Raw genomic sequence first — 72,089 nt, forward strand, 5'->3', positions numbered from 1 at the left:
AATCATGGATCCGAAACGACTTTTCTACCCCTGTGTCATCCTGGGGAGAGTAAAAGCTTGATGATTGGTTAAAATCACCCTACCAACCGTTTTAAGCTTTCAAATTACTAATCATGTTTATCTGTATCTTGACTGGAAAATAATTTGGGCTTTGTAGCAGTGTGCAGCACTGATCCTATTAGGCCATCTATAATAAGCTTCACCAGATTTAAAATTAAAAATAATTTTTAGCTGCATCTAGCCCGGAAAATAATTTTGGGGCTCCGAGATGCGCAAGACACATAAGTGCCTTCTTGCTGCACTACCTGCAGCATGACCCTCATATTGTCAGAATTCGAAGTAATCATGACTACTGGGTTGCCACGCTCTTAGATCCCCCAAACTTTTCGATCAACCTTTTCATTTTAATAAAGACCAAAAAAATGGTCATTTTTGAAATTATAAGCATTAGCAGGTTGTTAGAAACTGAAATCAAACAGTTTTCAACTCAAAACTTTATTCTAGGTGATGTTACATTTTCACATAGGACCCCTTGTTCGAAAGGAGCTTCTGAACTCTCTCGTCCATTGAATTTGTCAGGTTTTGGATGGTTTCTGCTTCAATTGTTTTGCATGAGGACAGAATACCCTCCCAGAGCTGTTGCTTAGATGTGAACTGCCTCCCGCCATCATAGACACTCCTTTTAATGATGCTCCAAAGGTTCTGAATGGGGTAGAGGTCAGGGGAGCATGGGGGTCACACCATAAGTTTGTCCCCTTTTATGCCCATATCAGCCAGAGATGCAGATGTTTTATGTGCAGCATGAGATGGTGCATTATCATGCAGAAAAATGATCTTGCTGTGAAATACACGGTTCTTCTTCTTGAACCATGGCAGGAAGTGCTGTTTGAGAAAATCCACATACATTATGGAGTTCATCTTTAGCGCCTTCAGGGATCCTAAAGGGGCCGACAATCTCTCTCCCCATGATTCCAGCCCAAAACATTACTCCACCTCCTCCTTGTTGGCGCTGTAGCCGTGTTTGCGTGGGGTGTCCATCAACCAGCCATCCTCCACTCCATTCATCTGGACCATCGAGCGCTGCACGGCACTCATCCGTGAACAAAACAGTTTTGAAATCAGTCTTCATGTAATGTTTGGCCCACTGGAGCCGTTTCTGCTTGTGTGAAGTGGATAGAGGAGGTCGACAGGATGGCGTATGCACAGCTGCAAACCTCTGAAGGACCCTGCATCTTGTTGTTCGGGGGACGTTGGAGGCACAAGCAGCTTCAAAAACTTGTCTGCTGCTATGACAAGGCTTTTTTGCCGCTGCTCTTTCAACCTGACGTAATTGCCTGTAGGAAAGAGTCCTCAATTTGCCCTTATCAGCACGCACACGTGTGTACTGTGAATCAGCTAAACACTTCTTGATTGCCAAGACACTTCATCCTGATCATCGCACAATGTTGATTGTAGTCATGCCTTGACCTAAACACTCCACAATTTGTTGCTTCTCAGCAGCCGACACATCCTTTTTCTTTCCCATTTTGGCAGAAAATGTAGGCTGCTTAATAATGTGAGAGAGCCTTCTTAAGTAGTCTTGCCTTTCATTGGACACACCTGCCAAACTAATTAGCACAGGTGTCTGCAATTGCTTACAGTGATATAAAGAGCCCTGACACACATCACCATCAATGAGTTTAACTGACAAACAAACAAATTCTTCCCTTATCACTCCTAAACACTTTTTGCATAATAATTTGGAACGCGGTGTACATGTGCTTTTCCACAAAACACCAGTGGTTCACGTAGTGAATCTTACAGTTCTAACTTGCCAACCGTGGTCTGTATGGAATTGTTCAATAAAGGGCCCAAAATTAAGATAACATAGATGGGAGAGGTCTCTATGAATAGGAATTCCTAAGTATTTGATACCCTGTGAGGGCCAGGCAAAGGGAATGTTGGACTGGATGGAATCCTATATGGATTTAGGGAGGGAGACATCGAGGGCCTCAGACTTCGCTGCATTGATTTTAAAATTTTACCATGTAACAAAGTGATCTATTTCAGCCATAACAGCAGGGATGGATATATGTGATTGAGTGATATATACTAGGACATCATCAGCAAATAGAGAGCACTTGTACTCGGTGCCTCCCACCTCAATCCACCTAATATTGGGGTTATGGCGAATTGATGAGAGCAGGTGCTCCGTCACTAGGATGTATAAGAGAGGGGACAGAGGACATCCCTGCCTTGTCCCATTGGTGATTGTGAAAGGTGATGAAAATGTTCTGACGCACCCCCTGGGCCTTGGGACACCCGGAGCAGGACCCTTTTTGGTGGATGCTGGTGGTTGTAGTCTTCGTGGCGGCGATCCGGTTCCGTGGCTCAGGGCGGTCAAACCAGTGGCGGAACTATTTATGTGGTTTTGATGTTTAAATGTCCGACTACGCCACCCGTGGATTGCGGTCAGAGTGAACCGCCGCTACAGGGCAGACCGCTAAGGCTGGTGTTGTGGGTGCAGCAGAGCGTAGCATAACTCCCCACGGGAGGAGTATAGCCTCAGGGCAGTGTATGCGGAGGATGGGGGTGATGGTGCAGGGCAGCAGCAGTAACGACACGGAGTCAGTGATGCAGTTCACGGCCTTTACTCACAGTTCTTATTATCCAGACCACGTCTGCAGGTAACGGCTGCCCACGTCGTACTGTGCTCACCGGGTGAGGGGCTCAGACAACTCCCAGATAACTTTGGAGCGCTTCACAGGACCCCCTTTGTGTGTCCTTTGTCTGGCCTTTCTTACCAACACTTCTGTCCGGCTGCCTCGGGCCTCCTCTTGGTAAACTTGGCGCCAGTTTCCCTGACCCTATGTGGTGCCTTCCTAGTGGGTGGAGCAAGGGGCTGCGCCACATAAAATGTCAGAGCCTCCGGTTTCTAGCTGAGGGTCGTTTCCTGCCTCCACTAGTTCGGGGACCGGTCTCCCCCTTTGGCCTGACCCCTCCACGCAGGTGGATTCGGGCGTGCGGTGGCGACTCGCCCGTCCGCACCCCTGGGATCCCTTCATTCCTCGTTCCTGGAGCCTTCTCCGCTCCTCTTCCTTCCTTCTCCCTCTTGCAGGCCTGGGCCTCTGTTACTAGGCCCGCCTCCGGAGCAGAGCTCATGCAGAGCCCCTGCTCCCTGCCACTTCTGCTCAGACTTCTCTGCACTGAACTAAGATGGTGCCCACCTTTTATACTCCCTTCTCAATGCACCCAGGAACTGCTTCCTCCCTGCTCCTGCACTGCAGGGTTCCCCTTCCTCAGTGTTCCCTCCCCCCACTCCAGCCAGGGACAGGGACTGTCGTGCCCATCTCAGGGGCATATTGGTCGCCCTGCCCCACGGCAATGTGGTGTAATGCATGCAGGTGTCGGGTCCTGATCCACACTCCATCCTTATCTGAGAGTGAGATATCACACCTCTGGGTGAGGTGCAATACGTCTGTAGCAACCGAGCCCTCGGTGCTACAGTTCCATTTATCTTCAGCCTAGGTGACGTATTGTGATACAGGGCCGTGATTTTGGCTAAAAAAGGGTCCCCTAGACCCCTACCCCAAGCTTTTTAAGAGAATCATATATGGCGTGCCAGGAGACTCTATGGAATGCTTTCTCAGCATCCAACGAGAGTATCTACTTACAAATTTTTAACTGCATCTAGTCCAGGAAATACTTTGTGCCTAGTAGCAGTGTCTGCTAGTCAGCGGATTATCCCGGCTGTTAAGCAAGCTACACCACCTGTAGTTTGGACACTTAATTTTTTCAAAGGAAATGCTTCGGGACCACGGGATACTTAGTGAAGAGCATCAGGAGGCACCCCAAGGCATAGGGGCTGGGACTGGCACTAGGATGCCTTGCGGTGGACAGCCGAGCTCGATCCTTATAAAAGCTTTTTAACTGCAGCAGCTTTAGTGGACGCTACTGGAGCTGGAATTACGCGGCTGCTGGCATGAGACTTGCCCTCCAATAGATCCTTGTAAATGGATTTAAAGTGTATTCATTCAAATTAGAGGGACAATTTAAATTAAAAAGCTTAGAGCTGCCTCCACCACAGGGGGGCTCTCTCGACCCACCAGCGGACAGGCACCAGTATTGGGAGAGGGGGGCTGGCCGTCAGGGTTCACCGCGGCTCTGGCACAAACCCGGCGACACGGAGGTGGCACGGGCAGGAGCGGACTGGCCGTCTCGGCTTCTCACTTTTTGGATTTTAGAAGGGCATGACATGCCTATATCTGTGTCTCCCCCTCCTTTTACTCCTCCACCTCTTTTCTTTTCGCATGACTATATGTACTTGTCACTTTTCCATGTGTTAGTTGTGTCTTCTGAGCAGTTTGTCAGCTTTTGGACACCTTTGAAGGTGTTTTCTATGTGTTTCTATGTGTTTTTGTTTGCCTGCCATTGGTTTTAACGGTGTTCGAAGGTGTTCGACGAACAGTTCGACAAACAGTTCGGCGAACACACGGGTGTTCGACGAACCGAACCGAACTCGAACACTACGGGGGTGGCTCAACACTAGACATAAATCCATGCGACACATTCATTCCAGCTCAGAGTGTGTCAAAGATTGTCATAAGTTTGTACTTCCACATTTTCCTGTCTCTCTGAGATCTGAAGTTACCTTGCAATACAAGTAATTTCATGTCTATTTTTATTGGTGGGAAGAGCAGATTTTGTCCTTAACTTGCCTGAACAAAGATGGCCGATTTGGCAGTGCGCATGGGTGCTGTGGGGCTGGCAATGAGCATGTGTGCGGGGCTTCCATCAGATTGGTCACGTGTCTCTGACGTAACAGGAAGTCATTCTTCCTGACCCGTGGCCACTCGGAAATGCCCCCTCACTGCTCCTCTACCGGCCTGACACAGCTCACATGCGCCGGTGATGCCAATTAAGCATCAGAGGCGCTCCTATAAAACTCCCCATTTGCACACTCCTCTCCACATGACCCGGGAAGCAGCATCTAGCGAAACACGTGTCAGGGCTGCACTTTGACATGGAGGGACGCATGACTTCTGGATACAGTATGGGTGAGCAATAATTTACATTTGGGGACCTGTTAGCACTTTAGAGAGGGATATAGGGACGGATTCTTTTACCCTTGTCATAATACTGGGACCCAATTTTGCTACTTTGCACAAGGACCCTTAACTGTACCAGATGCACTTTATTTCCCCTCTGTTGCCTTCGTGTTATTCTTTTCCCCTACCTTGGCTCTCTGCTCAGTCCTTTGTTTATCCTGTTATTGTCTCCAAGATTTGTATAAGCTGTCCACAATGTAACCGATTAATAAACATAATTGCATTTTGAGCACTAGCATGGACATTCTTGATGTTCTTATTTGGGCCATTATATACTCATTATTTTTGGTATAATTTCATGTCTATGATGCTGTCATCAGGGATAAAAAAATGATTGGCCACAGGTATATCTATTCTTTTTTCTTTTATTGTGTGGCGATGAGAATTCATCCTTGTTCTAAGTTTTTGCCCTGTCTCCCCTACATAAAGACCCCCAGCTGGACATTTGATACATATAATTAAGTACATTACATGTGATGCAGCTGAAAGTACCCAAGATCTTGGGGTCCTGATGTGAGTTAGGATCTTTATCTTGTCAGTGTCATTATAAATGGACAGGTTTTACATTTTTTCTGGTTGCAGGGAAAGGTTCATGTAGCTATTGGAGAGGACAGGGAGCTTCTGACAATGATGCTTTTTAGATTTGGGGACTGCCTAAAACAGAGAAGTGGGAGATCTGGAAATATAGATTGTAACCGGGCATCTTTTTGTAATAAAGGTTGTAATTTCCATGCAGCTCTCTTTAGCGCTGCCAAATTTGGATTGTAGGTGACTACTAGAGGCACCAGGTTGCCCTTGTTCAAAAAGGTCTTTTTGAGGCCACCAAGGTGTTTGTCTCTGTCCATAGGGTTGGAACATATCCGATTGTATCTGATGGCTTGGCTTTAGCCCATACAGTTTTTTTATGTGTTTTGGATGGAAACTGAACTGACCCATTTAAGGTATGTTGGACGGTTAATTGGATGTCTCTATTTCATTGTTCTGTAGCTTAATGAAGGTGTCCAAAAAGTTAATTTCAGTACAGGAGTAGTTGAGTGTTAAGTTGATGGTTGTAAAAAAATACTTCTTTCCGTATATTTTTTCTATCGAGGACTTCTTATCAGATGTGATCGATTAATGACTATCACGATATTCTTAGGAAAAAAAGTATCGATTTATTCTCGGATTGTCCATTAAAAAGAATGATTACATAAAATAATTAAATAGTTACAGAGTGATTGTCCATTTGTCCATAATTAGCTTAATAATTGAGATTCACCCATCTTTCCCTGGGATCCTGGATGGTAGATTGCATATGTCTGTGTCCAGCACGTCTCAGGATGACACCATGTGTCCGGGTAAAGAACGTGTTTCCTTGGGCCTACATCAGCAGCTGGTTTACACACATATCCTTGTCCTGTGGAATGGCAAGAGACCCCCCCTGTCTCTAACATGGGCTTTTATAGGCCTGTCATATAGCACCTGTTCTTTTAATTATGGTGCTGAATTAAAATACACAAATAGCGCATGTCATCTAGAAACCCCAGCACGACGGCTGATGCAATCTTATGTATGGTACAGAATTCAGAATTAAGAATAAAATGAATATCCATAATTAATATTTAACAATGGTGAGATAAAATTGATTAAAGTGTTCATGGAACGTCTTAAGCTGTTGCTCAGATTCCGTCCAGATGATTAAAATATCAAAGTAATGGTAGTAGGCAAGAGCCCTGATGGGACATGTGGACAAGAAGTCACTTTCAAGCTTGGCCATTAAAAGATTTGCGTACTGTGGAGCCATGTTACTTCCTATTGCTGTACCAGTCTCTTGTAGATATATATTGTTATGTTATCAAATTCTAATAATTGTGGGCGAAGATGAATTTTGTAATTTTCACCACAAAGGTGAAATAATCCTCCTGGTCTGTTTGCTTTCTCTCCCAGTACCTTTTCCTTCTACCACTGTTAGGTTTCTGGGAAGTTATACTTGCTCCTTTTATTTTTGGTTCTCATTAGCTTGCCTTCTTTGCCCTATATGAATGTGTTTTAGTTTCTCACTCAGGGTTTTTCATATCTTATGTCACACTTTTCTTTCCCCTTGTTGACAGTGTGTTGCAGACTCCCCTCTGGTTCCTCAGGAAATACGAGAAACTCCTCAACTGTCTATTTGGTAGTTAGGTCCGAGGTGGTGTTTTAAGTTGTGCAGCTAAGGCCTTTCTAGTGTATACAGAGACCAGTTGGGTGTAGTTGAGTCATTCTCCCCTGTGTGGGTTCTCTCGTGGCTATCAACATGCGCTTTCTGGTTAAAACATTTCCCACATTTTGAACATGAAAGAGGCTTCTCCCCTGTGTGACTTCTCTGATGTTTATTAAGAGTTGATTTCCGTGTAAAATATTTCCCACATTCTGAACATGAAAATGGCTTCTCCCCTGTGTGAGTTCTTTGATGTTTGATAAGATTTGATTTCTGGTTAAAACATTTCCCACAATCTGAACATGAAAAAGGCTTCTCCCCTGTGTGGGTTCTCTGGTGCTTAACAAAATAACATTTCTGGTTAAAACATTTTCCACATTCTGAACATGAAAATGGCTTCTCCCCTGTGTGGGTTCTCTGATGTCTGATTAGATTTGATGTCGCTATAAAACATTTCCCACATTCTGAACATGAAAATGGCCTCTCCCCTGTGTGGGTTCTTTGGTGTTTAACAACATCTGATTCATGTTTAAAACATTTTCCACATTCTGAACATAAAAAAGGCTTCTCCCCTGTGTGAGTTTTGTGATGTCTGATAAGATCTGATTTATTTACAAAACATTTCCCACATTCTGAACATGGAAATGGCTTCTCCCCTGTGTGAGTTCGCAGATGCTTGATAAGATTTGATTTCTTTGCAAAACATTTCCCACATTCTGAACATGAAAATGGCTTCTCCCCTGTGTGAGTTCTCTGATGTGCGAAAAGATTTGCTTTCCATTTAAAACATTTCCCACATTCTGAACATGAAAAAGGCTTCTCTTCTTTGTGGGTTCTCTGGTGACTGAGAAGAGATATTTTCTGCACAAAACATTTTCCACATTCTGAACATGAAAATGGCTTCTCCCCTGTGTGGGTTCTCTGGTGGGTATCAAGATTTCTTTTCCATTTAAAACATTTCCCACATTTGGAACATAAAAAAGGCTCCTCTTCTGTGTGGGTTCTCTTGTGTCTGAGAAGATATATTTTCTTTACAAAACATTTCCCACATTTTAAACATGAAAATGGCATCTCCAATGTATGAGTTCTCTGGTGACTAACAAGATCCGATTTCTGGTTAAAACATCTCCCACAATTGGAACAGGAAATTCGATTGTCTCCTGTGTACATTTTTTGATGTTTAAGAAAATACTTTTTGAGGGGAAAACTATTTCCATAGTCTGACTGTGAAAATGGCTTGTTTCGTTTAGGAGCAGTTCGTCTGTTAATGCCTCTTTTGTGACTGTGATTTTCCTTAGTAGTCGGTAATGAATCAGAAGTCAGGACCTGTTTTAAAGAATCCGATGACAAATCTTTGTTGTGAAGGGATGATGGTAAATCTGGAGTAACGGCATTCACTTCAATTGTATCCTGTGGGATCTCAAGATCATCTGATTTAGAAACTGAAGAGGTCAGCTGTCCCTCTGATCTCCTGGTACAGTCATCTGCCAAGAATAAAACCAATTATTATTTTTGAAGAAAATATCCTTGAATTTTATATTTCTGAACATTTAAACTGTCTGTAGAAATGGCAAGTTACGTAATAACATTGAATTATTCACTAAGACACTGACAGTTCACAGTCTAATAGAAAACCTCATAGCATGAACCAGTAGAGCGTGGTCCATCATCTGCCAGTGTAAAAACAGAAGTTTCTACATTATTATGGTCTCAAATGCTCCTGAAAAGCAACATGGCTTCCATAACCCAATTCAGCAATATCACTCCAATCTCCCCCTTGCTTCTAAGCCTTGCAGTGCGCCCAAACCACATTTAGCATCCATATATTTGGCATTACTCTAGTAAGAAGAACCCACTTAATTTATAGTGTGTGTGTGTGTGTGTGTGTGTGTGTGTGTGTGTGTGTGTGTGTGTGTGTGTGTGTGTGTGTGTGTGTGTGTGTGTGTGTGTGTGTGTGTGTGTGTATCTCCTGGAGTACAATATGAACACTATGTGTTGGGCAATAAAATAATATATTTGCAATTTTCAGTCTCCAACATCCAGGCGTGCAAATTTCCAGAAAGTGGTTGTGGAGTCAAAATAGTCACTACTCCTATAGATTCATTTCCTGAGGGTTATAATTTCCAAAACGGAGTCACTTTCTGGGGATTTCTACTGCTCTGATTTTCTGTCATTTTGTCATATTAAGGTTTCTGCAAATGGTGGGTCTCATCACCTCTGGGATCTGCTCCTGCGGCATCTGCTTCTGTCACCATACGTGGCCTCATTCATTCTGCAGAGAATCTAACTTCATGGTATATGTAGTCAAATGCCCATGTGGTCTACAATACGTATGGAAAACTATTCAACACATCAGGGACCGCATTGTCAAACACAAATCCACTATCCGTTGTGGCAAAACCTGGTTACTACTACCCTATCATTTCGCCAGGTATACAGTATAACAACTCAGGTTCCAGATGATCGAACAAGTATCCAGACCCAGACAAGGTGATAACCTTATTAAAATCCTTAAACAGCGGGAGTGGTTCTAGATCCACGCCCTTCATACACGGTCCCTCAAGGCTCTCAACCATGAAATAGATTGGCTAACCTGATCTTTTTTTCAGACACGCTAGATCAGCTCTATAACCCACTCCTACTCCCCCTCTCCAAGGGAGTTCCTCAAACCCCTTCCCCTCTCCCCTGCCCTCCCACTCCGATCTCCTCCACCCCTTCCCCTCCCACTCCGATCTCCTCCACCCCTTCCCCTCCCACTCCGATCTCCTCCACCCCTTCCCCTCCCACTCCGATCTCCTCCACCCCTTCCCCTCCCACTCCGATCTCCTCCACCCCTTCCCCTCCCCTTCTTACACACAGCTCCTATGTGTCATTCTTGCAAATCTAAGTACATACAAGGGACATACCCTCACACTGTATAGTTTCATACAAGACTCCATACATTTCCTACATCCCTCTCCATTATTGCTTTAATCCAGGGCACCATTTAACCCAACCAAAAGAAGCAGTTTTTTTCCCCCACCAAGATCAACCTCAGTTTTGCCGCTCATCCACACACCGTGATGACAATATAACAAAACTATCGCACATAACCTACAGCACAAGCGCGGACTTTGCCCATCGCAATGGTTACGCTACATGTGACACGACCATACAGTGAGCAGGCACTACCCAACAGACCCAGTCCCTGTGCCATGTCACCCGCCCATGACAACTTCCGGTGGGCGGGTATGACGCACGCACTTCCGCATTGCGGAAACTTACCTAAACCCTCCAGCTGCAACCAGAGACAGATGCACGAGACGAAGGAGTGGGAGCACCAGAACGCCAGTTCACAGCTCCATTAAAGGTAGCCACCCAGCACACGTTGTGCAGACAGACAAGCCACCTGGCAAGATCATACAACATGCTTCTATACTGATCTGTTTGGGCACCTGTACTCCCTATATGTCTCTGCCCTGTTACTTAATAAGCTTCATTACTTATCTGAGTGGGGCCCTATATTGCTGATATGTCTCTGCCCTATACCTAACATGCCTTTATACTCATCTGATACCTAACTTATTTACCACCTAAGCTCTATTGTTCTACTCCTTGGCCTTCCTCTGGCTCCTTTATGTAATCATTAACCCCTTTTTGACATTATAAGTAATAATTATTACATTTGGCGGATCGCACCCGCACAGAGGCTGTGCGGGTACGACAGCCACCAGGTGTGAGCTGATTCTGACAGCTGACACCCATCACTCAGTGCCAGGAGCGGTGCCCGCTCTGCTTCCGTCATTTTAACCCCATAAATGATGCAATTGCAGCATTTAGCGAGCTAGCAGAGGGACAAAAGCGTTTCTGCTCTTGGGTCAGAGACCCCTTATACCTGCGATCAGACTGCAGAAAGTGAAAGTGGGACTAAAATATATATGATGCAAGATGCTGTGGTAGCCATGCTGGTTCAGTATGCCTTCAATTTTGAATAAATCCCCAACAGTGTCACCAGCAAAGCACCCCCACACCATCACACCTCCTCCTCCATGCTTCACGGTGGGAACCAGGCATGTAGAGTCCATCCGTTCACCTTTTCTGCATCTCACAAAGACACGGTGGCTGGAACCAAAGATCTCAAATTTGGACTCATCAGACCAAAGCACAGATTTCCACTGGTCTATACTGTATGTAAGCTCATCAAGAGAATGCCAAGAGTGTGCAAAGCAGTCATCAAAGCAAAAGGTGGCTACTTTGAAGAACCTAGAATATAAGACATATTTTCAGTTGTTTCACACTTTTTTGTTAAGTATATAATTCCACATGTGTTAATTCATAGTTTTGATGCCTTCAGTGTGAATGTACAATTTTCATAGTCATGAAAATACAGAAGAATCTTTAAATGAGGTGTGTCCAAACTTTTGGTCTGTACTAATATATATATACCCATCAATAAATATTCTGAAAAAAAAAACTATAAAAGTACACATATTTGGCATCACCGCATCCAGAATGACCTGACCTATAAAAATGTCCCACTAGTTAACCCCTTTAGTGAACACGGTTAAAAAAAAAAAAAAAAAAAAAAAAAAAAAAAGGGCAAAAAACAGTGCTTTATCATCATCACACCGCCGAACAAAAAGTGAAATAAAATGCGATCAAAAAGACGAATGTAAATAAACATGGGACCACTGAAGACGTCATCTTGTCCTGCAAAAAACAAGCTGCCAGACAGTTTCCTCAGCCGAAAAATAAATTTATGCGATGCAAAAAAATTATTCTTCTATAAAATTGTTGGTTTCTGTTTATTCTGCCTCCCAAAAATCGGAATAGAAAGTGATCAAAAAATGTCACATGCCCGAAAATGGTAACAATAAAAACGTCAACTTGTCCCGCAAAAAACAAGCCTTACATGACTGTCGGCCGAAATATGGAAAAATTATAGCTCTCAAAATATGGCAATGCAAAAACTAGTCTTTTTTTTTTTTTTTGCAAAGTCTTATAGTGTATGATAGCTTTCAATCATAAAAATCAGATATAAATCTGGTATCGCTGTAATCGCAGTGACCCAAAGAATAAAGTTGTCTAATCACTTATACCGCACGAGGAACGGCGTAAAAAATAAATAAAACCAATTCTTCACCTGCTGCTGATTTGTTCCTTCTGCCTCCCAAAAATCGCAGTAAGGCTCGGCTCACATTTATCCTGCGCTCTGTGTTGAGCGCTTACACCGGGGTTTCTGTGTAAATCTCTGAAATAAATTATTCAGACGGAACCCCTGACGGAAGATTCCCAGTAATGAGGCAGATGGAGGCACGGTGGACGCCGTCTGGCCTGTGATCCCAGTGTCTGTCTTTTTATTAGGCGTGCATAAAAGTGCCCTTAGCCACAGTTTTGTAAACCTCTGAAAGGACACCACTAAACAAAGGCAAGACGAACTCCAGAGTAACTTTGCTGCCTCATTATAGTGAATGGATTCCTTGGGATACGGTTAGGATTATGTTGGGATTAGGGTTAAGGTTACGATTAGGATTAGGGTTGTGTTGAGGTTAGGATTAGACCTACGATTAGGGTTGGGGTTAGGGTTGTGTTAGGGTTAGCAGTAAAGAAAAAAAATGACAATATGGCGACTAGTGTTGAGCGCAAGTGCTCGCTACTTGACTTCATCAGGTGCTCGGGTATGCGCCTAGTATCGCGGGTGCTCAAGTGACATGCTCGAGTCTCCGCCCCATATGTTTCGCGTTTGTTATACAGCTAAAAAAAAAAACACGTGGGAATTGCCTACCATACACGTGAAATTCCGCAGCGGAAACGCTTTTAAAACACTTGGTAATACGTGCCCCATGGTCCCCAATGAAAATCTGCATGTTCTGTGCACGTGCTGCGGAATTTTCCGCAGCGGATTTTCTGTGCAGAAAAATCCGCAGCATGTCCATTATTTGTGCGTTTCCGCATGCGGATTTGACTACTCAATGCATTTGAAAAATGCAAGTCAAATCCGCTTGTTAAAAACGCTGCAAAAAAGCTTAAAGAACGCAAGGACAAGGACATGCAGAAATGCTGCGGAAATGTTCTGCTTCAATTCTGCATCGTGGGCACATAGCCATATAGGGTATCGGCGTACTCAGTTCAAATTGCGCAACAACTTTTGGAGTCTCTTCTTACCCTTGTGAAAATAAAAAAATTGGGGCTAAAATATCATTTTTTGTGGAAAAAGTTAGTTTTTTTTTATTTTCACGGGTCTACATTATAAACTTCTGTGAAATACCTGGGGGTTCAAGGTGCTCACCACACATCTAGAGGAGTTCCTTGAGGGGTCTAGTTTCCAAAATGTGGTCACATGTGGGGGGTTTCCGCTTTTAAGGCACATCAGGGCCTTCCCAAATGTGACATGGCGTCCTCTAATTATTCAAGCAAATTTTACATTTAAAAAGTCAAATGGCGCTCCTTCCCTTCCGAACCCTGCCGTCTGCCCAAACAGTAGTTCTTCCCAACATATGGGGTATCGGCGTACTCAGGAGAAATTGAACAACAAATGTTTTGGTACAATTTCTCCTGTTATGCTTATGAAAATGCAGAATTTGAGTCCCAAAAACATTTTCGTGGAAAAAATGTGAAAACTTTATTTTTACGGCTCAATGTTATAAAATTCTGTGAAGCACCTGGTGTTATGATCTGCTACAGGGACTAAGGAAAGACAGGAGATCTGTCCCTACAATAGAACTAAACTAGATCCCTACGATGTAACGGGGAACCTGATCCTGCGATCAGACCCGCTAAAGTCCTCGGCTAGTCTGTACGAAGACCTATAGATGAGAGGGAGGGATCCCTACAAGAACTAGGGACTGGGATAAGTTGGACACCTCCTAGCAGAAATAGTAGCAGTCAAAGACAAACACACAACAAAAAGCAAAGAGGTCAGAAGACCTAGCAAAACTAACAGAGAACGGCAACAGAGCACCAAGCTAGCTCAAGAGTAGTAAATACAATGAAGTCCAGCAAAGCCAGGAGGGCGGAGCCGGATTAAATAGGCAAAAATGGTCATGTGACCAGCAAACTAAAAAAAACCTAACAGGAGAGTTCTAACAGTACCCCCTCTTCTATGAGGATCCTCCGGATCCCCTAGGCCCAGGCTTATCAGGAAACCTCCTGTGAAACGCTCTGACAAGTCTGGAAGCAGAAACATCATCCGCCCTCACCCATGAGTTATCCTCAGGTCCGAAACCCTTCCAAGCGATGAGATACGGCAAACTCCCTCTATACCGTCTAGAATTTAGGATGCGGGAAATTTCATATTCCCCGTCCTCCACCACCGGAGGAACAGTGGCAGAGGCGTCACCATCCGACACATCAGCTTTTTTCAACAGAGAAACATGAAACACCGGGTTAATCTTCCAGGACGTAGGAACCTCCAACCTAACAGCAGATTGGTTAACTATCTGAAGCACCTTAAAGGGCCCTACGAACTTGGGACCCAATTTTTTAGAAGGAATCCTCAATCGCAGATTCTTAGAGGACAACCAAACCATGTCACCAACAGCCAACAAAACCTCTTGCCGTTTCCTATCAAAGTACCTTTTAGATTTTTTGTTAGCCTCCTGAAGATTACCACGCACATCCGTCCAAACTCTCTCCAAATCACCGGAAAAACTCTCCTCCTCAGGCACAGCCGATACCAATTTGGAGAATGACCCAAAAGACGGATGTCTCCCAGAACAACAAAAAAAGGCGAACACCCAGCAGAAGAGGATGTATGGTTGTTAAGAGCAAATTCAGCAAGTGGCAGAAACTCAGACCACCCCTCTTGATTGTCTGCCACAAAACAACGCATGAACTGCTCAACATCCTGGTTCTTCCTTTCTGTCTGGCCATTAGACTCAGGATGATATCCGGATGAAAACGACAAATGAACTCCCAACCTGTCACAAAAGGCACACCAAAAACGAGCCACGAACTGAGGTCCCCTATCAGAAACAATGTCAGTAGGAACACCATGTAGTCTGACAATTTCCTTGACAAAGGCCTTAGCGAGTGTCTTAGCGCAAGGCAGTTTGATGAAGGGAACCAAGTGACACATCTTGCTAAAATGGTCCACGACCACCCAGATGACCGTGAAACCTTCAGACAGGGGAAGGTCAGTAATAAAGTCCATAGCCAGATGTGTACAAGGTGCACTAGGAACCTCCAGAGGGCAAAGCAACCTCGCAGCAGGAGCATGCGAAGACTTGGATCTAGCACACACAGTACATTGGCGCACCCACTTAATGACTTCCTTCTGCCATCCAGGCCACCAAAAACTGCGACCTACAAGTCTCTTGGTCTCAGAAATTCCTGGATGACCTGCCAACCGAGACTCATGACACTCAACAAACAAATCTCTCCTAAAGGTCCTAGGCACAAACAACCTCCCATGGGGAGTGTTAGATGGGGCATTCTCCTGAGCTTTAAGAATCTCATCCTCCAAAACGGAGTCCAAAGCAGCAATCACAACACCTTCTTGTAAAATGCTCTCCTCTTCCTCCTCAACACCGACCATGGGAGAAAAGCTGCGAGACAAAGCATCCGCTTTAACATTCTTGGTACCCGGGATGTAAGTAACGGAAAAATTAAACCGCGAGAAAAAAAGTGCCCACCTAGCCTGACGGGCATTCAAGCGCTTGGCAGCATCAAGATAGATCAGATTTTTATGATCAGTGAAAACCTGAATGGGAAATACAGCACCTTCCAAGAGGTGACGCCAGTGTTCAAATGTGAGTTTAATCGCCAGCAATTCCCGATTACCAATATCGTAATTAAGTTCAGTCTCAGAAAATTTTTTTGAAAAAAAGGCACAGGGATGTACTCCATCCTTGTTTTCCTGAGACAACACCGCACCGACCCCCACCGAAGAAGCATCAACCTCAACCAAAAACGGCTTAGTCACATCAGGCTGCATAAGGATGGGAGCAGAGGTGAACCTCTCCTTTAGAAACACAAAAGCTTCAATCGCCTCAGAAGTCCACTGAACCGCATTAGCACCTTTCCTGGTGAGATCGGTCAGCGGTTTGACAATAATAGAAAAATTTTTTATGAATTTTCTGTAATAATTGGCGAAACCCAAAAACCTCTGTATCGATTTCAAACCAATAGGCCTAGGCCATTCCTGCACAGCTTGAACTTTAACCGGGTCCATCTCAAAACCTTCACTGGAGATAATGTAGCCCAAAAAACTAATTCTCTGTACAGCGAACTCACATTTCTCCAGCTTAGCAAAAAGCGAATTGTCCATTAATAACTGTAATACCTCACGTACGCTCCGCCAATGAGACTCCAGATCAGGCGAATAAATCAGAATGTCATCCAAATACACAACCACATTTTTGCCGATTAAAGGTCTAAGGATGTCATTAATAAGATTCTGAAAAAATGCTGGTGCATTGGTAAGACCAAAAGGCGTAACCAGGTTCTCAAAATGACCCACAGGAGTGTTAAAAGCAGTCTTCCATTCATCACCCTCCTTCATGCGCAACAAATTGTATGCCCCCCGGAGATCAATTTTAGAGAACCACTTGGCCCCCGCTAACTGGTTAAATAAATCAGGAATCAATGGCAGTGGGTAAGGATTGCGTACAGTAATTTTATTAATCTCACGAAAGTCCAGACAAGGACGTAAACCGCCATCTTTTTTTTTTAAAAAAAAAAATCCAACAGCCACAGGAGACTTGGAAGGCCTAATGTGACCGGCGGCCAAGCTTTTCTGTATGTATTCCTCCAAAGCCTTTCTCTCAGGAATAGTAAGATTAAATAAACGACTTTTAGGAAGAGTCGCTCCAGGGACAAATTCAATGGTACAATCATAGTCTCTATGGGGAGGCAAAATTTGCGATTCCTTCTCAGAAAAAACTTTCCAAAAATCCTGAATAGGTACAGGTAATTCCCCTTTATCCACAGCAGCAATGCGCCCGTTACAACACTTGTCATAACACTTAGGGCTCCACGACTTAATTTCATTGGTAGACCAATCCAGTACAGGATTGTGCAATTTTAACCAGGGTAACCCCAATATTACTGGAGAAGACAAATTATCCAATACCACCAAATCCAAATTCTCTTGATGAATACCATTAATAGTGAGGGGAAATTCACAGACCTTATGAGTAACACTCTTCAAGGGAGAGCCATCAACAGAAACCACAGCAATAGGGGATGACAAAAGTTTAGGTTCTAATCTAAGTTTTTCCAAGAATCCCCCATCAATCACATTCAGAGTAGAACCACAATCCACAAATACCCGAAATTCAATTAATTCATCCTGAGCAGCAGTAGTGGCAGATAGGAATACACCCTTAGAATTTAAACAGGCTATACGTGCATGACTGACCATTTTTTTTTCTTTCTTCATACGAAGCACACAGTTCTTAATCAAATGACCAGAATTTCCGCAATAGAAGCACAAACCTTCAGAAAGCCTGCGGTCTTTTTCCTGAGAGCGGGGTGCCATCGCCCCAATCTCCATCGGCTCTCCATTGTCAGCACAGACCCTCTCAGGACTTGGAGCTGACATAGCAGAGGATTTGCTCTCATTAACCCTTGCACGCAGTCTCCTGTCCACCCGTATAGCTAATTGCATTGCCTCCTGCAAGTTTCCAGGTGTGGGATAAGCAATCAGTAAATCCTTAACCCTTTCACATAGCCCTGCAAGAAACAAGCTTTTCAAAGCTGAATCGTTCCACCCCACCTGGGCAGACCACCGACGGAAGTGAGAACAATATTTTTCCACATTACCTGATCCCTGCCTCAGATGTCTCAATTCAGACTCAGCAGATGAGACACGATCAGGATCATCGTACAACAAACCCAAAGCAGAAAAAAAAACTATCCACTGATCTAAAGCACGGATCACTAGGTTGGAGGGATAAGGCCCATCCCTGAGGATCTTTGCGCAAAAGTGACATTATGAACCCCATGCACTGTGATTCATCACCAGAGGATCCGGGTCTCAAACGAAAATACAATAAACAAGCATTTTTAAAAGAAAAAAAATCTTGTTGTTCACCAAAAAATAGATCAGGCAGACGTACCTTAGGTTCCACAAAATGTGCTCCAGAACAGCTACTCACGTGTTGTTGGAGCCTTACCACCTCCAGAGAGAGTCCCTGCAAGCGTTGAGCCAAATCTTGAACCGAGACCATGATGGAAAACTGGAGGTCTTTCCTTAGAGAAAATTTTTTTCTTTTTTCTTTTTGGGCTGGACTTACTGTTATGATCTGCTACAGGGACTAAGGAAAGACAGGAGATCTGTCCCTACAATAGAACTAAACTAGATCCCTACGATGTAACGGGGAACCTGATCCTGCGATCAGACCCGCTAAAGTCCTCGGCTAGTCTGTACGAAGACCTATAGATGAGAGGGAGGGATCCCTACAAGAACTAGGGACTGGGATAAGTTGGACACCTCCTAGCAGAAATAGTAGCAGTCAAAGACAAACACACAACAAAAAGCAAAGAGGTCAGAAGACCTAGCAAAACTAACAGAGAACGGCAACAGAGCACCAAGCTAGCTCAAGAGTAGTAAATACAATGAAGTCCAGCAAAGCCAGGAGGGCGGAGCCGGATTAAATAGGCAAAAATGGTCATGTGACCAGCAAACTAAAAAAAAACTAACAGGAGAGTTCTAACACCTGGGGGTTCAGGGTGCTCACCACACATCTAGATAAGTTCCCTGAGGGGTCTAGTTTCCAAAATGGGGTCACTTGTGGGGGGTTTCCACTGCTTAGGCACATCAGGGGCTCCCCTAAAGCAACATGACGTCCGCTAATTATTGAAGCAAATTTTACATTCAAAAAGTCAAATGGCGCTCCTTCCCTTCCGAACCCTGCCGTGCGTCCAAACAGTGGTTTTCCCCCACATATGGGGTATCTGTATGCTCGGGGGAAATTGCACAACAAAGTTTTTGTTCCATTTTTTCCTGTTACCCTTGCGAAAATAAAAACATTAGGGTCTAAATTTAAATTTTTGTGAAAAAAAGTTAAATGTTCATGGTTTTCTTCCACATTCCAAAAATTCCTGTGACTCACCTGAAGGGTTATTAACCCCTTCATGACCTTGGGATTTACCGTTTTTTTTGTATTTTCGTTTTTCACTCCCCTTGTTCCCAGAGCCATAGCGTTTTTATTTTTTGGTCAATATGGCCTTGTGAGGGCTTATTTTTTGCAGGACGAGTTGTACTTTTAAACGCAGTTGCTAGTTTTACCATATTGTGTACTGGAAAACGGGAAAAAAATTCCAAGTTCCAATTCCACAGTTGTTTTTTTTTTTTCTTTCCACGTTCACTGGATGCTAAAACTGACCTGTCATTATTATTTTCCAGGACATTACGAGTTCGTAGACACCAAACATGTATAGGTTCTTTTCTATTTAAGTGGTGGAAAAAAAATCCAAAGTTTGCGTTAAAAAAAAAAAAAAAAAAAAATGGCGCCATTTTCTGAGACTTGTAGAGTCTTCAATTTTTGGGATCTGGGGCCGGGTGAGGACTTATTTTTTGCGCGCCAGGCTGACGTTTTTATTGATACCATTTTGGGGTAGATCCGTTGTTCTGATCACCCGTTATTGCATTTTATTGCAATGTTGTGGCGATCAAAAAAAACGTAATTCTGCCATTTGGAATTTTTTTCTCGTTACGCCGTTTACCTATCAGATTAATTCTTTTTTATATTGATAGATCGGGCGATTCTGAACACGGCGGTACCAAATATGTTTATGTGGGGTTTATTTTATTTTATTTTGAATGGGGCAAAAGGGGGGTGATTTAAACTTTATTTTTTAACATTTTTTTTAATATTTTTAAAAACATTTTTTAAACTTTTTGCATGCTTCTATAGTCTCCAGAGGAGACTAGAAGCAGCAACTGCCTGATCGCCTCTGCTACATAAAGGTGATGAACAGATCCCCTCTATGTAGCAGTAATGAGGATCGACCGCTAGGTGGCGCTCATAGCGATCTTTACATGACAACCACTGGGCTCTGCAGCAGACCCAGGGTTGTCATGCCCACCCATCGGTGACCCGCGATCACGTGACGGGGTCACCGATGGGCGGGGTAAGTGACGCGCTTCCGGCGCAGCGCTGTTAAGTTCTGCTGTCAGAGATTGACAGCAGCATTTAACATGTAAACAGACGCGGGTGGATCATGATTTTCAACATTTTCTTCACATTTCCGATTTTTTTCACCAAGTAACGCATGTCATATCAAATACATTTTACCACTATTATGAAGTACAAGATGTCACAAAAAAACAGTCTCAGAATCAGCGGGATCCTTCAAAGCTTTTCCGAGTTATAACCTCAAAGTGACAGTGGTCAGAATTGTGAAAATTGGCCCGGTCATTAACGTGCAAACCACCCTCGGGGGTAAAGGGATTAAGGGAACTTCACAGACTCTCCCAGCTATAGGTGATGCATCAAGTTTATAGAACACATAAATTGCTATTTGATCGTGGGCTTAGACCACATTCACTGTGCTAGATGTAAGACAAACTCAGCAGACTTATTACATATGCTTTGCTCTTGTTTTAACTTGGAATCCTTTTGGAAGGGCGTACAAGACACTATAAACAGAATGTACTTAGCACAAATAGACGTCACTCCTTTGGTATGCATATTGGGTTTATTAAAGATTTAGTTATTGATGAACATGGTAAATCTGCTGTTTCTCAAATGTTATATATGGCCAAGAAATTAATAGCTCAACACTGGATAAAAGACCAGACCCCCACAATCCCAGAGTCCATAAACAAGATTAACTTTCTCCTAAACTTGGAAAGAAATATCTCAAGAGAAATGCTATCACTAAATTTGAAAATCGATGGGCCTTTTGGATTGATAGATCCGGTTGTGCTTCGCGAGAACTGCAAAGATAATGTCTAGGTCTCTTTTAAGCTTCTAAATCCTATACTATAGAATTCCTGAAGGTATACATGTGATATCGATGTTATTTGTACTATATTAGCAAATGACGAAATACATTATACATTCTGACAAATGGTACAGTTGGGCTCAAAAGTTTACATACCCCGGCTGAATTTTTGCTTTCTTCGCCTTGTTTCAGAGAATATGAATGATAACAAAAACCTTTTTCTCCCCTCATGGTTATTGGTTGGGTGAAGCCATTTATTATCAAACTACTGTGTTTTCTCTTTTTAAATCATAATGACAACCAAAAACATCCAAATGGCCCTCATCAAAAATTTACATACCCCAGTTCATAATACGGTGTATTGCACCCTCTAGCATCAATGACAGCTTGAAGTCTTTTGTGGTAGTTGTGGATGAGGTTCTTTATTTTCTCAGATGGTAAAGCTGCCCATTCTTCTTGGCAAAAAGCCTCCAGTTCCTGTAAATTCCTGGGCTGTCTAGCATGAACTGCGCGCTTCAGATCTCCCCAGAATGGCTCAATGATAGTGAGGTCAGGAGACTGAGATGGCCACTCCAGAACCTTCGCTTTGTTCTGCTGTAGCCAATGACAGGTCAACTTGGCTTTGTGTTTTGGATCATTGTCATGTTGGAACGTCCAAGTACTTCCCATGCGCAGCTTCCGGGCTGATGAGTGCAAATTTGCCTCCAGTATTTGCTGATAATGTGCTGCATTCATCTTTCCTTCAACTTTTACCAAGTTTCCTGTGCCTTTGTAGCTCACACATCCCCTAAACATCAGCGATCCACCTCCGAGCTTTACTGTAGGAATGGTGTTCCTTTCATCATAGGCCTTGTTGACCTCTCTCCAAATGTAACATTTATGCTTGTGGCCAAAAAGTTCAATTTTGGTCTCATCACTCCAAATTACCTTGTTCCAGAAGTCTTGAGGCTTGTCTCTGTGATGTTTGGCGTATTGTAGGTGAGATACTTTGTGGCATTTGCACAGTAATGGCTTTCATCTGGCGACTCGACCATGCAGCCCATTTTTCTTCAAGTGCCTCCTTATTGTACATCTTGAAACAGCCACACCGCTAGTTTTCAGAGAGTCCTGAATTTCAGCTGATGTTATTTGTGGGTTTTTCTTTGCATCCCAAACAATTTTCCTGGCAGTTGTGGCCAAAATTATTGTTGGTCTACCTGACCGTGGTTTGGTTTTTACAGAGCCCCTGATTTTTCCATTTGTTAATCATAGTTTGAACGCTGCTGACTGGCATTATCAATTCCTTGGATATCTTTTTGTATCCCTTTCATCTGTTATACAGTTCAACTACCTTTTCCCGTAGATCCACTGACAATTCTTTTGCTTTCCTCATGACTCACAATCCAGAAACGTCACTGGCTGGATGAAAGATGCAAGAGTCTGTCTGGATCCCAGAAACTCACTCAGCTTTTATACACACACACACACTGATTACAAGCAAACAGGTCACAGGAGAGGATGTTACCTTTAGTAGCCATTCAAACCCATTTGTGTCAAATTCTGTGCATGTTATCAGGCCAAAATCACCAGGGTATGTGAACTTTTGATCAGGGTCATTTGGATGTTTTTGGTTGTCATTAAGATTTAAAAAGAGAAAACACAGTAGTTTGACAATAAATGGCTTCACCCAACCAATAACCATGAGTGGAGAAAAAGGTTTCTTGTTATCATTCATATTCTCTGAAATAAGGCCAAGAAAGGAAAAATTCTGCCAGGGTATGTAAACTTTTGAGCACAACTAGAGGTCATTCCCGCCTCCCTATCCTTTACTGAACCGTGAATCTACTTTACTGATTATGTTGCACTTTAATATATCTTGTTGTATTTTGTTGGGGCGGGAGGGATTTGGGACTTGTGGGGATACTTTTGTGTATTGTAATATTTATATACAAAAACTTACAATTAAAAACATCATAACTCAGAGGCGGCAGATCTATCTTATGTGTATTGGGACTGCCGGGAAATTAGGGAATTTTGGGAACCAGTTAACACATTTGTTGCTGAGAGGCTGAATATTGTTTTGTCATTTCATTTTTTTTTTTATAGGAGTCAGGATGGATTTTCCTACTAAGGATCTAATTACTTCACAGTTATTATCTGCAAGGGGTTTTATTTTTAAGAACTGGATAACTTAGAAAAATATAATTTTCTAACAGCAGCTTAGGCAAAGTTGCACATCCCAATAAATGAAAAGCTGGAATAAGTAGGAGAAAAAGAATTTAAGAAATATGGGCAAGAATTATTGATTGAAGGGTTTTCTCTTCTTTTCTCTTCTCTGAATGGGGGGGGGGGTGTCAGGGAAGTGTTTAAATAGAAAAAGAAAGGAGAAAATATATAATTCTATTATATTTCTTGTGTTTTTGTGACTGTGGTTTATATTTGAGCATATAAATAAAAAGGACTTGGACTGGGGTCTCGTCATAAAAGCAAGGCCCACCATACGGATTATATTTTTGTTCACATGATTGTCTATGTTGTCAGCAAATTTTACGTACGCTGTCATTTTGCTTTGCGGTTTAGGGACCTGTGAAGGTAAGGGTCAGCGTCTACTAATCCCAGGGGGTAGGGTGCGTTCTCCGGACTGTAAGCTCTGGCCGGAACATGTCTCACTCCAACAGGACTGTCAACGCTCAAAGTAATGGGGACAGTTTTGGTTTAGCAGGAAAAGGGTGACTGATTGATTGTGATATGAACGGACTACACCGAAGAGAAGATAACCACATCTAGTGACTGAGAAGAATCTGTGACTTTTCGGCATTTAGTGGTTACTACTCACCTGGGTAGTCATATGTAGGAATCTCCTCCTTACACCACTCATCACCCCTCATATATGTCTCTGTAGTATTAATATGGGTCAGATCTTCACCCTGAAACAAATATTATAAAAGTCACAGACAGATGGAGAAGTCACATCTATGATCAGCTCTAATCCTGCCATCTCCACCGTTCTCATTACACAAGTATAAAACATATAATAATGGTGGATAAAACAAGACTGAGCACAAGACCTTCACAGCCGTCTACACATCATAGGGGAGATCTCATGACACCTTCTCTCCATCTACCTGATGATCCTGAGGAACATTGGGATCTTCTTGTTTACAGTCCTGTGGAAGAAGAGGACGGGGACATCTCTCTGGTGTTGTCCTCTTACTGGATAGATCTGGAGGAAACACATACAGGGACTGAATTCATTCTTTACATACAGATAATTATAGGCCGTGTGTATTTAATCCTATTACCTGGTGATGTGAGGGGCTGGGGAAGCTCCATCATGATGTCCTTGTACAGATCTTTGTGTCCTTCTAAATACTCCCACTCCTCCATGGAGAAATAGACGGTGACATCCTGACACCTTATAGGAACCTGACACATACAATGATACCATCATCCCCCCCGATCCCTCCATAGCGATACTGTATAATGTCCCAGCATTCCCAGCAGTGTCACCTCTCCAGTCAGCAGCTCAATCATCTTGTAAGTGAGTTCTAGGATCTTTTGGTCACTGATGTCCTCATGTATCAGGGGGTGAAATGGAGGCCCTGTGATTGGGCTCAGGGGTCTTCCCCATCCCTCAGACACAGGGTCCTGACAGCGCTCACTAGAGGTCTTCTTCACTACTGTGTAATCCTGATTGTGGAGAGACACATTAATAAATCTCACTCCAGACATTTCCAGAGTCCTCACCTCTCCAGTTCTGTCCATCTGTTATTCCCATAGATAAGAATGATGTAATGTGACGTCATCAGAATCTCTCACCTCTCCAGTAAGCCGGAAGAGGATCTCTAGGGTGAGGTGCAATATCTTCTCCGCCATCTTGTCTCTGTCCATATCCATATTTGTTGGGTAAATCAGTAAAATTCCCTTTTGTAGAAGATATTCACTGAGATGATCTGATATTGTAGAGACCTGAATGAGAAAAAGATAAAAATGTAACATCATAAAGAATTCAGTGTAATAATACAATTACTGGAGATATGAGATTTATTACTTTACAGTATCTAGTTTTCTTCTTTACATCTACTAATAAAACCTATATATTTTAGGCCACAGACAACAAGCAGTTTCTTCCTCGGAGTCGGCAGCTGAATACGTTTCTCATAGACTCATCTTCCATAACACTAATTCTCATCTCATTTACTGACACTGGGATCAGCATTAGTAATACTGCAGGAGATATTCATTTCACATGACATGAGAAATAACTACTTCATGATGAGGACGACATCTTTATCTTATAATACGGCTCTAGACAGATATTTGGCCAGAGTAAGTCACTGACTACATCACCACTGGCCGTCTATATGAATGTTTCCCGTCTTCCCCAAACTGTAATCTTCTATTATCATGTCTGATTCACACACAGAAGTTTGAGGCTTTTATAAAACTTTCTTGTTTGCACAAATACCACGGACATAAATTATTTGATACCAAAGTCTGCATGTACAGTATTTTATGGGGTTTATTTCTGGCCTTAGGTTTTCCTATATTACAATAAAAACACCAGAAAAAAGCAGATATTAAAATGTTTCAAAAGAAAATTGGCACCAACAATTCTTGTAAAATGAAAAAAACATGAAAAAGCATAACCCTGGACTCTGATCTCTCATTCAAACCACATATCCAAGCCCTTTCCACTTCCTGCTGACTCCAACTCAAAAAAATCTCCCAGATACACACATTCCTCAACCAAGAATCTGCAAAAACACTAGTGCATGCCCTCATCATCTCCCGCCTGGACTACTGCAACCTCCTGCTCTGTGGCCTCCCATCTAACACTCTCCCACCCCTCCAATCTATCCTAAACTCTGCTGCCCAACTAATCCACCAGACCCCCTGCTATTCCCCTGGCCTCTCATCTCTATCAATCCCTTCACTGGCTCTCCATCACGCAGAGACTCCAGTTCAAAACCCTAACCATGGCATACAAAGCCATCCACAACCTGTCTCCTCCATACAACTGTGACCTAGTCTCCCGATACTTACCTGCACGCAACCTCCAATCCTCACAAGATCTTCTCTACTCCCCTCTTATCTCCTCTTCCCACAATCGCATAGAAGATTTCTCCCGTGCTTCCCCCCCTACTCTGGAACTCTCTACCCCAACATATCAGACTCTCGCCTACCGTGGAAACCTTCAAAAGGAACCTGAAGACCCACCTCTTCCGACAAGCCTACAACCTGCTGTAACCATCGCTCCACCATAACGATGCACAAACAGCTCTACCCTCACCTACTGTATCCTCACCCATCCCTTGTAGATTGTGAGCCCTCGCGAGCAGGGTCCTCTCTCCTCTTGTACCAGTTGCTGACTTGTATTGTTCAAGATTATTGTAATTGTTTTTGCTGTGTATACCCCGATCACATGTAAAGCGGCATGGAATAAATGGCGATATAATAATAACACACATTTGGTTATTTTTTAACACATTAAACATTTTTTTTTTTTTTAAATAACTCTTTTGGCCCTAGAACATAGATGTACACCGCAGGGATGGCACAGGTGCAGCCGCAACAAAAACACTGGCAGCTTAACCACTTGCTGCTGTCCAAAACAAACATGGCATCTAAGAAGGTTTGAGAAAGTTCAGCTGAATTCCCCTCCTCCCCCAAGTACACGATAGTATGGGGCTGCCTAGTAGCTATGATACTTAAATGCCTATTAATGGTGTCTGGGCCTGCAATCCATGAAAGTCTATTAGGCCAGGCCAGAGGCAACGTCCAATAAGTTACCTTTTAATGCCCCCATACACTTTAGACTAAAGTTACATGAAAGCACTGATTTCGGGGGGTTTGGTCGACTATATAATGTATTTGGGGGCCTCCCGACAGATGATGTCAGGGCAGAGAAGGATTTGGCATCCTGAATTTCAGAGGCTAATCAGTTTGTTCTTCCTGTAGATCAGAGGTCCCCAACCGCCGACCAGGACCGGGCCGTTGGGGTTTTTTCAGCCGGTCCGCGGCACCGCCACAGACAATCACTAAACATTGACAGTGTGCTCTGGTCTGCGGTGGCTCAGAGCACACTGTGTGGGGTGGATGCTGCCCGCTGTTCTAGACTCCCGCAGGGTAGACCTGTAGAGGACCTGTGATGACATCAAGGTACATAACTGTGATGTCACCACAGGTCCTGAAGCAGGATGAAGCAGGGGCGGAACTACCGCCCGTGCAGCCGGTTCATTGAATGGGGGCCCCGAGGGAGAGGGGGCCCCTCCAGCCTCCAGCAGGGCCGCCATCAGGGCATGACTGCCCTGACTCCAGTATGGGGCCCGGGCCGGTAGGAGCCCCCTCGGAGCCCCCCTCTTGTGAGTCTCTCTCCTCATGGGGCCCCCGGCCCCATGCAAAGCGCCGGGTCCAGGACATCTCATAATTCCTCTGACTTCCGGTCATGTGACGGCGCCGTCACATGACCGGAAGGCAGGAGAACCTGGTGTCAGCGATTTGGATGAGCGCCAGGATTCTGCAGGGATCGCATGGGGGTAAGTATAACAAGTTTTATTTTTTTTTAAATACAATTAACTAGGAGTGGGGGGAATGGGATATGCACATGGGGGAGGGGAGAGATGAGAGATGCACATGGGGGGGAGGGGAGAGATGAGAGATGCACATGGGGGGAGGGGAGAGATGAGAGATGCACATGGGGGGGAGGGGAGAGATGAGAGATGCACATGGGGGGGAGGGGAGAGATGAGAGATGCACGGGGGGAGGGGAGAGATGAGAGATGCACGGGGAGAGATGAGAGATGCACGGGGGGGGGTTGAGAGATGCACGGGGAGAGATGAGAGATGCACGGGGGGGGGTTGAGAGATGCACGGGGGGGGGTTGAGAGATGCACGGGGGGGGGGTTGAGAGATGCACGGGGGGGGGTTGAGAGATGCACGGGGGGGGGTTGAGAGATGCACGGGGGGGGTTGAGAGATGCACGGGGGGGGGTTGAGAGATGCACGGGGGGGGTTGAGAGATGCACGGGGGGGGGGTTGAGAGATGCACGGGGGGGGGGATGAGAGATGCACGGGGGGGGGATGAGAGATGCACGGGGGGTGGATGAGAGATGCACGGGGGGGGTGGATGAGAGATGCACGGGGGGGGGGGATGAGAGATGCACGGGGGGTGGATGAGAGATGCACGGGGGGTGGATGAGAGATGCACGGGGGGTGGATGAGAGATGCACGGGGGGTGGATGAGAGATGCACGGGGGGTGGATGAGAGATGCACGGGGGGTGGATGAGAGATGCACGGGGGGTGGATGAGAGATGCACGGGGGGTGGATGAGAGATGCACGGGGGGTGGATGAGAGATGCACGGGGGGTGGATGAGAGATGCACGGGGGGTGGATGAGAGATGCACGGGGGGTGGATGAGAGATGCACGGGGGGTGGATGAGAGATGCACGGGGGGTGGATGAGAGATGCACGGGGGGTGGATGAGAGATGCACGGGGGGTGGATGAGAGATGCACGGGGGGTGGATGAGAGATGCACGGGGGGTGGATGAGAGATGCACGGGGGGTGGATGAGAGATGCACGGGGGGTGGATGAGAGATGCACGGGGGGTGGATGAGAGATGCACGGGGGGTGGATGAGAGATGCACGGGGGGTGGATGAGAGATGCACGGGGGGTGGATGAGAGATGCACGGGGGGTGGATGAGAGATGCACGGGGGGTGGATGAGAGATGCACGGGGGGTGGATGAGAGATGCACGGGGGGTGGATGAGAGATGCACGGGGGGTGGATGAGAGATGCACGGGGGGTGGATGAGAGATGCACGGGGGGTGGATGAGAGATGCACGGGGGGTGGATGAGAGATGCACGGGGGGTGGATGAGAGATGCACGGGGGGTGGATGAGAGATGCACGGGGGGTGGATGAGAGATGCACGGGGGGTGGATGAGAGATGCACGGGGGGTGGATGAGAGATGCACGGGGGGTGGATGAGAGATGCACGGGGGGTGGATGAGAGATGCACGGGGGGTGGATGAGAGATGCACGGGGGGTGGATGAGAGATGCACGGGGGGTGGATGAGAGATGCACGGGGGGTGGATGAGAGATGCACGGGGGGTGGATGAGAGATGCACGGGGGGTGGATGAGAGATGCACGGGGGGGTGGATGAGAGATGCACGGGGGGTGGATGAGAGATGCACGGGGGGTGGATGAGAGATGCACGGGGGGTGGATGAGAGATGCACGGGGGGTGGATGAGAGATGCACGGGGGGTGGATGAGAGATGCACGGGGGGTGGATGAGAGATGCACGGGGGGTGGATGAGAGATGCACGGGGGGTGGATGAGAGATGCACGGGGGGTGGATGAGAGATGCACGGGGGGTGGATGAGAGATGCACGGGGGGTGGATGAGAGATGCACGGGGGGTGGATGAGAGATGCACGGGGGGTGGATGAGAGATGCACGGGGGGTGGATGAGAGATGCACGGGGGGTGGATGAGAGATGCACGGAGGGGGATGAGAGATGCACGGAGGGGGATGAGAGATGCACGGAGGGGGATGAGAGATGCATGGAGGGGGATGAGAGATGCACGGAGGGGGATGAGAGATGCACGGAGGGGGATGAGAGATGCACGGGGGTGAGCTGCACATGGGGGGGTGAGAGATGCACATGGGGGGGGTTATGTTTACATAACTTTGTTGCCTTATGAAGGGCAGGGGGGGCCCCCAAAAATTTCTTGCACAGGGGCCCACTACAGTCTGTGTCCGCCCCTGGGATGAAGTAAATGCAGCTGAACAGCAGCTGTCAGGACAGCTGCCCTGTCCTGCTGCAGGGCGTGATGGGGCCTCAGTGATGCGGCTCCTGGCACAGCACATTATGTGGGGCTCCTGGCATAGCTCCTGGCGGGGACCTGGTCTACACTATATGATAAGTATGCACTAAACTCCAAATCCCTCCATTACCCCGCCCCCATATGACCAAAGCCCCGCCCACCCCACCCCCTCCTTGCTGGGCCATGGAAAAATGATCTTGCTTCAAGCCGGTCCCTGGTGCAAAAAAGGTTGGGGACCACTGCTGTAGATAACCCTCTGCTAGAGGAGTCTGGAGGCGACTCTCTCATGCTGCCCACAGGAAAGCTGGAATATGTGTGCGTATGGGGGTGTCTGGAGAGATATGTCGTCTGCCAAATAACCGTTTAGCCATCCCTTATCTCATGTGTATGGGGCCGTTAGTATTACACAGACAGGCAGGGATAATACACGGCACTACAGTAGTACAGTGCATCACCTGAGCAATCAGAGGCTTGTATGGTGTATGATCGCACTGATGAGAGTTGCTTAAACTTTTAAAAAAGTTTTAATATGAAATAAAAATATCACAGTTTTACCAGCAAGAATTCGTCACTATAGGGAAAACACATTCACTGCACAATGTTAGTTAAGTCACATCCATAACAACTTTATTATACTCTATTATCCTATACACAATAGTGTAGATAGAAATCACAGGTGCCACAGCAATAGCTGTAATTGATCCCCAACCTCAAACAGAAAATATATATAAATGTATTTGGCAGAGTCATATCTCCTGACTCAGCAGATCACATGCTGCCATTGTACTTGGCAGACCCGGACCAGATGGTATGGAGATTAATGAGGGAGACGAAAGTCCAAAAGTAAACTTTTCTTTACTTAACAAGATCTTGATGAGAAGTATATACATCAGATAGTAGGCACAACACTGTGTGACAGATGCCAGTACTGTGGGAACATTATACTGTGTGGGGGACATTGTACTATGAGATCAATAAGTTTCACAGTGGCATAGATTGAAATCACAGGGCCCACATCAATAGCTGTAATTGGGCCTCTCAACCTCAAAAGGAAAAAAATATCTAGGCATGTTTGGAAGGAGTCATATCTCCCGACTCTGCAGACCGCATGCTGCTATTCTACTCGGCAGGAACAGACCACATGGTATGGAGATGAATGAATGAGACCAAAATCCAAAAATAAACTTTTCTTTACTTAACAAGAACTTAATGAGAAGTATATACACATCAGACATCAGACACAACACTTTATGAATTCTTCTGCATTCATGCAGAGTCACGAGCTTTCTGGGTACATGTGGCAGTACATAAGTTTTATTACAAGCTACAACAGTCCAGCAAACCATTATGGGAAGGTCCATTATCCCCTGTGGGGACCATACGGGTCGAGATGTGTCACTACGGCCCCTAGAGCTACTTTCAGTTTCCAGTTCATTTGTGAGGACCTCACTGGCTGAGGTGCATCTTGTACGACTCCTCATTAGTATAGTACGCTCAAAATACATTCAATGAGGGCCACACACTACTTGCTGTGACACTGCATTTTCAACTCTCTGTAGAAGGACTCGTGTCCCAGTTTGGCGACGCTGTAACTTCCTCTCTACTATAGACAATAGTTTGCTTAAATCCTCTTCCTTTAAGATAAGGAATCTATGCTTAACTTAATCCCGTTAAGGCTGTGTGCACACGATGCGTTTTTAATGCGTTTCCGCAGCGTTTTTGCAGCTGCGGAAATGCATTAAAAACGCATGGTAGAAGGGCAGCAATGTTCCCCAATGATAATCCGCATGTGCTGTGCCCATGCTGTGGATTTTTCCGCAGCGTTTACGCTGCGCTCAAAAATCCGCAGCATGTCCATTAATTTTGCGGAAACGCGGCGTTTTTGCCGCCATTGACTTGCATTAGAACGCGCCAATTCCGCAAGACTGCATTTGTACTTGCGCTATTGGCGCGTTCTAATGTGCGGATGGTACCCGGGTGTGGAGAAGATGAGACTCTCCTCCACACCCAGGTACCATAGAAACTGTAAAAACAAGAATAAAATAAGATATATTCACCTTCCGATGGCCCCCGGTCTCCTTCCCTCTGCTCGCGTGCAAAACTGAAAGACCTTCGGTGACGTCACAGTCATGTGACCCAGGTCCTTCAGCGCAGTGTCTCGCGATATCCCAGCAGCCAGGAACAAGCCAGGAACGAACGCGGCAGCACACGCCGGGCCATCGGAGGGTAAGTATAGCTTTATTTTTTTATTTTTAAACATTCTTTTACGGTCACACTATATATGCCGTTTGCATGGATTTATATATAGTGTGATCTAGTTGTCAAGCACTTTCCAGGTGATGCTAAAATCGCCTGGAAAGCGATTGTCAATCCGCATGTATTCCGCAGGAAAACACATGTACAATCCGCATGCGTTTTTTCTGCCAGGGAGATGCAGAAATTTTCTACTTCATTTCTGCATCGTGTGCACATAGCCTTATTTAGGCCTTCTGCCCCCTCAGGGCAAAGTTTTGCACCATTTACTGTAAGTAGGTCTTCTGGCCTGTGCTAAGAACCTCATCCTGCTGCTCACCTTAAAGTTTTACCTCTTTAATTAGGCCTCCTGGCCTTCTGCCCCCTCCCTCCAGGGCGAAGTTCTATACTGTTTAAGTAGACCTCCTGGTCTGAGCTAAGGACTTCTCCCTGCTCTATGACTCCGCTATGCTCCCTGCCTGGAATCTGGATTCACACTGCCATTATATCTTTCCTTCAGAACGTTCAATCTGATGTCTCCCTCCTGTCACACAACACCCTATCAATTCAAGTCTGCAACCAGATAGAACAAAGGTCTGTATTTCTCACTTACTTATCCCTATCTGACTCATCACCAGGAAATTGTTCTCCTGTACAGTGTCCATTTTAGGACATGATCAGATATCAAAATCAAACATCAGAATGATGTCAGTTTGAGGCTAAATACCCTGTCTGAGAACTGATCTTGATAAGTGATTTTGATAAGTGATTCTGACAAGTGACTTTTACAACCGTAATAATAAAAAAAAGTAACTGTTCACTGATGGGAGTTGAACCCAAAATTATACATCCCAAAGCCAGTGCACTAACCACTAAGCTATTAACTCAGTTTTAAAAACCTAGGAGTTCTATTTGGTTATATGATTTTCAGTGCAACTTGTCTAAAACTCATTGGGACTTATGCACAGACTGCAAGCAAGCCAAATTCAAATGATGTGTGATTTTGATGTGTGATTCTGATGTTTGAAGAAAGTCACACAATGACTTTTAGTCACCCTGAGTATTTTCATCACTTGACTGGATAGCGCAATGGTAAGGCATCCGACGCGCCCCCTGGGACGTGGGGTACTCGGTGCCGGGCCGGTCGTTGCTAGGGGAGATGTCACAGTGGCGGAGACCCAGTCCATGACCCAGGGCGGTCAGTAAAAAGGGGATATTTTCAGGGAATAAAAGTTCTTATATACAGTTTGTGACGCCACCTGTGGTATGCGGCTATGTGGAGCCGCCGCTGCGGAGCAGGTCCTCTGGAGCTGTTGTTAATGCAGCAGAGTTGGTTTAGCTCTCCACAGGCAGAGCTTAGCTCCAGGGCAGTGTAGACGTTGCGGTTATGGTGTAGTGCAGAGGATGGCGCAGTTAATAATCAGTCCACAACTTAGTGGCGGTTTCCTCTTATCTTTACTTGCGGTGGTTAGGCAGACCGGGGCACGGGTACTAGCTGGTAGTAGAGGTCCGGGCGGCCTGGAAGCAAGTTGGGGGGATCCACCTAGCCAGGTGGAGTTGTAGGCCTTCCCTTTGCGCTACCTCTTTGGCCCTGCTGTGTATAGCTATGCTGCAGCCCTCGTCCCTGAGTAAAAAGGGAGAAGCTCCTTGCTGGTCTGGAGCCAGGAAAGCGTTGTATGCTGGTATACCTGATTAGGGGACCCCTCCTTGCTTCCAGGCATGGCATTACCTCTGAAACTACAGTGTTAGTGCACTGGCTTTAGGACACAGAATTTTGGGTTCAAGTCCCATCAGTGAACAGTTACTTTTTTTTTTTTTTATTATTATTACAGTTGTAAAAGTCACTAGTCAGAATCAGTTCTCAGACAGGGTATTTAGCCTCAAACTGACATAATTCTGATGTTTGATTTTGATACCTGATCGTGTCCTAAAATGGACACTGTATTTCTGTGTACTCATATAGCTCAGAATGAGGGATCCCACACAGTATGATGGCCCCCACAGCCCTTCACTTAATATGATAATATGATGCCCCAACAATTCCTGATAGTTAACAATAAAAACACACACACACAACTCATCCAACCCATTTCTGAGGTGCGCTGCTCCGGTCTGTGCAGTGTGAGTACTGAGGCTCCGTACTACAGGTGGGATGTAGTGACGCCATTGTGCCTGCAGTGCACGGAGTCTTAGACTCACAGGTGAAGGGTGAATGGTGGATCGGAGAGCTTAAATCTCCCTGATTCACTATTCTATTCAATGGTATCACCATCATGGGACAAGGTGCCTGGTGCTGAGTCACACTGAGCCTTCTCAATTTATGGGCATTATAGTATTTATTAATCAGCTGTGGGGTAGTACCATAATGTGTGCGTAGGGGGCAGTACTGTGAGAAACCTCTCTAAAGTAAAATTTTAAACCTTTATTAAATATATGCATTAAAATCAGAACTAACAAATATATACTTAAAGCTAGCAAAATTATAAGGTCAATGGCTTGTTGTGGATGTAAACACCATTCTAAGTCTATGTGCCCACGATGCAGAAATGCTGCTGATTTTTCCTGAGCGTTTCTGCATCTCCCTGGCAGAGAAAACGCATGCGGATTGTACGTGCGTTTTTTTTTCCAGGTAGAAGCTTAGCGCGATTTCGCATGCGGGTTATCAAGCGCTTTTAGCATCACTTGGAAAAGTACTTGACAACTTGGTCACACAATATAAATCCATGCAACCGGCATGGATTTATATAGTGTGACCAAGTTATCATGCTGCAAATGAAGCATCAATAGTAAAAAAAAAAAAAAAATTAAAAAAAACATTATACTCACCTTCCAATGGCCCCCGGTCTCCTTCTCCGATGCGTCCGGTATCTTCGGTGGCTCCAGGTGCTCTAAAAAAGTAAATAACTAAACGTTATTTAGTCATGTGAATGTCACGTGACCATCAACTGACCGCTGACGTCACGGAAGGTCCTTGCAGACCACCGCCGAAAGCCAAGGAGACAGCAGCGCCACTCAGAGGAGACCGGGGGCGCCGAAAGTGACTATAAGGTTTTTTTTTTGTTTTTTTTTAATTCTTTTTTATCTACAGGTACTATGGTACCCGGGTCTGGATGAGAGTCTCCTCTTCTCCAGACCCGGGTACCATCCGTGCATTGAACCACATGATATCCGCATGTGCATGTGTAGTCATGCGGATGTCACGCGGTCCAATGCTAAAACGCAGCAATTCCGCAAAATAATTGGTAGTGCTGTGGATTTTTCCGCAATGATAATCCGCAGCGGAAATTTTCGCACCATGTGCACAGCACATGAGGATTATCATTGGGGAACATGGCAGACCTTCTACCAAGCGTTTTTAAGAGTTTCCAATATAATAAGGAAAAACATCATTTACAACAGACTCCAAAAAGGCAGTTATAATAGATGGGCAATGAATAGAGCCACTAAAGTAGCAGATAAAAAATTACGTTATGATTTACTAATCAAACATTCAGAGAAGTAAGTAACCTTAGATAAAGCTATATTTGTAACAATTTACAGCAAAGAAAATAGCCAGATTAAAGGAATTATTAACAAATACCTTCCCATGTTATATATTGATAGCCAATTAAATTAGATTTTACGAGATGGTTGTTTGTTCTCGGCCCCGACCCTTTCACAACTCCTGTCTCCTGGTTTAATCCCAAGAGAAGCCGATAACGAGAACCTGCCTTACACCTCTGGGTTTTCACCAATGCGGCATTGATGAATGTTCACCATGTAAATATGCGGAACACAAGAAATAGGTTTAATCACATTAAATAAAAACATTTCATTAATCCCTTAATGGCCCAGGGCGTATTAGTACTCACCAGGCTGTCACCCCCTGTTCAGCGGGGGCTCCGGCGCTGAGCCCGCACTGAACCGGGGACATGTCAGCTGATTCTTACAGCTGACATGTGCCCGCAACAGCCGCAGGTGGAATCGCGATCCACCCGCAGCTGTTAACATGTTAAATGCCGCTGTCAATCTCCGACAGCGGCATTTAACATTCTCGCGCCGGAAGCGCGGCATTAGCCCCGCCCATCGGTGACCCCCTCACGTGATCGCGGGTCACCGATGGGTGGGCATGACAACCCTGGGTCTGCAGCAGACTCCAGTGGTTGTCATGCAAAGATTACTATGAGCGCCACCTAGTGGTCAGCGCTCATAGTACAGGTGCATTTATGCTACATAGAGGTGACTTGTTGATCACCTCTATGTAGCAGAGGCGATCAGACAGTTGCTGCTTCTAGTATCCTATGGAGACTATAGAAGCATGCAGAAAAAGTTTAAAAAAAATGTTTTTAAAAATATTTAAAAAAAATATAATAGTTTAAATCACCCCCCTTTTACCCCACATACACATATTTGGTATCGCCACGTTCAGAATCGCCCGATCTATCAATATAAAAAAAAGAATTAATCTGATCGGTAAACGGCGCAACGAGAAAAAAATTCCAAACGCCACAATTACGTTTTTTTGGTTGCCGCAACATGGCAATAAAATGCAATAACGGGCGATCAAAACATCGTATCTACCCCAAAATGGTATCAAAAAAGTCAGCCTGGCGCGCAAAAAATAAGTCCTCACCCAGCCCAAGATCCCCAAAAAAAAATCGAGATGCTACGGGTCTCGGAAAATGGCACCATTTTTTTTTTTTTTTTTTAGCAAACTTTGGATTCTTTTTTCACCACTTAAATAAAAAAAGAACCTATACATGTTTGGTGTCTATGAACTCGTAATGATCTGGAGAATAATAATGACAGGTCAGTTTTAGCATTCAGTGAACGTGGTAAAAAAAACAACTGTGAAATTGGAAAGAAAAAAAAACAAACAACAACTGTGGAATTGCATTTTTTTTTTTTACAATGTCACCGCACTTGGAATTGTTTTCCCGTACACGATATGGTAAAACTAGTAATGTCGTTTAAAAGTACAACTCGTCCCACAAAAAATAAGCCCTCACACGGCCATATTGCCCAAAAAATAAAAACGCTATGGCTCTGGGAACAAGGGGAGTGAAAAACGAAAATGCAAAAATGGTAAATCCCAAGGTCGCGAAGGGGTTAAACAATGGATCGCCTGTAGCAGTGAATTTGTAGCATATGGCATTCAGTGTCTGGGGTGTACTGTCAGATATGTCGGCTGCTGCTCCCGTAAATAAGGCAGAGAATTAATGAGCACATAGGAGACCCCACTAATCCCGCGGCCATTAACCCCTCCAACGATTCCACACATTTCCTAAGAGAGCACAATGGTGACTGTAAGAACGTTCAGTTTTGTGGCATTGAAAGGGTAAATAGCTGAGGTGGAGGAGAGATGGCGGAGGAGCATTGCTGAACCTGAGGGTAAATCCATCGCACCGGAGGAATACAGAGAATATGGGGGCGATTATCACCAGTATCTACATCACTGTGCGGGAACTAGGAGAGAAGCAGCGGCCATTGTGTGAGGACGTCTCTGGGCTTCTGTCCTTCATCCTGCAGTCATCTGAAGGGATCTAATGTGGACGGGAACCAGCGAAGCCGCATTCTGTCCACAGCTGTTACCTCACTGTTCACACCACACAGAGACCCCCAAAGAGCCTCCGTGCTGAAGGGGTTAATGCCCACTGCGCCCAGTAATGGGGTCTCCACATACCTCCACCTGCAGAGCCGCCACCACGTATATGGCTGTTGTGTGCGCACAGGACCTGTGATGAGGTCACAGGAAGGGAGGAGTCAGGGGTCACATGATCAGGGGCCTCAGTGGATGCACGGTTGAGCCTAGAATGTATGGGCTCCTGTCAGGTACATACACTGCTCAAAAAAATAAAGGGAACACTGAAATAACACATCCTAGATCCGAATGAATGAAATCTTCTCATTGAATACTTTGTTCTGTACAAAGTTGAATGTGCTGACAACAAAATCACACAAAAATCATCAATGGAAATCACATTTATTAACCAATGGAGGCCTGGATTTGGAGTCACCCCCAAAATTACAGTGGAAAAACACACTACAGGATGATCCAACTTTGATGTAATGTCCTTAAAACAAGTCAAAATGAGGCTCAGTATTGTGTGTGGCCTCCACGTGCCTGTATGACCTCCCTACAACGCCTGGGCATGCTCCTGATGAGGCTCAGTATTGTGTGTGGCCTCCACATGCCTGTATGACCTCCCTACAACGCCTGGGCATGCTACTGATGAGGCTGAGTATTGTGTGTGGCCTCCACGTGCCTGAATGACCTCCCTACAACGCCTGGGCATGCTCCTGATGAGGTTGCGGATGGTCTCCTGTGGGATCTCCTCCCAGACCTGGACTAAAGCATTCACCAACTCCTGGACAGTCTGTGGTGCAGCGTGACGTTGCTGGATGGAGCGAGACATGATGTCCCAGATGTGCTCAATCGGATTCAGGTCTGGGGAACGGACGGGCCAGTCCATAGCTTCAATGCCTTCATCTTGCAGGAACTGCTGACACATTCCAGCCACATGAGGTCTGGCATTGTCCTGCATTAGGAGGAACCCAGGGCCAACCGCACCAGCATATGGTCTCACAAGGGGTCTGAGGATCTCATCTCAGTACCTAATGGCAGTCAGGCTACCTCTGGCGAGCACATGGAGGGCTGTGCGGCCCTCCAAAGAAATGCCACCCCACACCATTACTGACCCATTGCCAAACCTGTCATGCTGAAGGATGCTGCAGGCAGCAGATCGCTCTCCACGGCGTCTCCAGACTCTGTCACATGTGCTCAGTATGAACCTGCTTTCATCTGTGAAGAGCACAGGGCGCCAGTGGCGACTTTGCCAATCCTGGTGTTCTGTGGCAAATGCCAAACGTCCTGCACGGTGTTGGGCTGTGAGCACAACCCCCATCTGTGGACGTCGGGCCCCCATACCACCCTCATGGAGTCGTTTTCTAACCGTTTGTGCAGACACATGAACATTTGTGGCCTGCTGGAGGTCATTTTGCAGGGCTCTGGGAGTGTTTCTCTTGTTCCTCCTTGCACAAAGGCGGAGGTAGTGGTTCTGCTGTTGGGTTGTTGCCCTCCTACGGCCCCCTCCACGTCTCCTGGTGTACTGGCCTGTCTCCTGGTAGCGCCTCCATCCTCTGGACACTACGCTGACAGACACAGCAAACCTTCTTGCCACAGCTCGCATTGATGTGCCATCCTGAATGAGCTGCACTACCTGAGCAACTTCTGCGGGTTGTAGAGTCTGTCTCATGCTACCACAAGTGTGAAAGCACAACCAACATTCAAAAGTGACCAAAACATTAGCCAGAAAGCATTGGTACTGAGCTGTAGTCTGTGGTGCCCACCTGCAGAACCACTCCTTTATTGAGGGTGTCTTGATAATTGGCAATAATTTCCATCTATTGTCTATTCCATTTGCACAACAGCATGTGAAATTGATTGTCAATCAGTGTTGCTTCCTAAGTGGACAGTTGATTTCACAGAAGTTTGATTTACTTGGAGTCATATTCTGTTGTTTAAGTGTTACCTTTATTTTTTTGAGCAGTGTATTATTGGAGGCAGCAGAATGTATGGGCTCCTGTCAGGTATATATTATTGGAGGTAGGAGAATGTATGGGCTCCTGTCAGGTATATATTATTGGAGGCAGGAGAATGTATGGGCTTCTGTCAGGTATATATTATTGGAGGCAGCAGAATGTATGGGCTCCTGTCAGGTATATATTATTGGAGGCAGCAGAATGTATGGGCTCCTGTCAGGTATATATTATTGGAGGCAGCAGAATGTATGGACTCCTGTCAGGTATATATTATTGGAGGTAGGAGAATGTATGGGCTCCTGTCAGGTATATATTATTGGAGGCAGCAGAATGTATGGGCTCCTGTCAGGTATATATTATTGGAGGCAGCAGAATGTATGGGCTCCTGTCAGGTATATATTATTGGAGGCAGCAGAATGTATGGGCTCCTGTCAGGTATATATTATTGGAGGCAGCAGAATGTATGGGTTTCTGTCAGGTATATATTATTGGAGGCAGGAGAATGTATGGGCTCCTGTCGGGTATATATTATTGGAGGCAGGAGAATGTATGGGCTCCTGTCGGGTATATATTATTGGAGGCAGCAGAATGTATGGGCTCCTGTCGGGTATATATTATTGGAGGCAGCAGAATGTATGGGCTCCTGTCGGGTATATATTATTGGAGGCAGCAGAATGTATGGGTTTCTGTCAGGTATATATTATTGGAGGCAGGAGAATGTATGGGCTCCTGTCGGGTATATATTGTTGGAGGCAGCAGAATGTATGGGCTCCTGTCAGGTATATATTATTGGAGGCAGGAGAATGTATGGGCTCCTGTCAGGTATATATTATTGGAGGCAGCAGAATGTATGGGTTTCTGTCAGGTATATATTATTGGAGGCAGGAGAATGTATGGGCTCCTGTCGGGTATATATTGTTGGAGGCAGCAGAATGTATGGGTTTCTGTCAGGTATATATTATTGGAGGCAGGAGAATGTATGGGCTCCTGTCAGGTATATATTATTGGAGGCAGCAGAATGTATGGGCTCCTGTCAGGTATATATTACTGGAGGCAGCAGAATGTATGGGTTTCTGTCAGGTATATATTATTGGAGGCAGCAGAATGTATGGGTTTCTGTCAGGTATATATTATTGGAGGCAGGAGAATGTATGGGCTCCTGTCGGGTATATATTGTTGGAGGCAGCAGAATGTATGGGCTCCTGTCAGGTATATATTATTGGAGGCAGGAGAATGTATGGGCTCCTGTCAGGTATATATTATTGGAGGCAGCAGAATGTATGGGCTCCTGTCAGGTATATATTACTGGAGGCAGCAGAATGTATGGGCTCCTGTCAGGTATATATTATTGGAGGCAGCAGAATGTATGGACTCCTGTCAGGTATATATTATTGGAGGCAGCAGAATGTATGGGCTCCTGTCAGGTATATATTATTGGAGGCAGCAGAATGTATGGGCTCCTGTCAGGTATATATTATTGGAGGCAGCAGAATGTATGGGCTCCTGTCAGGTATATATTATTGGAGGCAGCAGAATCTATGGGCTCCTGTCAGGTATATATTATTGGAGGCAGGAGAATGTATGGGCTCCTGTCAGGTATATATTATTGGAGGCAGGAGAATGTATGGGCTTCTGTCAGGTATATAGCAGACGCGTGACCTGTCACATGACTAAATGACGTCATGGAAGGTCCTTTCACACCACCGCGAGCTGTACAAGAGACCGGACGCAGCGGAGAAAATACTGGGGGCCATGAGAAGGTGAGAATAAGGTTATTTTTTATTTTAAATTCTTTTTTTACAGGTTCTATGGTACCAGTGTCTGGATGAGAGTCTCCTCTTCTCCAGACCCGGGTGCCATCCGCACATTGAATCGCTTAATATCTGCATGTGCACATGTACTCATGCGGATATTAAGTGATTCAATGCAAGTCAATGGCGGCAATTACGCTGCGTGTCGGCAAAATTAATGGACATGGAGCGTATTTTTCCGCAATGATAATCTGCAGCGGAAATTTCCACAGCATTTGCACAGCACATGAGGATTATCATTGGGGACCATGGGGCACGTATTACCAAGCGTTTTTTAACCCCTTAAATACCGGGGACGTATTAGTACGCATATTTGCGTACTGCCCGTTCAGTGAGGGCTGCTGCGCTGAGTCCTCACTGAACGGAGCACATGTCAGCTGATTCTTACAGCTGACATGTGCCCGCAACAGCCGCGGGTGGAATCGTGATCCACCCGCGGCTGTTAACATGTTAAATGCCGCTGTCAATCTCTGACAGCAGCATTTAACGCGCGCTTCCGGGTAGTGCGTCATAAGCCCCGCCCACCGGCGACCCCGTCACGTGATGGCGGGTCGCCGATGGGGGGCATGACAACCCAGGGTCTGCAGCAGACGCCTGTGGTTGTCATGATCTTGTCGCTATGAGCGCCACCTAGTGGTCGGCGCTCATAGCACAGGACCATTTCTGCTGCATGCAGGGGACCTGCTCGTCCCCTGTATGTAGCAGAGGCGATCGGATAGTTGCTGCTTCTAGTCTCCTATGGAGACTATAGAAGCATGCAAAAAGTAAAAAAAAAAAGTTTTTAAAAATATAAAAAAAATAAAAAAATATAAAAGTTTAAATCACCCCCCTTTTGCACCATTCAAAATAAAATAATAAAAAATAAACCCCACATACACATATTTGGTATCGCCGCGTTCAGAATCGCCCGATCTATCAATATAAAAAAAGAATTAATCCGATCGGTAAACGGCGTAACGAGAAAAAAATTCTAAACGCCAGAATTACGTTTTTTGGTCGCCGCAAAATTGCAATAAAATGCAATAACGGGCGATCAAAACATCGGATCTACCCCAAATGTTATCAATAAAAATGTCAGCCCAGTGCGCAAAAAATAAGCCATCAACCAGCCCCAGATCACGAAAAATGGAGACGCTACGGGTCTTAGAAAATGGCGCTATTTTTTTATTTTATTTTTTACCAAATTTTGGATTTTTTTTCACCACTTAAATATAAAAGAACCTATACATGTTTGGTGTCTATGAACTCGTAATGACCTGTAGAATAAGAAAGGCAGGTCAGTTTTAGCATTCAGTGAACGTGGTAAAAAATAAAAATAAAAAACAACTGTGGTATTGCACTTTTTTTCAATTTTACCGCACTTGGAATTTTTTTCCCGTTTTCCCGTACAGGATATGGTAAAACTAGTAATGGCGTTGAAAAGTACAACTCGTCCCGCAAAAAATAAGCCCTCACATAGCCATATTGACCAAAAAATAAAAACGCTATGGCTCTGGGAACAAGGGGAGCAAAAACGAAAATGCAAAAACGGAAAATGCTCCGGGGCTTAAGGGGTTAAGTGTTTTCGCTGCGGAAATTCTGAAGCAAAAACACTTGAAAAACGCATAGTGGGCACGCAGCCTAACTTCCTGTTAATGCTTCGGACCTTTTTTTTCCTTAACAAAGTCCCGGATATCCCCTTTAAGGATGTTTACATCCATGCAGCTTGTACAAGTGAACACGATTTTAAAAGTAGGCTAAATGTCCAAGTCATGTTATTAATAGGACCCTATATACAGATGCATCATGGGCTTTTCCTGCCACATGCATATAGTGAAAGTCTAAAATCCAAATGTGTAATTTGCCTCAGAGTAGAAGTGTTTTAACTACAGTCACAATAATTACTAATCACTCACAGAAATCTCTAACTTTTAATCAGAAATAAATATTGTATAAATAACCTTTTTACATATAGAAATATTCTTTAAATAACATTAGCAGAACTAAATATTGTAGTAATAACATTTGAACATTATATATAGAAAAGTACTTTTTTCTAAAAGTGATTTTTTAGCCTTGTAAACTCTATACTTTAGTAGGTTTTATTTTTGTTATTTCTGATGTATTTGAAAAATGACAACTTCACCTTCTTACAATAATGCTAAGAACACGATCCCTTTTATAAGTACAATTTTTTTTCATAAAAGTGCAAAACTTTATAACATAAAAAAATTGGTCAAATACAAAAAAAATAAATAAATCAGGAGAGTGCCTCCTGAATGCATAAAAATTTGCACAGCCCCATCCCATAGGATGCATCATCCACAAGAAACAGTGATTGCAAGAAGAGAGGAGGCAATGGATCAACACCAGAGATGCCCATCGGACCGGATTGCATGTGAGTATGATTAAAGGTCTTTTTTGCATTATGCAGAGCGGCTTGAAGACTTACACATGTGGTCAAAATTGTTGGTTCCCCTCGTTTAATGAAAGAAAAACCCACAATGGTCACAGAAATAACTTGAATCTGACAAAAGTAATAATAAATTAAAAATCTATGAAAATTAACAAATGAAAGTCAGACATTGCTTTTCCGCTTCCACAGAATTTAAAAAAAAATTAAACTGATAAAATAGGCCTGGACAGAAATGATGGTACCCCTGAAAATAATGTGACAAAAGGGACATGTTAAATCACGTTGTGCCCACTAATTATCATCACAGGTATCTAAAATCCTGTAATCAGTCAGTGGGCCTGTATATAGGACTACAGATACTCATTGTGCTGTTTGATGACATGGTGTACCACACTCAACATGGACCAGATTAAGCAAAGGAAAAAGTTGTCTCAGGAGATTAGAAAGAAAATTATAGACAAGCATGTTAAAGGTAAAGGTTATAAGACCATCTCCAAGCAGCGTGATGTTCCTGTGACTACAGTTGCACACATTATTCAGAAATTTAAGATCCATGGGACTGTAGCCAATCTCCCTGGACGTGGCCGCAGGAGGAAAATTGATCACAAATCAAAGAGACGAATAATACAAATGATAACAAAAGAGCCCAGGAAAACTTCTAAAGAGATTAAAGGTGAACTTCAAGCACAAGGAACATCAGTGTCAGATCGCACCATTCGTTGTTGTTTGATCCAAAGTGGACTTCATGGGAGATGACCAAGGAGAACACCATTGTTGAAAAAAAATCATAAAAAAGCCAGGCTGGAATTTGCCAAACTACATGTTGACAAGCCACATGTAGCATCGGCGTCTCTGCCCCCTGCCAGGCAGAGACGCCGTCCCTCTCACCGCCGCGCTCCCCGCCCGGCGTTCTCCAGCGCTCCTCTTCCTGCTGCTGCCAGTGTGCGCTGCTTCCCGGGCACTGTGCTTAGGGCGCGTGCGCTCCCTCCCTCTTAAAGGGGCCGCACGCGCCGCCCTAAGGAGTCCCCGGCCAATTGCCGGAGGTCCTCCCATATATAAGGCACCTCCTCCAATATGGAGGTGCCCGAGCAATAGTTGTTGCACAGTGTACTTACCTCTGCTTCAGCCCTCAGGTCCCGCTGCTAGCCTGACTACTAGTTATGCCCGCCAGCCTGACTACCAGTCCAGTCCACCAGCCTGACTACTCTCCAGCCCGACAGTCTGTCTTCCGTTCAGTCCGCCAGTCTGTCTATGGGCTTTGCCCGCCTGCTTACCTGGAAGCACCTGCCCGCTACCTGCCATGCCTACCTGGAGGCTCCTGCTTGCTACCTGCTGTGCCTACCTAGAGGCTCCTGCCTGTCACTTGCCGTGATCACCTGACAGCCTACCTAGAGGCTCCTGCCTGTCACTTGCCGTGACCACCTGTCAGCCTACCTGGAGGCTCCTGCCCGTCACTTGCCGTGACCACCTGACAGCCTACCTAGAGGCTCCTGCCTGTCACCTGCCGTGACCACCTGACAACCTACCTAGAGGCTCCCACCTGTCGCCTGCCGTGTCTGCCAGTCCATCCACCCGGATCACTCATCAGCCTGCCTGCTGTGCCCATCTGCAATACCGGTCAGTCCCTGCCATCTGTACCATGGGAGTCACCTGCTCCCTTACAAGGTCGTCCCCAGAGTAGCACCTGGTCCCTCTGCTCGGACCCTCCCTGGTCACGGAGTCGATTGAGCCGCCGTACGACCTAGGTCGCTCCGAGTTGATACCTAGTTACGCCCCTCTGGGTCCCTCCTTCCACCGCAGCACAGAGGTTCCACCACCCGGATCCGTAACACCACAAAGCTTCTGGGAGAATGTCCTATGGACAGATGAGACAAAATGGAAGTTTTTGGCAAAGCACATCAGCTCTATGTTCACAGACCGAAAAATGAAGCATATCAAGAAAAGAACACTGTCCCTACTGTGAAACATGGTGAAGGCTCTGTTATGTTCTGGGGTTGCTTTGCTGCATCTGGCACAGGGTGTCTTGAATCTGTGCAGGGTACAATGAAATCTCAAGACTATCGACGGATTCTAGAGAGAAATGTGCTGCCCAGTGTCAGAAAGCTTGGTCTCAGTCGCAGGTCAGGGGTCTTTCAACAGGATAATGACCCAAAACACAGCTAAAAACACCCAAGAATGGCTAAGAGGAAAACATTGGACTATTCTGAAGTGGCTTCTAGGAGCCCTGACCTAAATCCTATTGAGCATCTTTGGAAAGAGCTGAAACATGCCGTCTGGAAAAGGCAACCTTCAAACACGAGACAACTGGAGCAGTTTGCTCATGAGGAGTGGCCAAAATACCTGTCGAGAGGTGCAGAAGTCTCATTGACAGTTACAGGAATCGTTTGATTGCAGTGATTGCCTCAAAAGGTTGTTCAGCAAAATATAAAGTTAAGAAGAACCATCATTTCTGTCCAGGCCGATTTCATGAGTTTAATTTTTTTTTTTATTCTGTGGAAGCAGAAAAGCAATGTCTGACTTTCATTTGTTCATTTTCATCGATTTTTAATTTATTATTACTTTTGTCAGATTCAAGTTATTTCTGTGACCATTGTGGGTTTTTCTTTCATTAAACGAGGGGTACCAACAATTTTGACCATGTGTGTATATGCAGCATTCTAGAATGCTTTAACAGAGGGCTGAAAGATGCGTACCCTACTTTATATGGGGAAAACATGGTGATAGGTTCCCTTTAATAAGCATTAAAAAATACTGATGCTATTTTAGAGTTGAAAATTGTGATGACAGGTTTTCTTTTGATGGGTTTTGTATGTTTAAAATACAGCGTTAGGCTATGTTCACACTCAGATGTCAGTGTCTCAGGTATGTGTGGTCACAGTTTCCACTGGTACTGGTGACACTGACACATGCAGACCCATTCAAATGAGTCTGTGCACATGTCTGAGTGTTTCCACGGACTGTGTGTCCATGGGCAAAACACGCTGACACGCAAAAATGTCCCACACAGATGACATGTACCGGCGCCAGGGAATCAGTGTAGTTAGTGTTGTTCCCAAGCGCCGGGTGCTGAACACTGCCCTCATCATAGTTTCCTGCTTGAGCTGCGATCAACACCAGCAGGGGACCATGATGAGAGCAGTAGTGTCTGCTCCCGGTGTGTCCAACTGTAAAAATAAAAAATCTTTAGATTCACCTGTCAGAAGATGTCCCCCACTGTAATCCATCTGACCGCTCTCGCCGAGGAGCCAGGGAGAATGACTCACTCCAGTGAGCGGCCCTGGAGCTGCGCTGAGCTCAGTGAGTGACAGGACACCACTCGCTGAGTGCAGCTCGGGGCTGCTTGCTGCAGTGAGTCATTCTTCCTGGCTCCTCGGCGAGAACGGTCGCATGGATTACAGTGGGGGACACGGGTGAGTTTAAGGATTTTATACTTTATTCTTATTTTAACAGTTGGAGACATCGGGAGCAGACTACTACTCTCATCATGGACCCCTGATGGTGCTGATCTCAGTGCAAGCAAGGACAATGATGAGGGTAGCGTTCAGCACCCTTCGCTTAGGAACAGTGTTAACTGTACCACTGATTCCCAAGCTCCGGTACATGCAATCCTGATGTGGCCACACAGACATCTCCAGTACTGTTTTTTCCACTTCCGGAAATATCCAGACGTGAAACTGATGGTCCCAACCCCATTTATAAGGCAAGAAATCCAACTTATTAAACCTGACAGGGCACACCTGTGAAGTGAAGACCATTTCCGGTGACTACCTCTTGAAGCTCATCAAGAGAATGCCAAGAGTGTGCAAAGCAGTCATCAAAGCAAAAGGTGGCTACTTTAAAGAACCTAGAATATAAGACATATTTCCAGTTGTTTCACACTTTTTTGTTAAGTATATAATTCCACATGTGTTAATTCATAGTTTTGATGCCTTCAGTGTGAATGTACAATTTTCAAAGTCATGAAAATACAGAAAAATCTTTAAATGGGAAGGTGTGTCCAAACTTTTGGTCTGTACTGTATACAAGTAATCAGCAGCAAGGGGACAGATTGATGAAGACCAAAATATAATATAAAAACATGTGAAACCGTGGCAGCATACAGCTAACCAGAATAATAATCTATCGAGAGTCACTTATACATGTGTATATAATCCATATATTCAAAATGTATATATATAATACTCTCATGACAATATTAACTCATGTATGTAAAATCATGGAATCCAGGGTTCATAGTAATAGATCTCGTACTAAGCAAAGCAATGTGCAACAAGCATTTATAAGATATATTTATGCATAGCGATTACCTGGATAGCCACTGGCAGCTCAGCAGCACTGTACACGTCACCCCGACGCACGTTTCGGAAGAAACTTTTATCAAGGGGCACGTATGCATATCAGCCACCCACCTTTATATACCATGTACCACACAACAGACCATAGAGTGCGTGCACACACCTCCACGCAAACCGGAAGCGCACTACCGCACGCTCAATCGTATCAGCTGATCGTCAGACCTGAACATCGCACCCCAATAACCATTGAGACACATCACATGACCAAATGGTCACATGCTCATGTTTAATATGTTTAATAAAATGTCGTGAACGATTGTGCAGAAATGTTGGAACGTTGACATCATACTTCCGGTACTGTTCAGAGCTGATCACATTTAATTAGACATACCTTTCAAAAAGTAAAATAAAAATATTTTACACACAAATACCAATATTATATAAAATTAATTTGTAAAGTATATTATAAAATTGTTTTGTAAATCAGAAGTCCCATTTACAGTTAATCGGTGCATTATGATGCATTTTCAATCAACCTGTTTAAACATTCCCCAGTAAAATAATGCGCAAAGTTATTATTCTTCAGTGATTGGTTAATTCATGCAGGGCCCATAAATTATGTCATTTGTAGCACATTATGCTGTATATTGACAGACCCACGTTGTTAAAGGGAGCCCTGTCACATCCCCAAGTGCTATTAACCTGCAGATATGAGGTTAATATCGTTCTGAAACAGCCAGACTTTAAGTGCTGTGGACAGTCAATACGGAGCAAATGAGTGTTTATACTTCTGGCAGTCTCCCCCTTTCAGTCATATAGACATGGCTTCTGTTACCGTTCATTACATACAGAGTGTTGGCTATAACCGCACCCAGCACTGACTGACAGCCAGAACAGTAGAGCACCAGTGCCGAACTGGCTGTCAGTGCCGGGGCTTGGTTATAGCCGACAATCAGTAGGTAAAGAACGGTGACTGAACCCGCCGCCTCTGAAAATCCCAGGAATAAAGGTAATTTTTGAGGAATAAAGGTAATTTTTTCCCCAGTGGGTACACCTTGTAGGTGTAGGGCAGCTTCGGAATGCAATTAACCTTCATATAAATACAAAATATCCAGGTTAATACCATATGGGGATATGACAGGTTTCCTTTCACGATTGCTTCTGTTCCCATACAGCTTGTATTGTCACGTGTTAAAGGACCATGAAATATTTGTTAACTTATTATATGCATCTGGAAAGAATCCGAAATGTAGCACTCGCACCATCTGACTCAAAGAGTAGTGTTTGTAGGAATGCAGATAGCTGTACTTCAAGGTCTGATGCCGCTTCTCCAACCCATTGTTGGTGTTTACTTGAGTGTGTTGCTCTCTTGTACTGTAGTAATGTGCCCATTTCTGTTTCAAAGTAAAAAAATAATAAATGTAAATTAAATTATATATATATACTGTATATAGTGTTCCCTTTACTTCTTTGCGTAGTGTATATATATATATATATATATATATATATACACAGTGCTCAAAAAAATAAAGGGAACACTGAAATAACACATCCTAGATCTGAATGAATGAAATATTCTCATTGAATACTTTGTTCTGTACAAAGTTGAATGTGCTGACAACAAAATCACACAAAAATCATCAATGGAAATCAAATTTATTAACCAATGGAGGCCTGGATTTGGAGTCACCCCCAAAATTAAAGGGGAAAAACACACTACAGGCTGATCCAACTTTGATGTAATGTCCTTAAAACAAGTCAAAATGAGGCTCAGTATTGTGTGTGGCCTCCACGTGCCTGTATGACCTCCCTACAATGCCTGGGCATGCTCCTGATGAGGCCGAGTATTGTGTGTGGCCTCCACGTGCCTGTATGACCGCCCTACAACGCCTGGGCATGCTCCTGATGAGGTTGCGGATGGTCTCCTGTGGGATCTACTCCCAGACCTGGACTAAAGTATCCGCCAACTCCTGGACAGTCTGTGCTGCCAAACCGGCATGCTGAAGGATGTTGCAGGCAGCAGATCGCTCTCTACGGTGTCTCCAGACTCTGTCACGTCTGTCACATGTGCTCAGTGTGAACCTGCTTTCATCTGTGAAGAGCACAGGGTGCCAGTGGTGACTTTGCCAATCCTGGTGTTCTGTGGCAAATGCCAAGCGTCCTGCACGGTTTTGGGCTGTGAGCACAACCCCCATCTGTGGACGTCGGGCCCTCATACCACCCGCATGGAGTCGGTTTCTAACCGTTTGTGCAGACACATGCACATTTGTGGCCTGCTAGAGGTCATTTTGCAGGACTCTGGCAGTGCTCCTCCTGTTCCTCCTTACACAAAGGCGGAGATAGCGGTCCTGCTGCTCGGTTGTTGCCCTCCTACAGCCCCCTCCATGTCTCCTGGTGTACTGTCCTGTTTCCTGGTAGCGCCTCCAGCCTCTGGACACTACGCTGATAGACACAGCAAACCTTCTTGCCACAGCTCTCATTGATGTGCCATCCTGGATGAGATGCACTACCTGAGCAACTTCTGTGGGTTGTAGAGTCCGTCTCATGCTACCACGAGTGTGAAAGCACAACCAACATTCAAAAGTGACCAAAACATCAGCCAGAAAGCATTGGTACTGAGATGTGGTCTGTGGTCCTCATCTGCAGAACCACTCCTTTATTGAGGGTGTCTTGATAATTGCCAATAATTTCCAGCTATTGTCTATTCCATTTGCACAACAGCATGTGAAATTGATTGTCAATCAGTGTTGCTTCCTAAGTGGACAGTTTGATTTCACAGAAGTTTGTTTGACTTGGAGTTATATTCTGTTGTTCCCTTTATTTTTTTGAGCAGTGTATAAAGAAGATTTGATAAAATGTCCATTTTGATCACAATAATACAACCAAACCAGGACAAGGGTTTCAAGTTATAATTCATCAGATTTTGAATCGTTTGTTCAAGGATGGGGATATAATTTAAACAATACAGATCATACAAGTTCCTCGGAATTTGTGTACCCAGGTACTTAATTGCGTCTTTCTGCCACTTAAAGGGAAACTTAGAAATCAGTTATTGTGTCAGTTCAGCTTTAAAAGTTATATTCATGACTTCTGTTTTAGAGTAGTGGCTCTAAAGTGGCTGTGGAGTCAAAATAGTCACTACTATGCGGATTTCTACTGCTCTGGTTTTCGGCCATTTTGACATATTAGGTCTTCTGCCAATGGTGTGTCCCATCTCCTCTAGGATCTGCTCCCGTGACATCTGCTTCTGTCACCAGGCGGCGCTGATGGTGGAGGAGATGTGAGAACCAAAAGTTCTGGGTGGTGCAGGCTCTGTCCAGCCACTAAGATTAGGGAGCCTGGGACCAGTAGTACCATCCAGTCTGGCGGTATAGGTGTGTGTGCTGTCCATCTGGAGTAATCTGCTCCCTGCTTCAGCCATTTGGAAAGCACCGCACCCTACTAAAGCTGGAAGCATATTGCCGGAAGCTGCCAGATCCAGCCTTGTTCTCCTCTGGTTCAGTCCTCTGTGCTCCGCTCCTGACTTGTGTATTTGTTTCCCGTTGTGGCCTCGGCCCGTTTACTGACTATTTTTGTATCTTCTGCCCTCCTTGTTCTTCTGACCCGGCTACCTGACTATTCTTCTTGCCATCTCACTCCACAGAACAGCAGGTAACACTACGTGGCCCAAGTCTAGGGGTCTCTGTGTAAGTCCAGATCCATGTAGAGGGGTTAAAGGGTGATGGGCAAGGCAATCCCTGGGATCTAGAAAATGGAGTCTATAGCGCCAAGCCTGTTCGTTGTGGTCATCTTTTGAGCTGGTAGGTGAATATGAACAGGTGAAGATCTGCATTCAAATAGCTAAATGGCGCTCCTTCTCTTCTTACCCTGCCATGTGCCCAGACAGGAATGTACAACCGTATATAGGGGATTGTCACATTCAAGAGAAGTTGGAAATAATTTGTAAGGTCCATTTGTTTCCTATTATCCTTTGTGAAGAATTCCAACATTGTCACCACATAAAGTTACACACATCAGATTGGATCCATACTGCTGCGAGAGATGTGAGCATATCGTGCACTTGGAAGCCCAAATCCTGGATCTAAGTGCTCAGATAGCGGTACTGAGGAGCATCGACAACATGGAACGGAGTTTGCTGCTCACCGAGCAGACACTCAATGGGTCAACACTGGGGGTGGAGCTTAGTGGGGAAGCGCAGGCTGAACAGGCAGGGAGCTGGATAACAGTAAGGAGGGATAGAGGGAAGAAGTATAGGAAGGCTGGTTCAGAACCGGCATTATTGGAGCACGACAGATCCTCTGACCGCCGGGGGAGTGTATGCTCCAGTAATGAGGGGGAGGGGGGAAGTGTAGGGCAGGCTAGACAGGTCCTGGTAGTGGGTGACTCTATTATTAGGGGGACAGACAGGGCAATCTGTCACAAAGACCGGGATCGCCGAACGGTGTGCTGCCTCCCTGGCGCTCGAGTCCGGCACATCGCGGATCGGGTTGACAGGTTACTGGGTGGGGCTGGCGAAGACCCAGCGGTCATGGTCCACATTGGCACCAATGACAAAGTGAGTGGTAGATGGAGGGTCCTTAAAAATGATTTCAGGGATCTAGGTAGGAAGCTTAGGGCAAGGACCTCCAAGGTAGTTTTCTCAGAAATACTACCAATCCCGCGAGCCACACAGGAGCGCCAACGGGAGGTTAGGGAGGTGAATAAGTGGCTAAAGAGTTGGTGCAAGGCAGAAGGGTTTGGGTTCATGGAGAACTGGGCCGACTTCGCTGTCGGCTACAGGCTCTACCGTAGGGACGGGCTGCACCTCAATGGGGAGGGTGCAGCGGTGCTGGGGAAGAAGATGGCTAATAGGTTGGAGGAGTTTTTAAACTAGAGACGGGGGGGGAAACCAAGGAAATAGGTGGGATGTGAGGCAAGCAAGGGGGAAGGGGAGAAGTGAATATAATGAGGGTGGAGAGGGGGGTGGGGATAGTACAGTTAGATCGTTAGAGAAGAATAGGATGCTAAATAACCCCAAAGTTTTATCTTGCATGCTGACCAACGCAAGAAGCCTGACCAATAAGGCGCTTATATCGGAGGAGAGGTATGACATCGTAGGTATAACAGAGACTTGGCTAGACGATAGCTACGACTGGGCGGTAAATTTAACAGATTATAGTTTATTTAGAAGGGACCGGAAACAGGGGAAGGGCGGAGGAGTCTGCTTATATGTAAAGTCACGTCTAAAGCCCAGACTAAGGGAAGATATAGGAGAGGGAGAAGAGGGGGTCGAGTCCATGTGGGTAGAGATAGAGGGGGCAAAAAATAATAAAATATTACTGGGGGTCTGCTATAAGCCACCCAATATAACAGAGGAGAATGAGAAACTGCTATTAGGACAAATAGACAAAGTAGCAAAACATAATGAGGTGATTGTAATGGGGGACTTCAACTACCCGGATATTGACTGGGAAACAGAAACCTGTAGATCGCAGAAAGGAAAAAGGTTCTTGACAAATATCAAGGATAATTATCTCTCCCAACTAGTGCAGGAACCAACGAGAGGGAAGGCCGTGTTGGACTTAATATTGACTAATAGGCCTGATAGAATAACTGAGGTACAGATAGGGGGGCACCTAGGTAATAGTGATCATAATATTATCAATTTCAAAATGCCCTTCAGTAGGGTTATCAATAAGGGAACAACTAAAACATTAAACTTTAGGAGGGCGAAGTTTGATCAGCTGAAAGAAAACCTTCAACTTATAGACTGGGACAAAGTTCTTAATCAAGGAAATACGAATAGTAAATGGGAAACCTTCAAAATAATTCTGAATACTCAGTGCGAGAGGTATATACCGTATGGGAATAAAAGGGCCAGAAATAAGAGGAAACCAATATGGTTGAACAAGAACGTAAAAGGGGCGTTAAATAGCAAAAAAGAGGCATTCAAGAGATTAAAACAGGAAAACAGTAAGGAGGCACTAATGTGTTACAAGGAAAAAACGAGAACCTGTAAAAAACAAATAAAAATAGCGAAGGAGGAAACAGAGAGACGTATTGCTAGGGAAAGTAGATCAAATCCCAAACTGTTCTTTACGTATATAAATAGTAAAAGGATTAAATCGGATAATATTGGACCAATAAAAAGTGAGGAAGGCAAAATCATAGAGAAAGATGAGGATAAAGCTAATCTATTAAATAATTTTTTTTCGACAACTTTCACAAAGGAAATCGAACTAACAGGAGAAATGAGAAGTGACAAACTTAATCCTCCACTAAGTATGACAAATCTAACCCAAGCTGGGGTACAAAAACGCCTCAGTAACATTAAAATAAACAAATCACCAGGACCTGATGGCATACACCCACGGGTACTAAGGGAACTAAGTAATGTGATAGACAGACCGTTATATCTTATATTTAAGGACTCTGTTGAGACTGGGTCTGTGCCACTTGATTGGCGACAGGCGAATGTAGTGCCAATATTCAAAAAGGGAGCGAAAAGTGACGCCGGAAACTATCGGCCGGTGAGTCTGACGTCCGTTGTGGGCAAAATTTTTGAAAGCTTCATTAAAGAGGCAATTATGGAGCATCTTGATGCTAATAATCTTTTAATCCCGAACCAACATGGATTCATGAGGAATCGCTCCTGCCAAACAAACCTGATTGACTTCTACGAGGAGGTTAGCTCTCGAGTAGATCAGGGGGAACCAGTGGATGTCGTGTATCTCGACTTCTCAAAAGCTTTCGATAGCGTGCCACATAATAGGTTGGTATACAAAATGAGAATGATGGGGCTGGGGGAAAATGTCTGCAAGTGGGTAGCTAACTGGCTAAGGGATAGAAGGCAGAGGGTGGTTATAAATGGAATATACTCAGATTGGGTAAGCGTCACTAGTGGGGTACCACAGGGGTCTGTACTAGGCCCAATGTTATTTAATATCTTTATTAACGACATAGTCAACGGGATAAATAGTAAAATATCAATATTTGCAGATGACACAAAGTTATGTAAAACAATTAATACAAAAGAGGACAGTGCCGACCTACAGAGGGATTTGGATAAGCTGGGTAGGTGGAGCATTAAATGGCAAATGAGGTTTAACGAGGAGAAATGTAAGGTCATACATATGGGAAGGAAAAATGGAAGTCACCAGTACTCACTGAATGGGAAATCATTGGGGAATGCAGAGATGGAGAAGGACTTGGGCATCTTGATTGATGGCAAACTAAATTGGAGTGCCCAAAGTCAGGCCGCTGCTGTAAGGGCAAACAGGGTAATGGGATGTATCAGAAGAGGTATAGCTGCAAAGGAGGAGAACATTGTTCTTCCACTGTACAAAGCACTGGTCAGACCACACTTGGAATACTGTGCTCAGTTATGGGCCCCAATATATAGAAAGGATATAAATGAGCTTGAAAAGGTACAAAGGAGGGCAACAAAATTAATAAAGGGAATGGAGGGACTGCAATACCCAGAGAGGTTGGCAAAACTAGGACTATTCAGCCTGGAAAAGAGAAGGTTGAGGGGGGACATAATAAATGTGTACAAATATGTTAGGGGACAGTATAGAGACCTTGCCAGGGATTTGTTCAAAAGGAGGGATATTACGGTAACAAGAGGGCATTCACTAAGACTGGAAGAGAAAAGGTTTCAGCACCAGCATAGGAAGGGGTTCTTTACGGTAAGAGCAATGAGAATATGGAATTCACTGAGTGAGGAGACGGTGATGTCAGATTCACTACACCAGTTCAAGCGGGGACTGGATGCATTTCTAGATACCAGGCAGATTTCAGCATATACTTAAAAATAAAATAAAATAGTAAGTTGATACAGGGATTTATTCTGACTGCTGGTTTCAGAGTCAGGAGGGAATTTTTCCTCAGGTGAAGATTGGCCAAATCATTTGGGGTTTTTGCCCTCCTCTGGATCAACTTTAGCAATTACAGAACTAACAGGTCGAACTTGATGGACGCAAGTCTTTATTCGGCTTTTACTAACTATGTTTACAAACTATGTTACTATGTTTTGGAAGAATGTTCTCTGGTCAGATGAGACAAAAGTCGAGCTTTTTGGGAAAAACCATCAACATAGAGTGTACAGGAAAAAAAAAGAGGCATTCAAAGAAAAGAACATGGTCCCTACAGTCAAACATGGCGGAGGTTCCCTGATGTTTTGGGGTTGCTTTGCTGCCTCTGGCACTGGACTGCTTGACCGTGTGCATAGCATTATGAAGTCTGAAGACTACCAACAAATTTTGCAGCATAATGTAGGGCCCAGTGTGAGAAAGCTGGGTCGCCCTTAGAGGTCATGGGTCTTCCAGCAGGACAATGACCCAAAACACACTTCCAAAAGCACTATAAAATGGTTTTAGAGAAAGCACTGGAGACTTCTAAGGTGGCCAGCAATGAGTCCAGACCTGAATCCCATAGAACACCTGTGGAGAGATCACAAAATGGCAGTTTGGAGAAGGCACCCTTCAAATATCAGGGACCTGGAGCAGTTTGCCAAAGAAGAATGGTCTACAATTCCAGCAGAGCATTGTAAGAAACTCATTGATGGTTACCGGAAGTGGTTGTTCGCAGTTATTTTGGCTAAAGGTTGTGCAACCAAGTATTAGGCTGAGGGTGCCAATACTTTTGTCTGGCCCATTTTTGGAGTTTTGTGTGAAATGATCAAGGTTTTGATTTTTGCTTCATTCTCTTTTGTGTTTTTTCCTTGCAAGCAAATTAAATGAAGATAATAATACCAAAAAATTTGTGATTGCAATCATTTTCAGGAAGAAACTGAGTATTATCTGTCAGAATTGCAGGGGTGCCAATACTTTTGGCCACCACTGTAATAAGTGAGCTGTCATTTATTCATAAGACGTTCTATTCTTCAGAGCTGAGACTGTAAAATAAAAAGTGAACAATAAAATATCTGATGACTGTTCTTTCACTGTGAGTAAGAAACAGATAATAAAATTAAAGGAAAAAATAACTGAGGGGAGAACCCTGCAGGTTTATTGTCCTTCTATAGCTGTATGGTGGCAGGATGGTGACACTGCTGGAGTCCTGGTGAGGATCTGCATGATATTCATTTCTGTTGACTTTTTATTGCCAACATATTCTGCAGTGATGTACATATAGTCCCTGCCCACAATGCGGTACACATGAGGGACAATCTCATATTAAGCCAAGTAACCTATGATGTCAAGGTCTCATATTTACAAGGTGCTTATTGGCAATCTGAGCCGGCGAATGGCTCTGTGTCCATATATTCGCTATATACTGCCCGCAATATCTTGTAGAAAGCTCACAGTGACTAAAATGTATAAATAGTTCTCTTTGGAGAATTTAATTAGATCCATTCATACCTTACCTTATAATGAGGACTTAAAGGGCTTTTATAACTAGGTAAAACAAGCTTAACGGGACTGTCCAGGACTTATATATTAATGACCGATTTTAGGATAAGTCATCAACAGGGTGGGACTGGGCTGGCGGGGTACCCTTCTGCAGAGGATAGGGGGAGAAGAGAATGAAAAAATAAAAAAACCTGCGGTTTTAAGGGGCACGGGCCCTTTAAAAGCGCAGGCACAGTGTATGCAGGGACGCGCTCACGCGGCGTTCATTACCTGAACCGCCGTGACACACGTCCCAGTGAAGCAGCTGAAGCTGCGCGTCTCCCTTCCCCGGCCGGCGTATGACGTCATCGTCATGCGCCTGCAGTGAAGGAGGCGCGCAACTCAGCCGCCGGAGAAGGAGGACACCGCACGGGAGAGCAGGAAGGTAAGAGGTGTCTGTGTGTGTGTCTGTGTGTATATGAGTGGATGCAGAATGGGATGGGCCCCTGGCTGGACACACAAGGGGGGGCCCGGCTAGACACACAAGGGGGGACCCTGGCTGGACACACAAGGGGGGGACCGGATGGACACACAAGGGGGGCCTTGCTGGACACACAAGGGGGAGCCCTGGCTGGACACACAAGGGGGAACCCTGGCTGGACACACAAGGGGGAGCCCTGGCTGGACACACAAGGAGAAGCCCTGGCTGGACACACAAGGGGGAGCCCTGACTGGACACACAAGGGGGAGCCCTGGCTGGACACACAAGGGGGGAGCTGGATGGACACACAAGGGGGAACCCTGGCTGGACCCACAAGGGGGAGCCCTGGCTGGACACACAAGGGGAAGCCCTGACTGGACACACAAGAGGGAACCCTGGCTGGACACACAAGGGGGAACCCTGGCTGGACACACAAGGGGGAACACTGGCTGGACACACAAGGGTGAGAGCCTGGCTGGACACACAAGGGGGAACCCTGGCTGGACACACAAGGGGGGGAGCCTGGCTGGACACATAAGTGGGAGCCTGGCTGGACACATGGGAAAGGGTGGGCAGGATGGCTATATGGTGGGGCAGGCTGGACACATGGAGGCCAGGATGGATATGTGAGGGGGATGGATATATGGGGGGCCGGATATATGGGGGGCGGGGCAGGCTGGACACATGATGGCCAGGATGGATATGTGGGGGGCAGGCTGGACACATGGGGGGCTAGGATAGGTATGTGGGGGGGCAGGCTCGATACACGTGGGCTAGGATAAATATATGGAGGGGCCACGCTGGACATATGGGGGCCAGTATGGATATATGGGGGGGTGTCAGGATGGATATATGCAGGGGGGAAGGGCAGGATGGATATATGAGGGGGCAGGCTGGACACATGGAGGCCAGGATGGATATATGGGGGGCAGGCTGGAAACATGGGGGCCAGGATGGATATATTGGGGGGGGCAGGCTGGACACATGGAGGCCAGGATGGATATGTAGGGGGGGCATGCTGGACACATGGAGGCCAGGATGGATATATAGTGGGGCAGGCTTGACACATGGGGCTTTAGGACAGATATATGGGAGGGGGCAGGCTGGACACATGGAGGCCAGGACAGATATATGGGGGGGCAGGCTGGAAACATGGAGGCCAGGATGGATATGTGGGGGGGCAGGCTGGACACATGGAGGCCAGGATGGATATATGGGGGGAACAGGAGGGCCACATGGGGGACTATGATGGGTATATGGGAGGGGGCAGGCTCGATACACGTGGGCTAGGATAAATATATGGAGGGGTCACACTGGACATATGGGGGCCAGAAGGGATATATGGGGGGTGTCAGGATGGATATATGCAGGGAAGGGGGGGCCAGGATGGATATATGGGGGTGCCAGGCTGAACAAGGGACTTAATTACTGTTTGGGGCCAGATTGAGGAACATACTTTATTAGTTTATGGTGGCCAGTGAGGAACATTATTATTTTAGAGTCCAATTAGAGACATTATTACTTCTGTAATATAATTTACTTTTTAGGAAATTGTTTTCCATGGGATAGGACAAAAGCGGGCTCCTGTTACTGTGCAGGGCGGCACTATATCGCTTTTTTTCTTCAACTGGTGTAGTGTAGAAGTTGGGGGGTGGAGTGGGAATATTCCCTAGAAGAGATCAGTTATTGATAACTGTGTGTTATTTTCTGCAGAGATGATTCCTGGCTGGAAGAAGTGATGGCCGTCTGTGCCAGATGAAGAAGAAAAGCGAAGATGAAGGACTTCACCTAGAGACGTCACTGGTGAGTCAGTGTATTACATGTGACTCGCCCCCTGGGCCGTGGGGCACTCGGATCCGTGCAATAGGGAGACGATGGGGGTAGTAGTGGCGACCCGGTTCTGTGGCTTAGGGTGGTCAGGCCAATGGTAGTCTGCTATGTTCTGCTGATAATGTCCGACTACGCCACCCGTGGATTGCGGTTATTAGGAACCGCCGCTGCATGCAGACCGCTGGGGCTGATGAGGTGTGCAGCTAGGGTAGTGTGACTCTCCACGGGAAGAGTGCGGCCCCAGGGCAGTATAATGGATGTTGGGAGTGATGGTAGTGGGAGTCCCAGTGCTGATTGTGCTGGAGGAGCAAGGAGCACACAGACAACAGGTTGCAGTCCAGGGTCTTTACTAAACAGGTAAACTGACCCACAAACAGTCCCGGCTAGGAGGGGACCTGGATGTCTGAGAGCAACGGGGAAATTGGCCCTGGTCAGGGTGAGGGTGTAGGCCTACCGTGCTTTCTGCACTCCTTCTGGCTATCTCCTCCTGATAGGGTAACAGCCCACGTTTCCGAGCTTTCCGTGTTTTCTCGCCTGTATGGCCTGCGACGTGGGTTCCTTTCTGCTCCCAGCCTTGTATGGCTTTACTGGTCCCTTCTGTTGTGGCAGGGCCTCCAGGCTTCTTAGGCCAAGGAATATACAGTCCCTTGCGGACTGGTTCTCTGCTGGGGGATGTGGAATCCTTCCAGCCTCAGACACCAAAGTCTGGTAGATTAAGTCTGTTATCTGCCAAGACAGGCTCTCTTCGCCTCTTGTCTCTGGCTTGTGGCTCTCCTCCTGCCACACTTCCTCTTAGGTGCAGTGCAACTGTCTGTCCCTGCTCTGCTGAGACACGTCTCAGTCCTGAGACAGGTCATCTGGGTTCTCTCTAACCCTGCCCCCAGCACCAGCTTTTATAGGGGCAGCCTGCTCCCCCTACTGGCCTGAGACAGGAGGCATTGCATGCTAATGTTCCCCTGACTAGAGAACCTCCCCCCTGCTCTCAGACACAGCTTTAATTACACTTGTGGCATCCAGGCCAGGGTGACACACATGTACACTTACACTACACACGTGGTCAAAACTGTTGGTACCCCTCGTTTAATGAAAGAAAAACCCACAATGGTCACAGAAATAACTTGAATCTGACAAAAGTAATAATAAATTAAAAATCTATGAAAATGAACAAATGAAAGTCAGACATTGCTTTTCTGCTTCCACGGAATAAAAAAAAATAAATAAACTGATGAAACAGGCCTGGACAGAAATGATGGTTCTTCTTAACTTTATATTTTGCTGAACAACCTTTTGAGGCAATCACTGCAATCAAACGACTCCTGTAACTGTCAATGAGACTTCTGCACCTCTCCACAGGTATTTTGGCCACTCCTCATGAGCAAACTGCTCCAGTTGTCTCATGGTTGAAGGTTGCCTTTTCCAGACGGCATGTTTCAGCTCTTTCCAAAGATGCTCAATAGGATTTAGGTCAGGGCTCATAGAAGCCACTTCAGAATAGTCCAATGTTTTCCTCTTAGCCATTGTTGGGTGTTTTTAGCTGTGTGTTTTGGGGCATAATACTGTTGCAAGACCCATGACCTGCGACTGAGACCACGCTTTCTGACACTGGGCAGCACATTTCTCTCTAGAATCCATTGATAGTCTTGAGATTTCATTGTACCCTGCACAGATTCAAGACACCCTGTGCCAGATGCGGCAGACCAGCCCCAAAACATAAAAGAGACTCCTCCATGTTTCACAGTAGGGACAGTGTTCTTATCTTGATATGCTTCATTTTTCCATCTGTGAACATAGATCTGATGTGCCTTGCCAAAAACTTCCATTTTTGTCTCATCTGTCCATAGGGCATTCTCCTAAAAGCTTTGTGACTTGTGAACATGTAGTTTGGCAAATTCCAGTCTGGCTTTTTTATGATTTTTTTTCAACAATGGTGTACTCCTTGGTCGTCTCCCATGAAGTCCACTTTAGATCAAACAACGACGGATGGTGCGATCTGACACTGATGTTCCTTGAGCTTGAAGTTCACCTTTAATCTCTTTAGAAGTTTTCCTGGGCTCTTTTGTTACCATTCATATTATTCGTCTCTTTGATTTGTTATCAATTTTCCTCCTGCGGCCACGTCCAGGGAGGTTGGCTACAGTCCCATGGATCTTAAATTTCTGAATAATATGTGCAACTGTAGTTACAGGAACATCAAGCTGCTTGGAGATGGTCTTATAACCTTTACCTTTAACATGCTTGTCTATAATTTTCTTTCTAATCTCCTGAGACAACTCTTTCCTTTGCTTCCTTTGGTCCATGTTGAGTGTGGTACACACCATGTCACCAAACAGCACAGTGAGTATCTGTAGCCCTATATACAGGCCCACTGACTGATTACAAGATTGTCGACACCTGTGATGCTAATTAGTGGACACAACTTGATTTAACATGTCCCTTTTGTCACATTATTTTCAGGGGTACCATCATTTCTGTCCAGGCCTATTTCAAGAGTTTAATTTTTTTTTAAATTCTGTGGAAGCAGGGTTGAAAAGCAATGTCTGTCTTTCATTTGTTCATTTTCATCGATTTTTAATTTATTATTACTTTTGTCAGATTCAAGTTTTTTCTGTGACCATTGTGGGTTTTTCTTTCATTAAACGAGGGGTACCAACAATTTTGACCACGTGTGTATATAGTATATACAGAGCTCCTGTGTATGTCACTGGTGATCACTGTATTACCTATACACTATATACAGAGCTCCTGTCTATAATGTCACTGGTGATCACTGTGTTACCTGTACACTGACACTATATACAGAGCTCCTGTGTATAATGTTGCTGGTGGTAATAACAGTGTTGTTAGTATTGTGGTTTTGTATTCATGATCAGTATTGTAGTATTTGGTCACCTTGGGGTGGTAATATATGGTCTGGTCATAGTTTGGCCATATTTGTTCCTTGTATGTGGTATTATTCGGTCACTATGTAGTGGTAATATGTGATCTAGTCAAGGTGTGGCGATATTTGTCCCTTTTGTATGTGGTATTATTGGTGTTGATATAGTGGACTGTGTTGTGTATGGCGGTCATTTTATTCTCGCTGATCTTAACTAGGAAAAGATTTTTTTCCATTAGGCCACAGCCCCACCATCAGTATTTGTTCAGTATTTTTCTCAGGAGTGGCTGCCGAAACCAGGAATGGTTGATTAATGCAGAATTGGTGACTTGTTTCTATTATACCTTTTCTCTGATTGTTCATCACCTGTTTTGGCTCCCACTCCTGAGAAAAAATACTGACTGGACACTGACCGAATACTGATAGTAGGGCCGTGGCCTTAGCGATTAAATACTTGGACCAGAGCGGCAGAGATGCACTTACAGGAGTTCTCCGGTGAAAACAAGTAATCACCTCTCCACAGGATCATTGATAATATTGATTGGTGGGGGTCTGACTGCTTGCACACACCGACAGAATGTGGAGCTTTTCTCCCCATTAGACTGGAGCGGCATGTGAGATGCGACCACTGATCCATTCATTCTCTCAGTGGCTGTGAGCGCTGCTCTTTTTTGCAAGTCTCTAAGAGAATGAAGGGAGCTGCGGTCAGACGTCCCACCTGCCGCAGCATTTTAAAATAGGGATAAGTGTTCTGTCAGGGATAAAACTTCCCCATTCTTCCGATAGGTGCGTTTTCCAATGTTCGGACACAAATGCTCAATAAGTGATCACCTATCCTGTAGAGCCCATGGATCGTTGATAACTTGTTTTAACTAGTGTTGAGCGAGTATGTTCTGTCCGAGTATGCTCGGGCCGAGCGCCGAGTATTTACAGCTGCTCGGTGATATGGTTGAATCGCTCCCGTGTGCATGATTTGCAACTGTTTGACAGCTTTAACCCCTTAACGACATGTCACGTATTAGTACGCGCATGTCGTTATCCTCCGGTTCAGTGAGGGCTCCGGCGCTGAGCCCGCACTGAACCAAGCACATGTCAGCTGATTCTTACAGCTGACATGTGCCCGCAACAGGCGCGGGTGGAATCGCGATCCACCAGCGGCTGTTAACATATTAAATGCCGCTGTCAATCTCCGACAGCGGCATTTAATGCGCGCTTCCTGGAAGCGCGTCACTTACCCCTCCCATCGGCGACCCCGTCACATGATCGCGGGTCGGCGATGTGTGGTCATGACAACCCTGGGTCTGCAGCAGACACCAGTGGTTGTAATGATCCTGTTGCTATGAGCGCCATCTAGTGGTCGGCGCTCATAGGACAGGACCATTTCTGCTGCATACAGGGGAACTGCTGGTCCCCTGTATGTAGCAGAGGCGATCGGACAGTTGCTGCTTCAAGTCTCCTATGGAGACTACAGAAGCAAGCAAAAAGTGAAAAAAAAAAGTTTTAAAAAATATGAAAAAAAATAAAAAAATGTAAAAGTTTAAATCACCCCCTAAAATCATAAAATAAACCCCACATACACATATTTGGCATTGCCGCGTTCAGAATCGCCTGATCTATCAATATAAAAATAGAATTAATGCGATCGGTAAATGGCGTAATGAGAAAAAAATTCTAAACGCCAGAATTACGTTTTTTGGTCACCGTAAAATTGCAATAAAATGCAATAACGGGCGATCAAAACATCGGATCTACCCCAAAATAGCATCTATAAAAACTTCAGCTCGGTTCACAAAAAATAAGCCCTCACCCTGCCCCAGATCCCGAAAAATGGAGACGCTACGGGTCTCGGAAAATGGCACCATTTTTTTTTTTTTTACCAAACTTTGGAATTTTTTTTCATCACTTAAAAAAAAAGAACCTATACATGTTTGGTGTCTACGAACTCGTAATGACCTGGAGAATAATAATGGCAGGTCAGTTTTAGCATTCAGTGAACGTGGTAAAAAAAAAAAAAAAAAACCTCAGTGGTATTGCACTTTTTTTGCAATTTCACGGCGCTTGGAATTTTTTTCCCGTTTTCCCGTACACGGCATGGTAAAACTAGTAATGGCGTTAAAAAGTACAACTCGTCCCGCAAAAAATAAGCCCTAACATGGCCATATTGACCAAAAAATAAAAACGCTATGGCTCTGGGAACAAGTGGAGCAAAAAGCGAAAATGCAAAAACGGAAAATGCTCCGCGGCTTAAGGGGTTAATACATGTGAGGAATGTCTATTTCTTACACATTCCTCACATGTATTAAAACCGTCAAACAGTCGCAAATCATGCACACGGGAGCGATTCAACCATATCACCGAGCAGCTATAAATACTCGGAGCTCGGCCCGAGCATACTCGCCGAAAGGGTTAACAGAACATACTCGCTCAACACTAGTTTTAACCAAAGAAGCCCTTTAATGCAAACATGTCCATCCCAGTTAGAGTGTCGCCCAGTAGATGTGCAGGAGCCGCCAGTCAATGCTCCACTATAACAGCGAGAGCGGATAACAGATATTTGCATCTTGCTGTAGGTGGGCCCCTAGAGTTAATTTCCCCTGTGGGCCCCAGACACCGCAGTCCGACCCTGGTCATCAATATCAGATCAGTGAGGTTCCAACACACGGCCCCCTCACCAATAAGACAGCAGCTGGAAATACTCAGCGTAGAGAGCCCAAACAGCACAGCGCTGTACACTGTGTAGTGGCCGATCTTGGTACTGCAGCTCCTATTGAAATGATTGTGATCTGAGCTGTAGTACCTGAAACCAGCCATTGCACAGTGTGCGGAGCTGTGCTATTCCAGCTCTTAACACTGTGTACATCATCTTGCAGAAGTAGCTGATGTCTGGGGATTTCAGGTGTCAGACCCCCACTAATCACTGTATGAGTTCTGCTCTACTCCTTTATTAAAGGGGTGGTCTTGTGTTCCTCTCATCAGAAGCTGAAGATTTACAGTTCTGGCCGGTGGCTTGGCTGAGCCGCTTGTCTGAATTGTGCCCTCTTGCATTCTGCGGGCAGAGGCGGCTTTGCCTCTGCAGAATGGGACAGGCACAGGGGCACTGAAGTCCACCAGTCTGCAAGTGAGCGCTTCTTGCCAAGGAGACCGGCCACTTCTCAGGTGGTCAGTAACCATAGCAATGAGCTGTACACTGCAGAATTAAAAATCGCAAAGTTTCTTGTTTTTACAAGCTCTTTGCAAACTTAGCCTTTTAATACATTCATTTTATTTAGTTATATATTTATTTTACTCTCTTATATAGCGCCGTTAGATTTCGTAGCACCTTACAGACATTATCATCACTGTCCCCATTGGGGCTCACAATATGAATTCCCTATCAGTATGTCTTTGGAGTGTGGGAGGAAACCGGAGAACCCGGAGGAAACCCACACAAACACGGGGAGAACATACAAACTCCTTGCAGATGTTGTCCTTGCTATTATATGAACCCAGCCCCACAGCGTTAATCATTGACCCACCATGTTGCCCACATTCCTCGGCTTTTTTAAGATTTTCTGCAATGAATAAGAACACTGAAGAAAATCTAGATTGATCAACATTTCCTATCACAAATGCAGTTGCTGCAAAACTTGTCCATAGTCCTGTTCCCAGCTGAAAATTGGATACAATTGTATCTTGTGTAGACAATGCTCTGTGAGCTAAATAGCCGGGATCCACTGCTACAAGGCAGGAAACAGACAGATTCTGCTGATGGGTTCTGCTCCCAGAGCATTATTCAGCCCGGACATCTCAGCTCAGAGCAAAACCAGCTATAAGGCTGTGTGCACACCTAGCAGATTTGATGCAGATTTACATGCGTTTTTTCTGCTAGAGAGAAGCGTTTTCACATGCATTTTTTCAAGCAATTTTCCAAGCAATTTTGAGCATCACTTGGAAAAGTGCTTGACAAGTTGATCACACAATATAAATCCATGCAACCGAAATGGATCTATAATGTGTGAACAACTTAGATGCTTTAAATGCAGCATCTATAGTAAAAAAAAGAAAACGTTAATGAATAAAAAAAAACAACTGTATATTCACCTCTCCGGCGGCCCCCGGTCTGCTCTCCGGTCTCCTCCGGTCTGCTCCCGGCCGCGTCTTCTCTCTTCAGCGTCCTGCAGTGTACGGTCAGGACCTGCGGTGACGTCATTTAGTCAGCTGATGGTCACGCGACCATCACCTGATGCCGACGTCAGCGGTCATGCGACCATCACCTGACTAAATGACGTCACCGCAGGTCCTGACAGTACAGACAGCAGACCGGAGGAGACCGGAGAGCAGACCGGGGGCCGCCGGAGAGGTGAATATACAGGTTTTGTTTGTTTTTAACTTTTTTATTTCTTTTTTTCACCGCGTGGTAGCCGGGATGAAGAGGAGATGTAGTCTCGTCTTCCTCCCAGATACCACACGCATCGCGAATAAGCTTCAGCGTAATCGCAGTAGAAATGGTCATGCTGCGTTTTGCAAAGTAATGCGAATTCGGCGCGCAAATTAGCGCATCATGTGCACAGCACATCCGAATTCACATGGCTTTGCATGGCAGACTGTTTTACAAGCGTTTTCGCGGCCGTAAAAATGCCGCAAAAACGCTACAAAAACGCTACGTGGGCACATAGCCTAAGGCTGTGTGCCCACGACGCGTATTTTAAGTGTTTCCGCATGGCAAAAACGCTGCAGAAACGCTTAAAGACGCATGTTAGAAGGTCTGCCATGTTCCCCAATGATAGTCCGCATGTGCTGTGCACATGCTGCGGAAATTTCCGCTGCGGATTATCATTGCGGAAAAAAACGCAGCACTACCAATTATTTTGCGGAAGCGCAGCGTTTTCCTGGCCATTGACTTGCATTGGAACGCATGGATTCCGCTTCACTAGATAAGCACATGCGGAATACATGCGTTCAATGTGCGGATGGTACCCGGGTGTGGAGGATGGGAGACTCTCCTCCGGACCCGGGTACCATAGAACCTGTCAAAAAAAAGAATAAAATATAAAATAAATGTTATATTTACCTTCTGACGGCCCCCGCTGCGCTCGTCCTCCCATGTCGGCAGCTCGCGATGGACTGAAGGACCAGCGCTGACGTCATAGTCATGTGACGGCAGGTCCTTCAGTGTACCGCGATCTGCCGGCAGCCAGGACGGAGCGAAGCGAGACTGCGGGGGCCATCGGAAGGTAAGTATAGATTTATTTTTTTATTTTTAACCAGTCGTTGGGGTCACACTATATAAATCCATGCCGTTTTCATGGATTTCTATAGTGTGACCAAGTTGACAAGCACTTTCCAAGTGATGCTAAAATCGCTTGTAAAGCGCTTGTCAACCCGCATGCGGAAATGCATGTGAAGAACGCTCCACTTCTGCATGTCCCTGGCAGGAAAAACACATGTACAATCCGCATATACAATCCGCATGTACAATCCGCATATACAATCCGCATGTACAATCCGCATGTACAATCCGCGTGTACAATCCGCGTGTACAATCTGCATATACAATCCGCATGTACAATCCGCGTGTACAATCCGCATACACAATCCGCATGTACAATCCGCGTTTACAATCCGCGTGTACAATCCGCGTGTACAATCCGCATGTACAATCCGCATGTACAATCCGCATGTACAATCCGCATGCGTTTTTTCTGCCAGGGAGATGCAGAAACGCTCAGGAAAAATCCGGAGCATTTCTGCATCGTGGGCACATAGCCTAAGTCTCTGCATTTGTCTGCTTACACATCAGTACATTTCTGAACACATTCAGCAAAAATTGCAGTATATTTGTTAAAATTGGGCATATAGCATACTATAGGTGCTTCTCACAAAATTAGAATATCATCCAAAAGTTAATTTATTTCAGTTCTTCAATACAAATAGTAAAGCTCATATTATATAGAGTCATTACAGACAGAGTGATCTATTTCAAGTGTTTATTTCTGTTAATGTTATTATCTCAGTAAATTAGAATACTTTATAACACCAGCTTGAAAAATGTTTTTAAAATCTGAAATGTTGTCCTACTGAAATGTATGTTCAGTAAATGTCCTCAATACTTGGCCAGGCTCCTTTTGCATCAATTACTGCATCAATGCGGCAATGTGGCATGGAGGCGATCAGCCTGTGACACTGCTGAGGTGTTATGGAAGCCCAGGTGGCTTTGATAGCAGCCTTCAGCTCGTCTGCATTGTTGGGTCTGGTGTCTCTCATCTTTCTCTTGACAATACCCCATAGATTCTCTATAATAGATTCTCTATGGGGTTAAGGTCAGGTGAGTTTGCTGCCAATCAAGCACAGTGATACTGTTGTGTAAACCAGGTATTGGTACTTTTGGCCGTGTGGACAGGGGCCAAGTCCTGCTGGAAAATGACATTTCCATCTCCAAAAAGCTTGTGGGCAGAGGGAAGCATGAAGGGCTCTACAATGTCCTGGTAGACGGGTGCGCTGACTTTGGTCTTGATAAAACACAGTGGACCTACACCAGCAGATGACATGGCTCCCCAAACCATCACCGATTGTGGAAACTTCACATGAGACCTCAAGCAGCTTGGATTGTGGCCTCTCCACTCTTCCTCCAGACTCTGGGACCTTGATTTCCAAATTAAATGCAAAATTTACTTTCATGGGAAAACAACACCTTGGACCACTGAGCAACAGTCCAGGTGTTTTTCTCCTTGTCCCAGGTAAGATGCTTCTGGCGTTGTCTATTGGTCATGAGTGGCTCGACACAAGGAATGTGACACTTGTAGCCCATGTCTTGGATACGTCTGTGTGTGGTGGCTCTTGAAGCAATGACTCCAGCAGCAGTCCACTCCTTGTGAATCTTCCCCAAATGTTTGAATGGCCCTTCCTTAACAATCTTTTCAAGGCTGCGGTTATCCCGGTTGCTTGTGCACCTCTTCCTACCACACTTTTTCTTTCCACTCAACTTTCCATAAATATGCTTGGATACAGCACTCTGTTAACAGCCAGCTTCTTTAGCAATGACCTTTTGTGGTTTACACTCCTTGTGGAGTGTGTCAATGACTGCCTTCTGGACATCTGTCAAGTCATCAGCCTTCCCCATGATTGTGGAGCCTACTGAAACAGACAAAGGGACCTTTTTAAATGCGTAAGAAGCCTTTGCAGGTGTTTTTTGTTAATTATTCTAATTTACTGAGATAATGACTTTTGTGTTTTCATTGGCTGTAAGCCATCATTATCAACATTAACAGAAATAAACACTTGAAATAGATCACTCTGTAATGACTCTGTATAATATATGAGTTTCACTTTTTGGATTGAAGAACTGAAATAAATTAACTTTTTGATGATATTCTAATTTTGTGAGAAGCACCTGTATGTTTGATGCATCTCATTAGCTAAGCTCAACCTCTTCCTTGCTTCACCTCAATTTGAGCCATAAATTGTGATATTTCATTTTGGTGCATTTTATGACTCCTTTTTGTCACACTTTTCTCATAACTATTTTTTTTATAACTGAGGGAAAATAACAAAATCTTATTTGTTGTACTCAAGTTTTCACAGAAACATCTGATAAAGTGTTGACTTATTTTTCGGAGTTAAACTCTTCCTTTTGGCCCTCTATATATTTGAGTTTGACAGCCCTGATGTAGATGGATGATGATGTGGCAAGAAGGGGCAGAGGGGCAGAGCCTCCTGGCTCTCAGCTTCGCTCTCCACTGCTCACAGGAGACAGCAGTTACTTCACAAATGTAACTGATAGAAAAGATGTCACGTAAGAGGGGGTCAGGGGAGCGATGTGCTGCAGGAGGGGGAGAATTAAGCGGTGAGAAATATGCTGCAGGACGGGGAGGGTTAGGCAGGGGAGCAATGTGCTGCAGGTGGAAGGAGAATCTGTGACTACAGCCCAGTGTTTAAGGTTTATTGGAGCCTGTCTTTTATATATTTTATTGTTTTTTTTTCTGACAAAACTGCATAACATCTGACATGAAGTCCGCTTAGCAGTCACTGTCCCTGTAGATTGTTACTGTCCAGGTTCACCGCTGTCTCTTTTTGTTTTTAGTGCCAATCTGACAGCAGTGAAGGTTCCGCTGATAATGGCGGTCGGGTTCCGAATAGAATGTTCATGTCTGTTCTCATTGTAGTAACATCACGGAATATGCTAATTTCTTCTGACCACACCCGATGACTGAATAAAGGCGCCTCACCCACTTGTCTATGTCATCACTTTGTGGTGTCACAATGATCTAAGGGGATAAAAAAACGCTCCTGGCAGCTTTACAGTCATTCGTCCCTTCGTGTTAAAGGAGCAGGATGATAGAGCCGCACCATGCCAGCCAGAAGAAAAGAAAGTGGAGCCCTTCAAGATGATGAAGCAAGAAAGCAGACTGTGGAAGGCCATCCAGGACCAAGAGCATCATGAGGGCCTGGTAACGTATACTACACAACTGTTCTGTATATGCTCATGCCATGTAAACCTATGGTGGCCGATTCACCAAGGCTGGTGGATTTCTATACCAGCATTCATGAAGTGCCTATTGGAGGAACGTGCACCAAATTCATTAAAAAGACTAAACCTCTTAATGAACTTGACTCATCCTTAAAGGGGTTGTTCCCTTTCAATAAATGAATGTCCCTAGCTGCAGGTCATTTAATTAAAAAAAAGAGGTTCCACCATCTCAGAGCTGCAGCAGCTCAGTGCGCTCAGCTGGGCAGTCCGTCTGATTACATTTGTTGGCTGCGGCAGTATTGAGGTGATGGCAGTGCCATACACAATCCCAGGAATGGGTCAGGACAGCACAGTTTGATTCTTTATACCTGCAGCCAGGGTCATTCATTTATTGAAATATCCCCTTAAAGCTGACGTACTACACCTCAAGAAATGTACTCCAGTCAAAAGATGGAGTCAATTTCAGTCCTATTTTACACCACTTTTCCAGCCTAATTTGTAATAAGTTTTCAGGTAAAGCTAAGCCACAAGCGGTCCAGATAAGCTCTGTTCACTATTTAAGAAGTTAAAAGAGTGGGTGTAAAAAGGTCAGAGTATTTAAATGTAAGTTGCGCAGGAATTTACTGAGATTCAAACAGTTGTGCAACACATTTCCGGTGAAAACTGCTTGATGAAAAATGTTCCTTGAATAATATAACATTTCAGGTTAGTGGTAATAGATTTTATTATGGGACGTTGATCCAGGGAACTAGTCTGATTGCCATATGTGGAGTCGGGAAGGAATTTTTCCCCTAAAATGGGGCAATTAGCATCTGCCTCATGAGGTTTTTGACTTCCTCTGGATCAACACATTAGCTTTTAGGTTGAACTTGATGGACTTGTGTCTTTCAACCTTAAAACTATGAAACGGTCCCTGTATAGAGGTTCAAGGGTGAAGCCCAGGGTT

General features: G+C 45.0%; 1 protein-coding gene across 1 annotated transcript; it reads right to left on the reverse strand.

Moving 5' to 3' along the window:
- Positions 1–7,107: 7,107 nt before the first annotated feature.
- LOC141192489 (uncharacterized) lies at positions 7,108–48,301 on the reverse strand. The gene is made up of 9 exons (XM_073662017.1): positions 48,213–48,301; positions 37,841–37,965; positions 35,005–35,066; positions 24,934–25,083; positions 24,625–24,804; positions 24,417–24,540; positions 24,240–24,337; positions 23,951–24,041; positions 7,108–8,747 (listed from the first exon to the last, which is right to left on the reverse strand). The coding sequence occupies exons 1-9, from the start codon at positions 48,299–48,301 to the stop codon at positions 7,276–7,278; spliced, it is 2,391 nt and encodes a 796-aa protein (XP_073518118.1). The 3' UTR covers positions 7,108–7,275.
- Positions 48,302–72,089: the final 23,788 nt, after the last annotated feature.

This window comes from Phyllobates terribilis, unplaced genomic scaffold (genome assembly GCF_046119375.1).
Source record: "Phyllobates terribilis strain yellow unplaced genomic scaffold, ASM4611937v1 Scaffold_62__1_contigs__length_8034531, whole genome shotgun sequence".
In the NCBI taxonomy this organism is placed as follows: Eukaryota; Metazoa; Chordata; class Amphibia; order Anura; family Dendrobatidae; genus Phyllobates; species Phyllobates terribilis.

What these genes read in the sequence shown, in the direction of transcription:
- LOC141192489 (XM_073662017.1), bottom strand. Translation starts at nt 48,301, where the DNA reads ATGCATACGTGCCCCTTGATAAAAGTTTCTTCCGAAACGTGCGTCGGG. An exon ending in AGACCGGGGGCCATTGGAAG is followed by an intron (nt 25,084 to 35,004) that starts GTGAGTATAATG and finishes TTTCTCATTCAG; the next exon opens with GTCTCTACAATATCAGATCA. An exon ending in TCTTCCGGCTTACTGGAGAG is followed by an intron (nt 24,805 to 24,933) that starts GTGAGAGATTCT and finishes CTCCACAATCAG; the next exon opens with GATTACACAGTAGTGAAGAA.